The sequence below is a fragment of the Pipistrellus hanaki genome, assembly GCF_964339955.1.
Source record: "Pipistrellus hanaki genome assembly, chromosome: 5".
Lineage (NCBI taxonomy): Eukaryota > Metazoa > Chordata > Mammalia > Chiroptera > Vespertilionidae > Pipistrellus > Pipistrellus hanaki.
The window spans coordinates 37392-106471 of NC_140507.1; the positions used below are offsets into that span (position 1 = coordinate 37392).

The window sequence follows — 69080 nt, forward strand, 5'->3', positions numbered from 1 at the left end:
AGAGGAAGGGAGAGAGATAGAGAGCTAGAAACATCGATGAGAGAGAAACATCGACCAGCTGCCTCTTGCACACGCCCTACCGGGGATGTGTCCGCAACCAACGAACATGCCCCTGACCGGAATCGAGCCTGGGACCTTTCAGTCTGCAGACCGACGCTTTACCACTGAGCCAAACCGGTTTCGGCTGCTTATGAAATCTTCAAATGGAGACTTTGCTTAAAAAAGAAAAAGAAAGAAAGAAGAAAGAAAGAAAGAAAGAAGAAAGAAAGAAAGAAAGAAAGGGAAAGAAGAAAGAAAAAAAGAAAAGAAAAACACCATTAAGTCAGTTCTGCCTCTGGCCAGAGCCCTGAGAACACAGGTGTCTCTGTCCTTTCTCGCCTGGGGACCATGCATTAGGCAACCCTCCTGCCTCTGCCAGTTCCTCCTTTGCCAGTTCCGGTGCCCACACCATCCCCAGGAGGAGGAAATGGGTTGGAATTCCATTAGTGCTCGAAGACTTGCACTAATGCTCGCTCCGGCCTGGGCTGATTCCAGCGTCATTAGCAGTGCGTACATTAAAAACCTCCGCAATGCCAGATGCAGTAATGGTGTCTTCACCGCCTAACAGGCCATAAAATGACCCGGATGATGGGTGACTGGCCTGCAAGCCCCGGCTGAGTAATGGCCAGAATGGGGGTGGGGGATGGGGTGCGCGGGCGGGGATGAGCATCCCGATGAGCTCAGGCACTGGCTTCTCTGATCGCAGCTGATGCAGAGGTGAGAATTTTTACATGGACTCAGCGCATTCCCTTTGCTAGAGACATTCTTTTCCTTAGTAATTAATTTCTCCTCATTGAAGGAGAATGTTAACTTCATTGATCTTTGTTTCTTTAATCAGGATAAATTCTAATAGGAGGTTCCCAGAGGCCAGTACCCTCCTCACCTCTGACCTGTCTGCTCACCTCTGACCTGTCTCCTCATCTCTGACCTGTCTCCTCATCTATGATCTCCACAGCAGATGCTGGAGCAAAACTGACTCCCCTCTGGACAGCTCCACTGCAGGCACTTCCTGAAGGGTAGGGGAAGAGACTTGGGGTTAGAGGATTAGGAATGAATGGAGAACACCCATTGGCTGGAGCAGGTGAGACACTCTGGGGTCAGATGTGTCTGGCCAGCTCCAGGCCCCCATCACAGCAGGTCCCTATGAGGGGCAGCATCAAGAACCTAAAGCATTCTGTCCACTGGCTACCAGCATGGCTCAGCCCGACGCAGGGAAAACACCAGCTTCTGGGAGCCTCCTATTAGGATTTATTCTGATTAAAGAAACAAAGATCAACGAGGTTCGCATTCTCCTTCAACGACAAGATAAACTAATTACCGAGGAAAAGAATGTCTCTAGCTAGTGAAGGGAATGCCACGTTTTGCTGAACGCCACATTTTGCAGAGGAGAAATGAGTTCATTGTTGCTAACCCGGGAGACGGAGCGGGTGTTCAAAACCGGAGCTCCCTGGTGGTTTTCATCAGGTTTCAAAGCAAAGACTGGGGGTGAGGGGTCAGGAGTCACGGGACAGGCTGAGTGCTTGGTCTGTGGTTTCCGGGTCTGATTAACCAGCCGGTTCCTTCTCTGCAGGCGGGTGACCTAACCAGAGGAGGAACCAGGATTCTGGGAACAATTGCACAATTCGCGTCCCTGGAGCAAGAGGCACAAGCGACGTGTCTCATGACCAGCAGTCGCCAACCGTGGTCCACGGACCGTGGGTGATCCGTGAGGTCTGAGAGGTCGGCAACGCTGTTATTAAACATTTTTCCGGGAACTGTGGTCTTTGACTGTCAGCTCCGTGACCGCCTGAGCGCGTGAAACGTTTCCCTAACAAAGCCGGTGTGTCTCCAGCCACCACCCTCCCTGCCTCCCTCTGGCGACCACTGGGAGCCTCCAGCAAGGGAGCCAGAGGCACAGTGAACAGAGGGCGCTGGCGCTGGGGCTCCTGGCTCTGCTGTGGAAGAAGGTGCATGGCCAAGGATGCAGGAGCTCAACGTGAGCTTCAGTCCATAAAGGGCCAAGGTCCCAAAGGGACCGGTGGGCCAGGCCCCTCAGGCTGCTGCGGACGGCAGGTTTGTGTTTCTGAGTGGGGACAACCTCTTTGTGACCCCTGTTCCAAGGGGCAGAGCATGCCCAGCAGCCTGGTCTCTGAGCGAGGCTGATGGCCCAGCACGAGACGGAAGCCTCCAGAGGTCAGGACGCGGCCAGGCGGGGGAGGCTGCCAGTGGACCCAAAGGGGCACCTCCGGCCACTCCTAGACATGACAACCCCTCCCTGCTCACTGACAGAGGCCCTTGGGGTCTGACACACACGAGTGAGTTTCAACCATCACGCTCTCTTGGTCGCTCGGCCTGGCTTCACTCTGTGGGTCTCGGTCTGCAAAGGGGACACGGGGTCTGAGAGGCAGGACAGACACAGGTCAGACCCAGCCCTGCCCACTGGTCATGCCATTTACCGTTCAGGCCATGATCGCGCACGGCCCTCTCTCCCTTGCGGACGCAGCCGTGTGCTTTCCCTGCGTCCGGGCTGAGCCATGCAAGCGTCTGGGGTGTCTCCTCACCTCCCGGGGGAGGGGCCCAGAGGCTAATCAGCGGCCTGGCCAGTTGGCCATTTCTCATTCTCTGCCCGGGGCACCGGTGGGCACAGCAAAACCCAGGGGTGCATTTTAGTTGCAGATGAGGAAGGAGAAGTGCAGTGTGGGGAGCATGGCGGAGTGGGGGATCGGGGGAGTAGCTCTTCTAGGCTTTGCAGAGCCCACTGCTCCAGAGTGGGTGCTGACACCCAGGCTCTGGGTGCGGAAGAGCCGGCAGGCTTCGGACCCCACAGAGCAGCCCTGTCCTCCAGCCTGAGGGGCAGCTGAGCACACGCACATACGTACTAGCACACACATGCACATGCGGACTTGTGCATACATGTGTACACACACCGACTCTTGCATACTTATGCATGCTCTAGTATAATGCACACATATCTGACCCAGGTGCATTTTCCATTCCTCAGCTCCCTCCCAAAGGGCTTGTCCAAACCTCCTGAGATGGAAGTGAACACAGTGTCCACGTGGTGGCTCTTGGGGAGGTCGGGGACCAGCACGTGGACGGCCTGTGCCCGCTGCTCCCGGGACCCTGGGACTCTGCGGCACCCGGGCCTGCGCTTCGGAGGGGCCTGTTCTCATGGCTCTGGGGCCTCACCCCCTATGTGGCCTTGGGCATGTGCTGACCCTGGACACCCTCAGTTTACCCATGTGAGCGGTGCAGTGGGTCAGAGCAATGCCAGGGCCGCGGCCGCTCCGCGGGAGGAGAGGCTGTCTGCGTGCTGGCCGGTTTTCCCTGCCTCCCTGTGGTTTTCTGACAAAAGGGGGCATGTTAGCGCCTGAAATGTTCTCACCTCTTGCTATTTTTGCAAAAGGCCTGAACGCGATTGTTAAAAATAGAAATAATGAGGGAAAGCGGACGCTTCTGACCTTGAGCCAGGAGGACGGCACCGGCTCCCAGCGCCCTCTCGCTGGCGGTGATAAATGATCATCGGCTGCCTTTGTCCTTAGCGAGCATCCCCTTGGCCCACAGGGAAGTTTTTGAGTTTCTGTCTTTTTTGAGGGGGGAAGTCGGAAAGCTGCTCCAGCCTAAATAGTTCTGCAGGTCGTTTGGGTGTCCTTTGCCTGGCCGTGCTATGGGGAGCTGCGCTGGCTGGGAGCCAGCATGTCCAGGCACACCTCTCTGCTCCCTGCTCCCCTGAGCCGTGCCTGTCCCCTTGCAAAGGGGTGGAGAAGACGGGGATCCCCCAGCACCAGGAGGAGGCTGGGTACCCTGGGTCGTGTCGGAGGTGAGGACACCGGCCTGCGGGATGCACAGGCGTGCTCTGGAGCCGGTGGTGGTGTGTTCAAGTTTTTGTCTTTACAAGCTACTCCTGAGGCCCGTCTGCGTCAGCCCGAGCTGCTACAGACAGTGCATTCCTGGACCTCTTGGGCATGAACCTCATAACCTCTGTCCTACCTGCCGAGCTTCTGTGCACACTCAGGGTTTGCAACCTGCTTCCTGCTCACGTGAAGAGGGGTGTGTAGCTGTATGTATATGTGGTGCACATATGTCCTGTCCCTGTGGTCTGTGCTAACAGGAAGGAGGGCAGACACCCTCCTGGCCACAGCCCAGGGCGGATCCTGGAGCCTGTGGAGCACTGACCTGCAGGGGGAGACACAAGTGGCGTCTGTCCTCAGCCTCAGTGTGGCTGCACCCCCAAAGCCGCAGGGGACCCCTGTCCCTCAGCACAGCTGCAACCCCGGGGTGGCCCCATGTCCCCCACCCTGACTCATCCACATGAATGTTTTTGTTCTGAGCAAGGTGTTTTGCTGTAATAGCCTCTCATTTGAACCTCGCACTGACCTCCAAATACTGAACCTTACTTCTTAACTTTCACATTTCACTCTAATCACAAGCCTATAGGTTATATTCATGCATAAAATAATGCTTGGTGAATGTGTTTGAATGTTACAAAATGCCACCTTCTAAAATTACTCCCCTCTCCTCAGGGAGAGACAGAACTCCCGGCAGGCAGCCCCGGGGGCCCAGTCAGACAATTCCCTGCTGTTCATGGGTTGCTCACTTTCTAACAGGAATGAGCGGAATGTTACAAAGTGGTTTCAGCACCTATGGATTAGTCAGAGGTTTTCTCTTTGCCTGTGGAGCACGGAGTGATCTCTGCTTCCAGGTGATGGGGCCTCACCGGGGCAGCTCACCGGGTGGACGGCGGACGGCGGATGGCAGACACGGTGGGGGCCTTGGCAGAAATCTTCTCGTCCCTCAACTTTGCAGCAGCGTCAGGATCGGGCAAAGTGTTTTCTTCTTGAACTCGATGCCTGGCCGGGCACGTGGTATTTGTGAGGGGTGGTCCTGGGGCCTAGCTGGCGATCAAAGCGCGGGCGTCTGGTGTGGAGGGCAGGTCCCGCTGACCTCTGGGCCCAGGGCACTGCCCCCACCCTGCGCCCCCTCTGCCTGAGTCATGGCGCCTGAGTCCCCACCTGGAGATGTGGTGAGCACGGCTCAGGGCGCAGTGTGGGCCTTTGGGCCGCCCAGCGGTGCCACAGGGAAGCCGAGTGGGCAGCACACTCGCTCCTACGGAAACCCCCCAGGAGCCTGACCGGCCCCTGTGGTCCCAGTGGCTGCAGCCTGGCTCTCCCAGAAGAGGCTGTGCAGCGGGGAGGGGGTTGGGGGCTCCTCACCGGCGCCCGGTACCTGAGTGTGTGTGTGTGGGGGGGCGGTGTGGAGCTGAGTGGGGGTTCCCTGCACAGGAGCCCTGGCGTCTGGGGTAGGGTAGCAGGGGGAGTGAGAGTGAGCTCAGTGGACACCCCACGTTCTCACCGTCATCCCTGCCCTCAGGTAGCCAGTGAGAGGTCACAGCCCTCTGCCTGGGCACTGCATCACCAACTTCTGCCATGTCCACACCGCCCCCTGGTGGTCAGCACAAGTCAAAGCGAGTGAGGGGCAATTTGCATATTAGGCTTTTATTATAGAGGATGTCCGAGGAAGCTGTCTGGGAAAACTGGCCCCATCTCTGCTTTCAGGGATAAATATGGACCCTTTTACGTTCCCCTGTGAGAAGTAGTCCAGCTCCATGTTCTGGTGTTTCTTGGGTCAATTGAATTTTTCTTTAAAAATTCACTCTTCATTTGCACCATCAGATAGGATGGTAAACCTTCCCCCTTTCCAGGCCTCAGGCCACTCTCACTCCTACAGGCACTCACCTTGTCTCCTTTTTCCTCTCCCCCCCTCAGGTTCTGAGTTGACTGGTCTGTCCTCGAGGATTAGCCAGCTCTGCCACCTTCCTCCCTCCTCGTTTGTTCTTGTTTGTTCTGCACGGATCCATCCTTCTTTATCTGGGCCATTGTTCTTTCCCTGGCTTCTCAGGCGGAGAGCTCAGCTCCCTCAGTTCCAGGCACGATTGTCTCCAAATAAACTGCTGTCACTCCCGCCTGCTCAAGCCCCTTGGGTGGTGCCTGTGGGTGTCCAGAGGTGCTGTTCACGTTTGTGTTCATTTTAAAGTCTGTGATGTCCCTTTCGTTTCCTTCAAACTCCAAATTATACATAAGGGTATTTTTATTTGTGGAATTAGTTCCCAAGTAGAAATATTTTCCAAACTTAGCTTATGTCTTATTAAACTGCACTGTGTTCAGCAAAGATTGTAGATTGTAGATGCACGTGTGTCTGTATGTGTGCAGACATGTGTGTGTGTACATGTGTGCAGATGTCTGTATGTACAGCCTTGGGATGTCTGCCTTTGGAATTCCTGACATGTTCCTTATGGCCAGTAGTTTTTGTGGCTATTTCATGTGTGATTGAAAATAATATAAATTATGTACTTGAATGATACAATACATAGGAAAATAATTTCAAGCTTTTAAAATATATAATTTTTCAATGATTTCAGAGAGGAAGGAAGAGGGAAAGAGAGAAACATCAATGATGATGATGGAGAATCATGGTTTTCCTGCTTGCCCCCTACTGGGGTTCGAGCCTACAACCAGGACACATGCCCTTGACCAGAATTGAACCCAGGACCCTTCAGGCCAAAGGCTGACACTCTATCCACTGAGCCAAACTGGCTAGAGCAACATCAAGCTTCTTATTGTTTAATCACTTGTTTTGGAATTTCTTGATCTGTCGTCTTAAATGACAACAAAGAGGCTCTATTTTCTGAAGACACTCCCCCCACCGAGCTGGGGCTGCGGCTGCGGCTGTGGAATGAAAGGACCAGGGACCAGCAAGGGGATGGACATGCAAGAGGGTCAGTGCAGGCGGCTCAAGGATGAGGCCACCTTTGTCCCCAGAACGGTGCCCCTCTCTCCACAGGCACAGAGGACTCTGGTTTTATGTCCTATCCCATGTAAATCCTGCCGCCCAGGCCCATTGCCATTGGTCCCATGCTGTGGGCCACGGCCCAGGCAAGGGGGAGGCCAGGAATCCTACCATGTCTCTGTGCCACCGGACCAGGCTCAGCCACAGGCCCCAGCGACCACGACCCTCCTCTCCTGCTGCCGCGAGCACAGGCCCGCCTGGCAGCCCAGCTGCCCACTCGGCTCCCAGAATAGCCTGTGGTCACAGCCCAGGAGTCAGATGAGTAATCCTGAAGGAAACTCTGCAGAACCCGAGAGGTGTGGACACCGGGCCCTGAGCAGTGGGCAGGCCCCCTGGCCCCTCTATGTCTGGCAGGAGGAGGTGCGTGGGGGGAGGCAGAAGGGGGTGTTGCAGAGGAAGAGACCCGCCAGTGCACGGGCTGTGCTGCTCCCCCCTCTGGAATGTCCCAGCCCCTTCCTCCCTCCACCCAAACCTCAAGGCCCTCATGTGCTTCTGGGCCCCACCCAGGGTCTGGGCAATTTGGGTCCCAGTGCTCAGAACAGAGTCCCACAGACCTCGGCGTTCCTGTTCCCTCGCGGTCCAGCTTCTGTTCCAGAGTCACTTTCTCAGGGGCCTCCCGCCCCAGGATGTCTGAGTCCCTCCCAGCTGCAGTCTTCCCCACTTCCCGTCACCCCCACACAGTGCACACTAGCGTTGGGACGCTGCTTTGGGAGGAAAACCCCAGAATTGCTCCCTGGTCTCCAGGGAGCAGCATGTCAGCCCCCAGTGCCCTCCACAGCCAGCCCTGCCCTGCCCAGCTCTGCCTGACAGCGAGGCCAAGGCCAGAGGGGGTTTCTGGTGTGTGTGTGTGTGTGTGTGTGCAAGTGTCTGTACACGTACACGTGTGTCAGTGTATCTATGTTAGTGTGCCTGTGCATTGTCTGTGTGTACATTTGTGTGCATCTGTGTGTGTCTGTGTTTTGTAATTTCCATGGATGGATCCATTGGACCATATCCAATTACTCCTCGGACAGAGTATAAAGGAAAGGCCCAGGGTTCTCCATTCTCTGTCCTCCTGTGGGTGTGCCGTTCTCTGAGTCTCTTTCACCAGCATCACCTTAACCTGTGACTGCTGGCTCCGAGCTGGTGTCCCTTCTTTGACCCACCTGCATGGCCTCAGGGCAGAGCTTCAGCAAGGCCTGGGGTGTGAACATAAGAACAGGAGAGCCCCAGCTGGTTTAGCTCAGTGGCTAGAGTGTTGGCCTGCGGACTGAAGGGTCCAGGGTTTGATTCTGGTCAAGGGCAGGAGCCCAGGTTGTGGGCTCAATCCACAGTAGGGGGCAGCCAATCCATTATTCTCTCATCATTGGTATTTTCTTTCTCTCTCCCTCTCTGAAATCAATACAAATATATTTAAAGCAAACAAACAAACAAAGAGCAGGAGACAGAGTCTCAGACCGCAATGGCTGCCCAGGAAAAGAGGTGCGTAGGGGGACCCAGTGAGATTGTGCGAGGGAGCCATACAGGGTCATGGGAGAGTCCAAATACCATCTCAGCCCCTACGGCGAGCCCCAGTGGAGCCACACCTGCTGCCCCTGGTGTATGGGATTGGCCCACTCACACCCACGCTGAGGACACTGCCATGTGGCTGGTGGGGTGTGGAGGCCAGGACCCCCAAGGCTGGGCTGAGTGACCACAGACCTCAGCCCCTCCATGCCAGGGGGCTTGTCTTTGCTCCCCTCCCCCGCCCCCAGGTGGAGTTGCCTCTTGTGCACCCAAAGGGAATGCCAGTAAGCGGGTGGGGGACTCAGCGCCCAGGAAGAAGCTGTCTGCGTCCACCTCCTGGTCAATTCCATCCCTCCTGCACCCAACCCGCCCCCCCCCCCAGTCCAGCCCTCTCGTTCCCCCAGGTGAGCAGGGACTCCCCTTTACTCAGTGTCCAGTGGGCCCTGCTGACCTCAGGCACTGGCAGGCGTGAGACTCAGGCGAGTGGCAGGGATAATGCACCCTGAACCCACCAAGGGAAAGCTGAGGTCCTCGCAGGGTGGTGGGGTTCCAGGAGCACAGTGAGCAATGGGGGTGCCTGGTCCCCTATCCCCTCTCCTCTGGCGGGAGAGGCTGTGGCCAGGCGTTATCCACCTGCTTTAGACACTGGCGAGGCCTCCGGGCAGGGAGGGGCCCCTCTTCCTGCCAGGCTCCTGCCTTCCTCCCTGTGACTTTGGGGTGACATTCACAGTCACACTCCCCGTGGGGTTGCGGGTCCAGAGGCTGGGTGGGCTCCGGAGAGGCCAGAGATAGCAGTAACGGGCCCTGGGTGTGTGAGCCGATTCTGTGCTTCTGGGAGGCAAATGAGGGTGAGACAGACAGACACACACACACACTGCCCCTCTGAGCAGCACACACCGGGCACCCTCTGTGCCCTGAGAGCCGCTTGGGCTCTGGTGCCAGAGTGAAGTCTCAGGCGCGTCCCCAGAGGAAGGGTGAGGGTGGGGGTGGGGGATTGGGGGGAGGGTAGGGCCCTCTCAGGGCTGGAGGCTCCCCGCCCGGCCAGCGTCCGCTGCGGATTTGGGTAAAAAACCACGCTCCTCCGTTCTTTCCGGCGACAGTCTCACCCCGCTTCCCCTCGCCGCGGCGGGGGCGGGGGGCGCAAGGTCGCCGTCTGGCGGCGCAGACGCCCAGCGGCTCCGGGGAGGGACTTGGCCGGGCCTGGCCCCGCGCGGGCGGAGGCGCGGAGCTGAGCTAGCGGCCGGCTCGGGGCGGGCACTGGTCCGGGGCAGCGAGCCGGCCCTGGGCCCGTGGGGACAGCGCGGCGAGGGCACCCGTTCCCGCCGGAGCCAAGCCGCGCTCCGCCTCCGTCCCCTCCGGAGCGGCGTCCTCCGGACGAACGCGGCGGGAGGCGCCCTCTCCCGCGGGCCCGGCGCTGCAGCGGCATCGGGGCGCGGCCGGGGGTGGAGAGAGGAGAGGGAGCCGAGCGGCCGGGCGGCGGCGACTCGCGGGGCCGCGGCTCCGCCAATCTGCGGGCGCTGACGCGGGGGGCGGCTCCGGGCGTTCGGATATCTGCCCGCCCGGCGCGGGCATCGCGAGGCTCCGCCGTGGGCACTGCGCTCGGCTCGGCGCTGCACCTGCCGGGATCGCCCTCCGCTCGGTGTGCCCCCCGCCGCTCCGCCTCCCCTGGATCCCGCCTCCGGGCCGCAGCGAGAGGGCCCAGCCCAGCCCGAAGAGCCGCCTTTCTCCGCCGCCGGCCCGGCGCGGCCAGCGGAGCCGGATCGGATTGCCCCTGGTCGCCACCACCACCCCCAGCGGCGCGCCCGGCAGGCATGGAGCGCCGCTCGGGGCCCCCGCGCGCCGGATGAGCGCGGCGGCGCAAAGCCGGTCACTCGCCTGGGCCCCGGCTCCGCGGACCAGGACCTTGGGATGGCCCGGCCGGCGCGCGCCCGGGCGGTGGGCGCTTCCCACGTGGCGCGGGCCTGCGAGCATCCCCGGAGCGGGTAGCTGCCGGAAGCCGGATGGACCTTGATCCGCGCGGCGCCTGGTCCGTGCCGAGCCGAGCCTAGAGGGCGCCGGGAAGATGATCCAGGTGCGCCGGTTCCGCGTGCTCGTGCTGATGGTGTTCCTCGTGGCCTGCGCGCTGCACATCGCGCTGGACCTGCTGCCGCGGCTGGAGAGGCGCGCGCGGCCCCCGGGGGAGCCCGGCTGCTCCTGCGCGCAGCCCGGGGAGGCGGCGGCCGGCTGGGCCCAGGCGCGCGGCCGCCCCGGGGAGCCCTCCGCCGCTGGGGACCCGGGCTGGCCGCACAAGCACACGCTGCGCATCCTGCAGGACTTCAGCTCCGACCCGGCCTCCAACCTCACGTCCCACTCGCTGGAGAAGCTGCCGCCCGCCGAGCCGGCCGAGGGCGCCGTGAGGGGCCAGGACCCCAGGGTGCCCCGACCCCGCGGCCCGGCGCACCGGCCTCCGCTTCGAGACCCCGGCCCCCGGCGGCCCGCGCCGCCACCCGGCCCCAACGTGGACGGCTCGCTCCTGGCCCGGCTGTTCGAGCACCCGCTGTACCGGGTGGCCGTGCCCCCGCTGACGGAGGACGACGTCCTCTTCAACGTGAACAGCGACATCAGGTTCAACCCCAAGGCGGCGGCGGCGGAGAACCCCAACTGGTGAGCGGGTCCAGGGCCAGGGGTGGGCGTGGGCAGGCCGGCCCTCAGGCAGCCACGCGCCCTTTGAGAATAAAGACCCACCGGTGCCTTCCTCCTCGCCCCCCCCCCCCCAAAAAAAAAGGCCCTTCGCGCCCGGGCTCTGTGTGCGGAGACCGCAGCCACCCGCCACCCCGCCTCTTGTCCCCGCTGCCTTTGTCTCCGGAAGGGAAGGGGCAGATGTGGAGCTGCTCCTGTCTGCGCCTGGGCTCTGGGCAGGGGAGCCAGAGGGTCCTCCAGGCCCTGGTCCTGGGCTTGGGAAGTGGGCTCAGGCCATGAATGAAGGACGAGCTGCGGGTGGAGGGAGGGAGAGCCCCCCTGTCCCTGCCCCTGCCTGGGAGCCAAGCCTGCTCTGTGCAAACTTGTCACAGATCCGTTAGCTAGCAGCTGGTGTGCGGGCTCCAGTGGCTAAGGAAGGGCTCTCCCAGTTGCTGTGCCAGTGCCGGCTGCATGGGGCGGCCGGGGTGACAGCTTCACGGGGTGACAGCTTCAAGAAACCAGGAGAAGCATTGCCAGAAGCATCTCTTTAAACTGTCCTGGTCTAAACCCTCCCACAAGGCCCTCCTCAGCGGCAAAGAGCAAGCTGAGCAGATGCTGCCAGCAGGGTGGTGAAATATTAACCAGCAGCGCCGCCTAATAACAGCTACCTGGGGAGGTTACTCAAGCCCGGACAGCCAGAGCCCAGACCTCTCAGAAGAGCCTTCTCTTCGGAAACGTGGCCAGGCGTGTGTGGTGTCTGAACACCCTGCGCCCTCCATGCATGCTTGGGGGCTGTCCGGGGAGAGCCCAGAGCCAGTGGTCGGGGGAGCCCCACCCTTCGTGTCCACTGTGGTGGGGACTTGGGGCAGGTGAATTAGACCTGGGAGACGAGTCCACCTTTCCCCCAGCCCAGCAGGAAGTGGGGTCCGCTCTCCCCAGGCGTGTAAGGACAGCCTCGTGGGTGGCAGGTCCTGCCTCCTTCCTCTCTCTCCACCCACGGCTGCCCTCGTTAAAATAAATTTAGTCGGTTGCGTCAGCCTTAGCCCTGGTTGCTGGAGCCAGAGCAGAGTTCCCAGGGAAAGTTTCTGACGGGCTGGGCGTGTCAGACTTGCACAGTCTGTGGTCAGCGATGAGCTCGGTTTCCCCCGCTCCCGACCCAGGAGCAAGGCCCTCGCACCCCAAGCTGACGTCATGCTGTCTGGCGGCCTTGGTGACCCCAGAACAGACATGCTGGGGCCTCGCGCCGAGCTTTTGGTTGCTTCTGCCTTAGTTACAACTGTCTGTGGGGCTCGGGGTAAGTAGGAATTATGGCTTCCAGAGATGTGATTAGTCCTCAGAACGGCAGCCACAGGAAAACACAGACCTGGCCCGGCCGCTGGCACAGAAGCTGCGTTGGTTCAGACCCAAAGTTAACACCTTGGCGGCAGCGGCTGACCCCCCTGGCTGCCCGCCCGCTCCCTGCTGACTGGGGTCCTTCATCTCCGTAGGCCGCACGCCGGCCCCGAGGGCGAGGACTTCGCACCCACGGGGGAGGCGGCCGTGGACAGCTACCCCAACTGGCTCAAGTTCCACATCGGCATCAACCGGTACGAGCTGTACTCCAGGGACAGCCCTGCGGTCGATGCCCTGCTGCAGGACCTGGGCACCCAGAAGATAACCAGTGTGGGTAGGTGCCTTGCCGTGCGTGCTACGGGCGCATGATTGGCATGTGACGGGGCTGGGGGCTGTGCCCCGGCTGCAGCATCCCCACCGGCAGGTCCGGAGGAGGGACAGGTGGCGTCAGGCCACGGGCAGGTGAGGGGACGTGCACTCAGCCTTCCCCCGCTGAGGAGGGCACAGCTCCCCTCACCAGCAAAGAAGGGACACCTCAGGGGCTGTGCCCCTCCCTCCACGTGGGGGCTCAGGAGCACCCAGCGCTGCCTGGGTTGGGCGGCTCCCGAGCTTAGCCATGCTCTGCCCTTCCGTATGGATGGTGATCCGGGCTCCGTGGTGCAGGTGCAGCCCTGCACTCTGGTTGGCAGGCAGCCGCCCTGAGCACCTTGGGATCTGCTGAATCGGACAGAAAGGGCAGCGGTTTCTGGTTCCGGGAAAGCGTGTCAGCAGTGGTGTCTGCCGTGCGGAGGTCTGAGCCTTTGATCTCAGCCTCGACAAGGCCCAGTGTCTGCAGGGGGCTGGGTGGATCCCTGGGAGGGAGCACTGTCCTGGCGGGTGCCAGCCTAGGGCTGTGAGTGAGGTCTCCACGCTGTGCACAGGCAGCAGTCCCGGTGCTGGAAGGGCGCCCGTCGCCGGGGACTGTCCTGTTGCTGACCGGGCAGTTAGGTGCGGCCTCTGAGACAGTCAGGTGAGCCCCACGTTCTCTGGATCTGCTCTGACTCTGCCCGACCTGAGCTGCTTGCTAAGGGGAGGCAGCCGGGCGGCTCCTCCCAACATGAGAGGCTCACCCTGAGCAAGCAGTGGTCTCCTTTCTTAGCGTGCTGCCTGGAGCACATGTGTCAAACACAAGGCCCGCGGGCCAAATCCAGCCCGCCAGGCCTTGCAATGTGGCCCGCACCGCGCTGTCATCACTGCACTCCGCTGTCAGTTTATGACATTGTCAGTTTATGACTGTTCAGTAAACCATTCGGCCCTCGATTTAGGCTGGATTTTAGATTTTGGCCCCTTCTCTGATTGAGTTCAACACCCCTAGCCTGGAGGAACCCTAAAGCCGGTCCCGCGTCTAGCGCCGCCCCGCCTCCCTGCTGACCCTGCCGGTCAGGGCTCGACCTTGCTGGGCAGCAGCGAAGCAACGGTGGGGATTGTCGGGGAGCGCCTCCATCAGGTGCCCGTCCCTCTGAGAGGAGTGGCTGTTGGGGAGACGCCCAGTGTCCTGCCACCTCCTCCATCTACTCCGCAGACTTCCGTGGGCGCCACCTGCATTCGGGCCCATCCTGGTGGCCCACCATGTCTAGGGCAAATGCAGGTCAGGGTCAGGGTCAGGGCTGCGAGGGTGCAGAGGCTGGCCCACCTCAGCCTCAGAGAGCAGACACCTCCCGCCCTCACTGGACGCTCTTGGTGCAGAGGGCAGGGCTCCAAAGCCAAGGGAGGAGGGGCAGCTGTGACGGGGGCACTGCTGGGTGGGGGCACCTCCAGGGCTCACAGGAAGCTTTGCTGACCCTGGGCACCCTCCTCCTCTCAGCCCTGCAGGACCCTGGCCTTGGGGCGCCCCCGCCCCAGGGTTCTGGCTGAGGGTGCCCTGGGGAGAGTGAGTCCCTGCCCATCGGGGTCCTGGGCTGTTTGAGCTGATCTACTCACCCCAACTACATGGACCAGCTGGTCCTCCCCTGTCTGTTCCTGGGGCAGTGGGTCCGTCAGAGCCGGGGCGGGTCAGTCAGGGTCACTCTGCAGGTGCTAATTGGTCCACAGGTGTCACCAATGGGACTGGGTGCCCTGCCCCAGCAGAACGTGGGCCCGGTTCTGCCAGTCGCCTGCCACAGTAGTTTGGGCACAGGGACTGACCTCTGGTGGGGTGGGGCACCGGGTGGTGATAACCTAGACGTAACCTCCAGCTGGCAGATGTGAAATCCAAGCAGCCCATGGACAGCAAAGGCCTGGCTCAGCCTGACCGTGCGGAAAGCCGAAGCCAGAGCTGATGAGATGTTGTCTCACGCACAGTGCGGTCAGGGTGCGTCTTGGTGCTGCCCAGACCCAGGCAGCTGAAATTTCCGAAATCCCGAGCACAAACACGTCTGCCCGAGAGATGGTGAAGGACGTGAATCCATGGAACATACATCACGGGGTCATCGCGAGGCCCATGAGGAAAGGATAGATGAGAACAGCTGGGCCGAGTCCCTGCGGGGCGGATCTCGTGGAGTGATCTCTGTGGGGGGCCTGACCCCTCACCCAGGACCGCCCCGGGGAAGGGCCTCGGCCAGAAACTTGCCCTGCGCCTCTCCCCCCCCTCCCCCCCCCGCCCCTGCTGCCTGGGCCTGGAGGTGCTCCCGGGCGGGTTCCTGTTTGTGAAAAGGCCCCTGTGCCCGAGGAAGCAGAGCCCTCCCCCTGTGAGCAGAGGGAGCAGCACCCAGGGGTCCAGAGACCAGGGGTCCAGGCTGCCTCTGCGGGGAGCAGAGAGGAGCTGCCCAGGGCCAGTGGCAGGTGTCTCCCATGACCCCACCCTTCCTGGGAAGTCGCCCCCACGTCCACTGGACATTTGGAAAACCAAGATGCTTGAGACAAGCCCTGGCCAGGCCCTCACATAGCGGGTCCTGCCGGGCAGGTGTGGAGATGGGGTCTCCGGATGTGAGGGTGTCTGGGTGGGGGCTGCCTGCTGCTGGGGCCGCCCGGCATTGCTGTGGCCGAGGGGGCTGTGGCTTGGAGGCCCCATGGGGATCCTGGATGGCACCTCCTTTATGGGAGTCTAGAGCCTGCCGGGATTTAGGGATCGAATCCCCGTCCTCCTGGGCATGAAGTGGAAGGACAGGAAGCCAGTTCCAGGGACCGCAGTGCGGGCGGAGAAAGGACCTCGGTTTAAAGATCCAGAAACCCAGCCTCTGGCTGTCGCCCCGCAGGTCAGAAAACAGCCTCCGGGACGGGGTGGCCTGAGGATGGACCTCCCCGTGAGCGGCAGGTGGTCACTCCGACGTCCCGCGTTCACGTTATTATTCCTGAACCTCGTGATCTTTGGGGGAGTGATTCCTGTGACATTCATGACACTTTCTCACCGAGGACCCCCAAAGTCGCCCACGGAGAGCCACTGGCCGCTTCAGAGGCGCGTGAGGCCTGTGGGCTGTGTTCGTGGCCAGGTTCCTGGCTCCAGGCAGCATGGCCGCCTTCGAAGGCTCAAGACGTCGTCTCTGTTCAGCTTGGACTTGGCGTGCAGCACCTCCCGTCAGCGCGAAAGAAATCGCCGCCCTGCACGGGCACGGATGCAAAGGATCAATGACACAGTTAATGGCTCTGATCTTGGAATGACGTAGAAAGGAGAAGCCGCGTGGCCGGAGGGGACTGGAGCGGCCTCTTGCTGGAAATGCCGACGGGTCAGGACAAGCCCTCGCTGGTCCCTGACCATGGAGAATGCCCCCCACCCTGGGGACAAAGTCCTGGGTGCTGGTGGAGGCAGCGGAGTCAGGGCTAAACGGCTAGAGGAATGGGCTGTGTCGGGACAGCTGCTGCCCTGGGTGCCTCCTTCCAGCACCAGGCAGGCCACAGGGTGCCTCCCATCCCCAGTGAAAGGCGGCCGTGAGCCCTGGGGCCTAGAGCCAGACCCCCCAGGCCCAGCGCGGAGGCCCGTAGATCGTCCGCGAGGTGACTGAGCTGAACGTGAAGAAGGCAGCAGCTAGCGGAGCCCCTCAGCGCCCTCCAGCCTCTGGTCCACGGTCAAGAACAAATGCCCAGCCTGGTCGGCGTTGGCCCAGGGGTTGAGCATTGACCTATGAACCAGGAGGTCATGGTTCGATTCCTGGTCAGGGCACATGCCCAGGTTGGGGGCTTGATCCCCAATGAGGGTCTAGCTGGAGGCAGCTGATCCTTGATTCTCACTCATCGATGTTTCTGTCTCTCTCCCTCTCCTATCCTCTCTGAAATAAACACAAATATGTTTAAAACAACAAGAAGAACAAAAAAGCCCTGGCGGAGCTGGCCGGGCATCCCCGCCCTGCACCTGCTCGCTCCGTTAGCGCAGACGGCAGCTGTGGCCCTGAACGCAGCGGGAGGGTGGGGTAGGGGGTGGAAGGGGGGTGTTCCAGTTGTTCCTCAGATCCGGGGAGGAGCTGGTTTCCACCCGGCAGTGCGCTCAGTTCCCTTTAAGTAAAAATTTTTCAGAACAACAGTGAGCCACCTTCCAGGAAAGTGGGCGCCGGATAGCAGTGATTTCGGCTCCGCCTTCCGAGGGGCGGGTGGTGCCTAAAGTCAGCAGCGCTGGCAGGTCCAGGTTGGTTAGTGGTCACGGGCACCTCGGTGCCGGTGAGCTATGAATTGCAAAGCATCGTGAGACCTATGAACGCGTATTAACATGTACCGTTAATGATACGTGTTTATGATGACCATCAATCCATGTTAATTGCTAACGTGTTACACACAGTTGGGGATGTGATCTGAGGGTTACCAGGAATGACTGTGCTGGACGGAGGATCTGTGACCAGAGGACTGGAGAGCAGGGTGCACACAGGAGCAACTCGAAGGGGTGGCCTAGGGTGGGTGAGGAAGAGCCGGCCTGGATGCCCGGGTGCCTTGTTTGCTGGCAGCTGGATGGAGGCTGGGAGATGAAGAGCAGGTGGCAGGTGATGGGGAGCGGTCAGCGAGAGCGACTTCCAGGGCCATGGCCGCGGGATGTGCCTGGCCTGTCCCTGGGGTGCCCTTCAGTCCCCAGGGCTGAGGTCGCTGTCCACGGGGCCCTAGAGCCCACCCCGGTGAGGGCCCTGGCAGCTCTGCCCCAGGCCTTTGCCCGCACATCCGGCTCCCCCTAGCATTGGCCTCTGCTTTCCGGGACAAGGTTTCCTGAAGTCGCCAGCCTCGGTCTGTCTGCGAGAGGAAACCCCAAACCCACTCACCCACCCTCCTCACGCCTGTCTGTGCCCAGCTCCACTGCTGTGGCCCTCAGCCCAGCCAACCTCCTGGGGCCCAACCTGCCAGGGAGAGCGGGCTGCCCATCTGGGCACAGGCTCCTGGCACCTGCCTCTGCCCAGCCAGCCTTTGCCAGGACACCGGGCAGTGAGTGTGGTTTGCAGAGAGACAATCCCTGATTTCAGAGCAGAATTTGAAATGTCCTTCCCCGTGGCCCTAGCATGGCCACGTGAGAGGTGGATGCCGTGGGAAGGCAGCCCCAGAGGAGAGGAAGGTGGTGTCCGGGATGGGGTGATGGCCGGCATTTCTGGAGTCCTCAGTGGAGTTGAACGCCTTTTAACTTCTAACTAGTGTCCTGAAGTATGGGTTCATGCACATTGAAAGGAAATTAATTAGAAGGAATATTTTAACTTCACTACTCGCCCTTTCTCTATAATAGAAGTGTCAACCAAATTCATGATCAACAATGACAGATCGAAAAAAACTCAGTGTCTGTGAGTAGGTGTGAGTAGGTATGTGTGGGTGTCAGGTTTGAGGGGTGTGTCTGTGTGAGCAGGTGGGTGTCAAGTGTGAGGGGTGTGTCTGTGTGAGTAGGTGTGTGTGGGTGTCAGGTGTGTGTAGGTGTCAAGTGTGAGGGGTGTGTCTGTGTGAGCAGGTGTGTGTGGGTGTCAGGTGTGAGGGGTGTATCTGGGGCAGGAGGCACTGCTGGCAGGTGTGTGCACCAGCTGTTCCAGAAGCTGGTCCCTCTGTCTGTGGGTTGGCCTGGAGAGAGGTTCTGCCCCGATATCTGAATGGGGAGGAGGGCGTGTCGGCATGAGGAACCCCAAACTTCCAGGCAGAACAGGGGCCCAGGCCATGCCCAAGGCCAGGGCCGTGAGGTCTGCGTGGGGAGCAGAGGGTTGGGCAGCAGGTGACCCTGTATCTTTGCTTCCCTGCAGCCATGAAGTCGGGGGGCACTCAGCTCAAGCTCATCATGACGTTCCAGAACTACGGGCAGGCCCTGTTCAAGCCCATGAAGTAAGTGTGGGCACCAGCGGCAATGGGGAGAGAGCGGGAGGGGGCACGAGGTGCAGAGGTGGTGCAGAGGGGGTGTAGAGGGGGTGCAGAGGGGGTGCAGAGAGGGTGCGGAGGGGGTGCGGAGGGGGTGTAGAGGGGGTGCAGAGGGGACACAAGGTGCAGCAGGGGTGCAGAGGGGGTGCAGAGGGGGCACGAGGTACAGAGGGGGTGCAGAGGGGGCACGAGGTGCAGCGGGGGTGTGGAGGGGTGCAGAGGGGAACTGGGCTGGTCTGGGGCTGTCCACAGGCACCAGGGTTGGTGGAAGGTGCACTGTGTCCTCCCGTAGTGTTCTGGGGTGACCTCAGCGACTGTTCCCAGCTTTCTCCCCACTGCCTGCTGTCGCACCCTCATCCCTGTTGCCCAGCGGGAAACTCACTGCTGCTCTGTCCGCCCCTTGGAGGGAGGACCCCAGTCCCGCACGGCTCAGGGTCAGCAGTGCCCTGTAGGGTCAGGGTGGGCGAGTCAGGGTCTGCAGGCCATGTGGTCTGTGTCCAGCTGCTCGGTGCTGCCCGCCACAAAGGGCCTGGCTGTGCTCCAGCTTCAGCTGTCGCCCCATGGCCGTGGCTTGTCCTGCTCCCGGAAATGGGAATGCTGCTGCCACATGAACGTGGGCACTGAACGGCCCTGCAGACCCGTGGCCGCCTGGCCACCCCAAGGGGACCCATTAAACGGTTAAATCCACGACGAACAGTCTAATGAACAACTGCCTTTTGTGACCGTATCCTCCTTGTAAACTTGGCAGAATGCTCTGAACCTTGGATTAGGAGAGGTGGAGCGTGGGGTCTGGGATGTGTAGTTGGTGTGACTTGTGGCTGACGTGAAAGCTTAAGGGATATATACATCCAGGAGAAGTGAGGGTATTTTCCCATTGATTTTTTTTAAATAGCAGAAGGGAGGGGGAAAGAGAGAAACATCAATGTGAGAAAATCACATTGCCTGGTTGCCTCCCACAGGCACTCCAACTGGGGGGCTGGGACCGGACCTGCAACCCAGGCACATGCTTTGACCGGGAATCAAACCCAAGGCCCTCTGGTGCTCAATTTGAAGCTCCAACAACTGAGCCATGCCGCCGGGTGGATCATATATTTTTAATAGGCACCAAGAAGCTTATAATTAACACATTAGCCCAGGAGTTCCTGAATATTATAAGATTTTTTAATAGCTTTATCAAGATACTAGGGGCTCGGTGCACGAATTCCTGCACCTTGAAAGGAACCGTGTGCCTCAAGGTCTCTGCCCATCCTCTGTGCCCCACCCTGGCGCCCGGTCTCCTGTCTGCCAGCAGCCCTGCTCCCGCCGCCGCTGCTCCCACAGGCTGACAGCACCAGCCCCGCTCGCACACACTGATGGCGGAGCGATTGGGGCTGGGTCAGCAGCGGCTGCTGCCCCGATCTCCCCTCAGGAGCAGGGGGAGGTGGAGAAGCCCTCAGGGGCGATTGGGACCAGCAGCCACTAGTGGTTTCTAGTGCTCTCTAATGGCTTCTCTCCCTCGAGGCTCCTTGAGTTGTGGCAATTGCCAGGGCCTAGCTCCTATTTCTTAAAAATATATATTTTTATTGATTTCAGAGGAAGGGAGAGGGAGAGATAGAAACATCCATAATGAGAGAGAATCATGGATCGGCTGCCTCCTGCACACCCTCTACTGGGGATCAAGCCGGCAACCTGGGCATGTGCCCTTGACCGGGAGTTAAACTGTGACCTCCTGGTTCATAGGTCGATGCTTAACCACTGAGCCATGCCCGCCAGGCCTGATGTCTTTTTAAGGTGAAACAGTATTCCATCGTGTGGCCGGGTCACAGTTCATACCTCTGCACCAAGGGCACTTGGGCTCTTCCCACTGGTTGGCCTTAAGAATAACACTGCTGGGAACATCCACATACCAGGTTTGGGTGGACGTGTGTTGTCATTTCTTCTGGGTAAATGCCCGGGAAGGCGAGTGCCGGGCACGTAATAACTACCTTGACCTGCTCAGAACTGCGACTGCCCTCCACAGCAGTTACCAGCCCCAGCCGCCGGCAGCCTCGCTCCGGAGACACTGGTGATTACCGAGCCCTGGATTCCTGCCATCCCGGCGGGCGGGGCGTCTGAGGGCTGCCTGGCGTCTCCAACGGCGATGACGATGTGCACTGCTTCCATGCCGTGGTGCCGTCTCTGTCTTCTTTGCAGAACCGTCTGCTGAGGTCTCTTTTTCTTAGTTGTTTTTGTTAAGCGGCTGTGAGAGTTCGTCATGTATTTCAGACACCTGTGTGCTGTCCTTTCTAATTTTCAGGATGTCCATTTACCTATTTTGTTGTTCCTTGTGATTTTGGTGTAACGTTTAACACACCAGTTTTGATATTGAAAAATAGGTAGCAGTGCAGGCACCGTGTGTAAGCGTGTATCTGTAGATAGTGGCGCAGGTGTCGTGTGTAAGCGTGAATCTGCAGGTAGTGGCGCAGGTGCCGTGTGTAAGCATGTGCCTGTAGGTACTGGTGCAGGTGCTGTGTGTAAGCATGTGCCTGTAGGTAGTAGTGCAGGTGCTGTGTATAAGTATGTGCCTGTAGGTAGTGGCGCAGGTGCCGTGTGTAAGTGTGTGTCTGTAGGTAGTGGCACAGGTGCCGTGTGTAAGCATGTGCCTGTAGGTAGCAGGGCAGGTGACTCTGTGGCTGCCGTTTGGTATGGTGTCCCCACCAAGTGCGGGGGCCAGGCAGCCTTTCTGTGGCCTTGGGTCCAAGCCTTCTGCGTGCCAACACATGCTGGCTGCCGGTGGCCACAGAGGGCATATGGCTGCCTAGCCCCTGCCCCTCCTTCCCTCCTTTTCATTCCGAACTCAGGCTGCTCTGCTGGTTGTGACCCTGCACACACACCACCCCTTGAGCTGCTTCCGGGCTCCATGTTGTTGTCAGGACTGGGCAGCGGCTGCTGCGGGTGTGGCAGGTGGCGGGGCTGGTGGCTCCTCAAGTCACTGACCTTTCCTGTCACAGAGCAGGTTTCACAACCCCCTCTCCTGCCCTCTCCTTCCAGGGGAAGACACGGGTCAGAGAGTGACATAACGAGGAGTGGGCGCAGACCAGGGCTTGGGCCCTCACCTGGCACAGGTCACTGACCTTTCCTGTCACAGAGCAGGTTTCCTGACCTTTCCTGTCACAGAGCCTCAAGTCACTGACCTTTCCTGTCACAGAGCAGGTTTCACAACCCCCTCTCCTGCCCTCTCCTTCCAGGGGAAGACACGGGTCAGAGAGTGACAAACGAGGAGTGGGCGCAGACCAGGGCTTGGGCCCTCACCTGGCACAGGGGCCTAAATATTCCGATTGCCTCCTGTTTGCTGTTTGTGGTGCACTGGGTGTGGCTCCAGCCCAGCGTGCCCGGTCCACTTTGACCTGGTTCTCTGCCGGGCCCGGCCCAGTGGCTGAGGCTAGGATTCCGCCGGGTGCCCTGTGCCCAGAGCCTCCCCAGGGCCATCTGCTCTTTCCTTTTGCAAAGACTAGAAGAGAAGTGTGTGTGTGTGTGTGTGTGTGTGTGTGTGTGTGTGTGTGTGCATGTGCACATGTGTGTATGTGTGTGTGCGTTTCAGAGATAAACCATCTCTGGCAACTGTCTGGAGGCCAGTCCCTGGGACACAGATGCGTAAGCGGCTGCAGAAACCTTGCGGGGAAGGTGCTTCTAAATCAGAAATGCGAGCCCCTCCTGCTCTGACCAGAGCACAGCGAGGAGGAGGAGGAGGCGCAGGCGGAGAGCGGGCAACTCGGGATGCCGGTTCTGGTCCTGTGCTCATGTGCGGGCGCTCAGAGCTCAGGGGCGGAAGGACAGACGTGGACGAGGGAAGCAGGACTCAGGTGAGGCTGCCCGGGGCTGGATGGGAGGAAGGCGCTCTGGCGCTGGGCGGCCCCGGAGACCGTGGAGCTGGTGTTGCCCAGTGGGTAGGAATTGTCTCCGGGCGGGAAGGCTCTGGCACAGGATCCACACGGGAAGCGGGGGGCAGTGTGGGTGTGAGGCCCAGGGTGGCACTGTTAGGAGTGGGCACGTATTCGAGTTGTTCTGATAAATAACTAGTTCCTCTGCTCTGCGGCCCTCACTCAGCCCAGAGGCAAACACATTGCCCAACAGCCCGTCGCAGGGTGTGGAGCCCGCGGAGGCCGGGCCTGGCCGGAGGTGGACAAGGACCCTTTTGTGTCCACACTCAGCTCGGGCCGGCCTCCAAGCCCCCACCGCCTGACTCAGGAGCTCAGCGTCCTCGTGGGGCCCGTGCCAGGTTCCTCGGCCAGACATCGTGCGCCCATAGGAAGCTGCCCGAGCCATGCCCCTGGCCGGCAGTGCTTGGGTCAGAGCTGTGGGCCCGGCCGAGATCGGCCTCCCCTTACACTTTCTGGCACGCGGGTTCATCCCTCCCCAGCACCCCATGGCCCTGCCTGGCATGGTCATCAGTGGCCACTCAGACCTGGCGTGACATCAACACTCAGAGTGACCAGGTCCCAGGAGGAGCTTCCATTCTCAGTGAGTCGGCAGCCATGCACACAGATAAACACACGTGTCAGCGGCTGAGTCCTGGAGGGGGTCCTCTGGGATCCAGGTGCCCCCCTTCAGCACGCAGCTTGCTGTGCCTGCCAGCTGAGCTCTCAGCACCCAGAGGAAGTGCATTCACATGTAAATAAAACGATGCACCCAGGGCTTAGGGACAGCAGGGCCCTGTGCCCTTAGGCCTCTGGGGAAGGCTCACTCCTGAGTCGCTCCGGCAGAGGGTGCTGGGAGCAGGGCGCCCGTGGCTGAAGCAGGGCCTTGTCGGGCCTCTGGGCTGAGCCCTCCGGCTGGCCGCCTCCCTGCCTGGGGGTGGGGCCACGTCAGGTGACGAGGACCCAGGAGGGAAGTCACGGAACTGCTCAGTGGGCACACCCTGCCCCTGGTAGGAGCCGGATAACATCGGCTTTTGTTCCTCTCAGGCCTTGGGAGCATGCTGCCAGTTTCCTGTTTTTCTTTTTCTTTTTCTTTTTTGTTAATCTTCACCCAAGGATGTTTTCCCATTGATTTTTAGAAAGAGTGGAAAGGATGGGGAGAGACAGAAAGAAACATTGATGTGAGAGAGACACATCGATGTGAGAGACACACATGCCTCCCACATGCACCCCAACCAGGGCAAGGACAAAGCCTGCATCTGAGGTACATGGCCTTGACCAGAATCGAACCCAAGACCCTTTAGTCCCAGGCCAATGCTCTAACCACAGAGCAACCTGCCAGGGCCATTTCCTCTGTTTTTAACACAAATGTGAGTTCTGAGTTTTGCACAGATTCTAGGACATTGAAATGTTCACAGTAACGGTGGGGGCTGTGTGGGGGTGACATATGGAAGGTTGAGGGGCTGGTACTCACTAGCCCCTAGCCCAGGGGTCCTCAAACTTTTTAAAGTGGGGGCCAGATCACGGTCCCTCAGAGAGCTGGAGGGCCGGACTATATGAACTACTAATTCCTACTGTAACACCTCGGCTGCGCTCACTGCCCAAAAAACTTGGCGGACCGGATCAGACTCCTCGCCCGCGGGCCGTAGTTTGAAGACCCCTGCTAGCCGTTGGGGCTCTGCGGTGACTGTCTTCCCACGGAGCCCCGTCATTCACGGGTCCCCCCACAGAGCAGGGTCTCTCTCAGACACGAGACTGATCCTGCAGCCAGACCCCAGCCCTTCCTGTGCCCCCTGAGCCTGGCGGCCGGCACTTCAGGCCACGCACGCCCAGCTCTGGGCCATGGAGCCTGTGCTGCTCAGAGACTAGGACCCTCACCTGCAGCATCTGACTCTGCCGTCAGGGAAAACACTTTGGAAAAGTACTGAATCCATTTCAGAGCAGGAGCGCAGACCTGGGTCAGAGAAACCTGCTCCTACCCGGGACCTGCATGTCCATCCTCTGGTTCTGCACACGCGTCTCCCTCTTTCTCCACCTCCGACCTCTGTGTCAGTAAGGCGGGGGCCTGGGTCAGAACCAGAGGGCCCCAGGCCTGATCCTGCAGCCAGGGATGGCCCAGCATCTACTAGGTGCTGCCTTTGGCTTCTGTGGAAACAGGTACTTCCCCACAAGACCCTGTCATTTCTTAGATGTAATGCGTTTCCTGTGAGGTGACATGCCCAGAGCTGGAGGAAACAGATTGAGGTCACACGCTTCCCTAGGCTGCCTCAGGCACCAGCCTTGCAGGCATCCGTCAGCAGCCACAGGGAACCAGCAGCGAGTCTTTGGCACGAAGGGCAACTCCTCATTGTTGCGGAGGGAAGACGCTGACTTGGGGCCCTGGGCTCCTGGGTGCTGCTCCAGGAAATGCTTGTCCAGCCTCTGGTCTCCCTGCTACGCCGGGCAGGTGCCAGCTCGGAGCTCCGCCGACCCCAGCACCTGGCTCCACCTCCCCTGTGTCCATCCCCCGTCCCCAGGGAGAAGCCCTGCTGGGCGGGCCATGCCCTGGGCCGGCCTGTCCTCCGCACCTGGACACACCTTCAGCCAGGACACCTGGCGGAATGAGTGGTTGCCTGGTTACCAGTTTCCTGCCCAGGGCAGTGGGTTCAGTACTTTTCCAAAGTGTTTTCCCCAATGGCAGAGTCGGCGACGCACCACCTGGTCCGAGGGCAGCCCGGGAGGTGGTGGGGAGGGGGGTGCGGACACCCCACGTGTCCCCGTGAGTCCCTGCTCGGCAGCCGGGCCCTGAGTTCCCTGGCATGGATGGACGCAGGGACAGCTGCCGGAGCTGAGCAGAGGGCGCGTGGAGGCCGACACTGTGGGGGACTCTCTGAGGGGCTGCTCCTTCCTTCCTTCCTTCCTTCCTTCCTTCCTTCCTTCCTTCCTTCCTTCCTTCCTTCCGTCCCTGAGGACATGCTACAAGTGTGCAGGACCCTTGTCAGCCCCCCCCTCACTGGGCCTTACAAATCCGTCCCAGCCTTTCCTCCTGCTGCTCCCCGAGTGAGTGTGTGTGTGTAGAGGGGGAGGGGGGGACTGACTCTGAGGACAGGAAGGGCCGTACCAGCCAGCCACACCCCAGAGCCCTGCCTGAGCATCTTGTGAGGGTGAGATGAGAAATGATGTGTTTTACAACTGGGAAACGGGCGAAGAAGGTAGGGGCGCTCACCCCACTCTTCTTGCTGGAAGCAGGCCTGCCCACCCGGCCTCTGCTCTCACCCATGGGTGTCTGCCAAAACAGAGGATGGGAGGCTGACCAGGGTCCAACCTGTGTGCGTCCTCCTCTTGGGTGTTCCTCAGTGCCCAGCTCAGCCCTGGGGGCCTCACAGGGTAAAGTGGGTCCCTGCTCCAAGGAGCTCCCAGTCTGAGAAGTCTTCAAACCGCGCACAAGCTTCCTATGGGGTGGGGTGTGCTCAGCAAGCTGGGAACCTAGAGCACCTCAGGGCCTCTGGAGTGAAGGCAGACAGAAAAGCATTCACAGCCACTTCTTTGCACTTCGGGGCCTTTTGGGAAAGGGGCCCTGGGAAGCCAGAACAGCAGCCGCCGGTGTAGCCTCGGGGCGGGGACAGAGCTGCCTTTCTGGGAACTGCCCAGGAAGGAAAGAAGCCCCGAGGCAGAAGGAGGGAGGCAACCAGGAGCTTTCCTGGAACCTGGTCACAGGCGTAAGAAGTGGCTGCACTCTTCCCAGCAACAGGGCTCAGAGCCACCTGCCATCCAGGTCGAGTCTCCTCAGAGGGAGGCAGGAACAAAGGTCAAAGCATTGCCAGATAGAAATGCTCACTTTTTAGCATCACAGGTGTTGCCACTGCACATCAGGCAATAAGAGGTCAATGTGTGTTAGGGAAGATGGCCATGGAGGTAATGGTGGTCGTAGTGATGGTGGTGATGGTGATGGTGACGATGATGGTGATAGTGATAGTGGTAATTGATGACGGTGATGATGATGGTGATGATGGTAATGGTGATAGTGATGATAGTGGTGTTGATGGTGATAGTGATGGTGATGGTGACGATGATGATAATGGTGGTGATGATGATGGTGGTGGTGATAGTGATGGTGGTGATGATGATGGTGGAGGTAGTGGTAATGATGGAAATTGAAGAAATAACAGTGAAAAGAGCTAGACATTGTAAATAGGCTTATGCCTCTTCCCTGTGCTTCTTCATCAGTCCCTCCTCTGTGCATCTGCTTATTACACACCTGATGGACAGCAGGTGTTGGCTGGCACTCCTGCCCGGCGCTCCTGCAGTGGTCTAGTGCCATGGTGCCAAGCTTCTCGGGGGAGAAGCCTTCTCACTGGCTGCCAGGAAGGCACGGGGGCCAAGGCAGGGCTGAGGGGGTGCAGGGCCCAGCACAGGTAACGTGTAGAGATGGGCAAGGCTGCTGAGGGTTCGTGACACCAGTGCTGCAGGGGGCAGAAGGAGGCAGGGTTGGGGGTCACCAGGAGTTTCTGACAGTCCTGGGTCGGGGAGGGACCAAGGAGCGGGTGAGAAGGAGTGAGGGTGGGGAGGCCGCCCCAGAGCCCAGTTAGAGCGTAGGAGCCGCACGCGCCCTTCCCCGGAGGTTTTCTCAGTGGCCTGTTCTGTTTTGTCCCCTTTTTCCAGGCAAACGAGAGAGCAGGAGACCCCCCCTGACTTTTTCTATTTCTCGGACTACGAGAGGCACAATGCGGAGATCGCTGCCTTCCACCTGGACAGGTGAGCTGGCCCACCTGCACCTGCGTCCAGAGGGAGCACGGGCGCTGTGGGCATCCGATTGCTCACACTCAGAACCACGCCTCTCCCAGGAGAGAGTACTCCCTGCCCTCAGGGCACAGCCCAGGGGGACGTGCTCCTTCCCACACCAGAACAGCGCTGGTCTGGTGCCATGGGGCCAAGCTCCTGGGGGGGAGGCAGTGGGCACCGGGAAGAGGGAAGGAGGAAGAGGGAAAAGGGAGGGGGAGGGGCGCCGGGAGCTGAGTGATGGCCAAGGAATTGCAGGTGTGCGTGTGTCTGGGAGGTGAGATGGGATGAGGGACCACGTCTCACAGACGGCCCCCTACGGGGTCACCTGTCCTGGGGGCAGCCTCCTCCGCAGTACGGGTTCCTCTGGGCTCCACGTGGCCCCTGGCTGCGGGAGCTGGACAGGCGGCCAATGTAGGGCCATGTGGGATGGACGATCAGTGCCCCCAGGGGCAATTCGTGGGCCTGGCTTTGGGGTCAGCCACAGGGTCCAGAGGAGCCCCAGCATGTGTGTGTGTGTCCTGGACCCACAGCGTGACGACACCCAGGCTGGTGACAACGCAGAGTCCTCTGCAGACCAGGTGGACACCTGGGCCCGAGGCAGAGACAGACATATTCCCTCGGTGCCCCCTGGGGCAGCCACGGGCACAGATAACACCCCCGTGCCCTTCCCACAGGATCCTGGACTTCCGCCGTGTGCCCCCTGTGGCCGGCAGGATGGTCAACATGACACGGGAGATCCGGGACGTCACGCGGGACAAGAAGCTGTGGAGAACCTTCTTCATCTCCCCAGGTACGTGCCCGGGAAGCCCGGCTGGCTGCGTGGGGGCAGCTTCGTGCCCGTGACAGGCTGTGCCGAGGACGGCCTCCAGCCGGCAGTGCCCTCTGACCCCGCCTGGGCCCTCCCCCGTGCTTTTCTGTTCCGTCTGCCCCCGGGGCAGGCAAAGCGGTGACATCTGCCACATGCTTTGTTCAAAGGCAGAAGGAATTCATTCTGGAAAAGCCCCCGGCTCCCAAAATCTGCTCCCCATATTGCAGCCAGGGGCCAGGCCGGGCCACTCCTGGGACACCTGCCTCCACTGCCCAGGCTGTGTGGCTGCTCCTGGCCACTTCCTTGTGCAATTTTTATTGCGATGTTTCTAGTGACACATTTTAAAGTTTCACAATTTAAGGCAGTAACACCAGTTCCGTGTGGTGCCCCCTAGTTCAGCTGTTGGCCTCTTCCTTCCCCAGCAGCCGTGGTCTCTGTTCCGTTGGCCTCTCACCTCAGATGCACTGAGGGGCTGTCCCAGGGTCCGCAGAGCAGGGTCAGAGGTGCCGAGAATGTGCCGTGGGTGTCGGGTTCACGGTGCTCGGGCTCTGGCTCCCACGTTTCCACACACCCCAGGCCCCTGAGTTTCTCCACAAAGTGATGAGTCATGAGCACGGCCCGTGAGGGAATACACAGGCCAGTGGGCGCGGTCGGCGAGATCAGAGATGCTACGCCAAGAGCTGTGGCAGCAAGCGGGTCTGGGCAACAAGCCAAGTGCAGTTTCTAAATGACTTGTCTTTACTGAGACATGAGAGGCCTGGTGCACGGGTCCATGCACCAGTGGGGGCCCTCGGCCTGGCCTGTGCCCTCTCGCAATCCAGAGTCCCTCTGGGGATGTCGGACTGTTCGTTTCGGCCCAGTCCCTGCAGACCAGTCTGAGATACCCTGCCAAATCCGTGCACCAGGCTTCTAGTATGCATATAGATCTTTAGTTAATCTCTTCCCCCTTTTCCCCCTCCCCCTTTCCCTCTGAAATTCATCAGTCTGTTCCTTGTTCCCATGCCTGTGCATTGAGCATCTGCCCCCTGGCGGTGAGTGCATGTCATAGCTACCAGTTGAACGGTTGCTTAGGCTTTTATATATATAGATGATTCACATGTTGTAAACTTCACCATTTGGAGTGCACCATTCAGAGGTTTTTAAAACATTCACTGTGTTGTACACCTTCCCTACAATCCAATTTTAGACTGTTTCCCTCCCTCGGAAGAAAGCCCTGCCTGTCACCCCAGCTGCCCCCTCCCCCCATCAGTATTTCTGGATCTGCCTGTTCTGTACATTTCACATAAATAGTCACACAATGTGCAGCCCCTCTGGGTCTGACTTTGCTTGCTGGGCCCTGTGCATTCCAGTTCATTCACGTGTACTGAGTGTGTGAGCCTCACCCCTTATAGGGTCCCGGCTCACTGACTGGGATGTCCACAGACTCCGGTCCCTTAGTGGTGAGGGTGCCCGGAGGAACCTGGATTCAGATCCTCACGCACACACAGTTGCGTGGCCTCAGCATGTGGTGCAGGTGTGAGGTCGCCTGCTGCTCCATGGCATGGATGGACCACCTGTGTGTATCTGATCATCACGTGATGGACATGGTGTGTTTCCAGTCTATGCTGCTGGGAACAGAGCCGCCATGGATGCCAGCTACATGCCGTGTGCACGCCTGTGTTCACTTCTCGGGGCGTGTGCCCGGGGGGTGGCAATGCTGGGTCCGGTGGGTACTCCATATCTCACGTTTTGAGGAAACATCCTACTGCGTTCCCAGCGGCTGCTCTGTTTCATGTCCCCACCAGCCCCGTGTCAGGTGCTAATGTCTCCACATCCCAGGACACCTGTTACCTGTTCTGATGGTCATTGGGATCGCGTGGGTGTGAAGTGGGCCTCACTGCGTGGACATGATTGGTTTCTTTAGTGGCCGACGCTGAGATCTCCCATCTCGCTGGCCATCTGTGGGTCTTCTTTGGAGAAACTGAACTCCTTGGTCCACGGATTAATTGGGTTATTTGTCGTTTTAATGTCGAGCTGCAAGAGTTGTTTGTATGTGATAAATACTAGGTCCTGGTCCGATGTGTGGTTTGCAAACATTCTCCCCGCTCCAGGGACTGTCTCCTCATGTTCTCAATAGTACGAATGCCTTTTGAAGCTCTTGAACATGGACTGCAGGATTCCCATTCACTCCAGTCCCTCAATGCAGAGGGTGAGCAGAAAGAACCGGGTTCAGACCCTAACTCACGCTCACAGCTGTGTGGCCTCGGGCAGGTGTGCTGCCCTCTCTGAGCCTCCTTTTCTTTTTTTTAAAATATAATTTATTGATTTTTCTTTTTATTTTAAAATTATATTTTAAAATATAATTTATTGATTTTTCTCTCTCTCTCTCCCTTCCTCCAGAGAGGAAGGGAGAGAGATAGAGAGCTAGAAACGTCGATGAGAGAGAAACATCGGCCAGCTGCCTCTTGCACACCCCCTACTGGGGATGTGCCCGCAACCAATGTACATGCCCTTGACCGGAATCGAACCTGGGACCTTTCAGTCCACAGACCGACGCTTTACCGCTGAGCCAAACCGGTTTCGGCTGAGCCTCCTTTTCTGTAACCCGTGGTTGGAGGGTTTGCTGAGATGCATCTGAGAGTGCGGGGGAGGCCCGGCTCCCGGGACCCACTAACCAGCGCGCCCTCTGCCGCCAGCCAACAACGTGTGCTTCTACGGGGAGTGCTCCTACTACTGCTCCACGGAGCACGCCCTGTGCGGGAAGCCGGACCAGATCGAGGGCTCGCTGGCAGCCTTCCTGCCGGACCTGTCCCTGGCCAAGAGGAAGACGTGGCGGAACCCATGGAGACGCTCGTACCACAAACGCAAGAAAGCGGAGTGAGTGTGGGCGGAGCGTGGCCGTGGCAGCCCTGGGCCAGGCCCCCGGGAGGGCTTGCTGCTTTCCACTGGCAGCAGAAAGACAAGCTCAGAGGGACCGGGCTTCGCCCGTGGCCACATGGATGTGAGGGCCCTGCCCATGTGTGATGGCCTCTGCGTGCTGGGTGGTCGGGAGGGGCGTCCTTCCTCTGAGAACGAGACGTAGCCCCTGGGGCTCTGGAACCACGGCCCTCAGTGTCCGTCCCTCCTGCTCCGCTTGTCCTCCTGCAGGAGAAACATCCTGTCCTCTTAGCCACCCCACCTGTGGGTGAGGTGCCCAGGCTCTTTCTAAGAGTGCCCTCCAGAAGCCTGGCACCTGGGCCGAGGTCATCTCCGGGGCGGCCAGTCCAGGGGGGTGGCGTGGCATCATCCTCCCGGCCGCCGCCTGTGAGACAGCCTCAGCCTGGAGGGGGGGGGGTCAGTCGAAGACGCTTCGTTTTGTAGTGACATCATTCCTCCAAGCCCAGCCTTTGTGGGCCCCTCCGCCCCAAGCCGGGCGCCGCTCACACGGGCTCCTGCAGGTGGGAAGTGGACCCCGACTACTGCACCACGGTGAAGCAGACACCCCCGTACGACCGCAGCCACCGCATCCTGGACATCATGGACATGACCATCTTCGACTTCCTCATGGGTGCGTCCCGCCACGGGCTGTCCAGGCTGTCCGTCCGGCCCCGGGGCGACGCCCAGAGCTGCGGGCCGGGCCGCAGGGATGCTGCTGCTCGTGCTGAGGGTGTGGGGTCGGCTGTGTGTGGGGGGGGGGCGGGAGGGGGAGAGGCCGTCTCGGAGCCGCGGCCGATGTGACCCGGCTGCTCTCCTCCGCAGGGAACATGGACCGCCATCACTACGAGACTTTTGAGAAGTTTGGGAACGACACCTTCATCGTCCACCTGGACAACGGGAGAGGGTGAGCCTGCCCTCAGGGCCCCGCCCCTGGAGCCCCACCTCCTGGACACCCCCCACCCTGCCTCCCGGAGCCCCCCTCCCGGAGCCCCGCCTCCCGGAGCCCCCCTGATGGAGGGTCAGGGCCCTCCCCAAGGCCCACTCTGACGAGGCCGGTGGGCAGGAGGGTGTATGATGTCACCCTATCTCACCTGCTTCTCAGTGAGCTGGCTCTGCTCTACCACACGTTGTCCTGGGGAAACAGGCCCCAAGAGATTGCTGGCCACCAGGGCAGGGCTGTGAGGAGCAGCCGGGCGTCTGCCCAGCACGTAGGAACCGGGGCGGCAGCGGCGACATCGGCTCTCCCCGGTCAGGGCCGTGAGGGGCAGTCCCTGGTGCACGGGGAGAGGTGTGCCGTGGGGACCCCAGTGCAGATGGCTAGGGCCGTGTGTGCCTGATGCCTCAGAGCAGCCAGCTTTGGGCACCTGGAGGTTCACAGATGGGGGCCGTGTGTTCCCAGCTGTAATGGGGTGCTGCTGTGTGGACCCGGCTGACCTCCCGCCGTCCACTCAGCCTGCCTAGGACCTGGGGCTCACTGCCCAAAAGGCAGGCTCCTGCCGCCCCGGCTCTGCGTCAGCTCGCCCCAGCTCCTGTCCCCGTGGCTGCTGGGGCCACAGGCTCTGCACACGGCCTCCTGCGGCCGCCCTGGACAATCTGCTCTCCTTCCTGCAGGTTTGGAAAATACTCCCACGACGAGCTTTCCATTCTGGTTCCTTTACAGCAGTGCTGCAGGTACGGCCGCCGCCCTGTGCAGCCCGGTGTGCTGGGCCAGGGGCCTCCGTCCCCGTGAGCAGGCCGTCCCGCTTCCCTGGCGTCTGCCTGGGTGATGGGTGTCTGCAGGGCCCACGGGACCACCCGTCTCCCGGTTGTGCCTCTGGGAGGCAGGCCATGCGCCCTGGGCCGTCCCCGCCTGAGGTCTCCCTCCTCCCACAGGATCCGCAAGTCCACCTACCTGCGGCTGCAGCTGCTGGCCAGGGAGGAGTACAAGCTGAGCCTGCTGATGGCCGAGTCCCTGCGGCAGGACCGGGTGGCGCCCGTGCTGTTCCAGCCGCACCTGCAGGCCCTGGACCGGCGGCTGCGCCTGGTGCTGCAGGCCGTGGGCACCTGCGTGGAGAAGGATGGGCTGGGCCACGTGGTGCAGGACGACCTCCACCCCCTGGACCCTGGGCACAGAGGCTCGGCCGACAGGTAGTGACCACAGCCGCCGGCTGGTGCCGGAGATGGACAGGACGCCCAAGCTGACTCGGCCGTGGTCCTCTGCCAAAGGTCCTCCAGCCGTGGGTCCCAGGACCCATTCCATTGGCTTTAGAGACTGAGTGGCTGTGGAGGGAGCACGCGGCTGAGGGACAGGCGGTCCAGCAGCAGGCGGCCACCCTTTTGTGCAGAAGGAGCCTTTACCTGCTGTTTTGTATTTATACTCAGACAATATGTCTATAAACAGAGACCAGACCCCAGACTCACAGACAGCCGCGCTGCGCCAGGCTCCCTGCCGAGGCTCTCGCGCTGTGGACTTACTTAAAACAAAAACTCTCCTCCCCCCCTTCCCGGCCGCACTGGGAGGCCCTCCGCGACCCCCGCTCCTGAGGCCAGCGTGGATGGGCGGACACTCACGTTTCTCAGTGACGAAACGACCAGCTGCTGTTTCTCAGCGCCGCACTCCGGTGCCCGGGACCTTCCGGGAGGCGGCCGAGGGCGAGGCTTCGATGGACCCGTGTGACCTTGTCACCCGGGCCCTACCCCGGTGATTGTTGTGGAATAGTTGCAATGTGATGGAAGTGCAATAAAGATTCAGCAAACGTGTGTGGGGGCCCAGGTCCCGCTCACCCTGAGCCCAGCTGCCCGCCCTCCAGAGAAGCAAGTCCTGGTGCTGGGCAGGGCCTCAGCCCCGGCTTCTGAAGTATCCGGTGGCCAAGCACCTGGGCTGGCAGGAGGGGCCCAGGGTAACACCTGAGCTCTCTCCAAGGTCATGAGTGGGCGTGGGGGCTGCCCTCTGTCCCACGCCTGGTGGGGCAGCGCAGAGAGTGGTGGAGATCCTTCCAACCACAGGCCGGCCACAGAAGGTGGCATCGGGTGGGCAAGCATGTGCCCAGCGGAGCAGGGACAGTGGTAGCCGCAGGGAGGAGGGCCCATGAGATCCAGGCCTCAACCAAACACTCCCCTCACCTGCTGGCCACGTGGAGACCTAGCCGCAGTGAGCCCTTCCTGGGCAGCACCAGGCTCATTTCAATGGTCGCCAAAGCAACCTCCTCCCCCGCCCCCCCCCGTGCCAACATGGGGCATCGGGGGCCTGAGCCCGGGGGTCAGTGAGCCTCGGGGTTCTCGAAGCACTAGAGAACAGTCTGGAAGTCCCAGCCCCTTCCACCTTTTAATTCCTCCCCACCCCCGGCAGCCTGGCCCCAAGCATTTCGGGTCTGAGCTGAGCCACGAGGTCATTAGTTCCCTCACTTTACAGATGGGGAAATGGGGGCTCAGGAGGGTCAGGTTACTCTGTGCGAAGGTTAGTTTAGGATCCCTGGGACCCGGGATCCGACGGCAACCTCACCCACAACAGAGCCGACGAGCACCAGGCTGGGAAGTGTCCAAGGGGCGTTGCGTGTGGATACCATGATGTGTGTGAATGGTGTGATGTGTGTGGATGGCGTGATGTGTGTGGATGGCGTGTGTGATCAGTGGCCCCAGAGCCTGTCCCCACATCTTCCTGCCCAGCCGAGCACTCGCCTCCTTTTCACCAGCCCCCCCAGCGGGGAGCGGCCCCGTCTGTCCAGGTCCCTGTCTGTCCAGGTCCCCGTCTCCCGTTTCGCTGCAGAAACAGGGATGAGGTGGAGGAGCAGGTCTCTCCATGGTTTCATCTGGAATGTGAAGACTTTAAACTGTTCCTTTGTATCCAATTCAAAACGGCAGTCAGAGCTGCTGGTGGTCAGAGGGCGCGGCCGGCCTCCAGGGGGGTCAGCCGTGTGGCCAAGATCCATGGCTCCCGCCAGCTCAGGCCTGGGCTGTCCAGGCTCCCTCTGGCCATGGTCTCTGCTCCTGGAATTGCGTGGCTGGTAGACTGTTGAGCCCATTTACACTGTCTAAACCGAGGCTCTGATGAGTGTGGACTTCCCTGAGCTCAACACGGGGCATGGCGTTTGGGACCTGTCTGCCTGCCGGCTGGATGGCATGAGCCGCGTCACACTGACCCCCTTTCCATCTTCAAGGGCCTGCTCCACATGGCAGCCTAAGCACGCCGGCCCAGCGCGCCCAGCCTCCCCCCACCCCCCAGGCCTCCGGTGGACCATGTGGAGAGACAGAGAGGAGGGCACGGGAGCCTGGGCTGAGGGGGTCGAACTAGATGAAGAAAAGGACTTTCCAGTTCCTGGTGGTGAGTGCATGCTTCCCGGCGAGAGCTGAGCAGCCGGCTTTGTCCATAATCAGGGCAGCATCTAGCCGGAGGGCCCAGGGAAACACTGGGTGAGAATTCAAACATCGTACGTAGTCACCCCACAGGGGAATGAAACCAACCCCCTCTCCGTCTGCTTGGTCTCATTTTGGAGAATCAAGAACCCAGCAGAGCCCGGCCCGCATGACTCAGTGGTGGAGCATCAACCTAGGAACCAGGTACAGGTTCGATTCCAGTCAGGGCACCTGTCTGGGTCACAGTCTTGATCCCCAGTGTGGGGCGTGCAGGAAGCAGCCGATCCAGGATTCTCTTTCATCATGGATGTTTCTACCTCTCACCCCCTCTCCTCTCTGAAATCAATAAAAAATACATTAAATAAAAGAAGAGGCCAGCAGAGGGGTGGCTCTGAGGGCGGCTAGAATGAACAGAAACTCGAGGTGACCCCTCCCTGTGGGCTGTGGGCTGTGGGCTGTGGGCTGTGGGCTGTGGACTGTGGGCTGTGGGCATGGGATGCGTGAGGGGCTGAGGGAACGCACCTCCGTTCCCAGCCTCACTCAGAAGGCTGAGGTGGACGAGGGCCCGGGCGCCCACCGCGGCTGACAATGGCCGCCTCGGGCGGTGGCAGCTGGGCCCACCCGGCACCCACGCTCCCTGCCGCGCAGTGACCTGGGAGGAAGGCAAATACACGGACTCCTGGGGCCAGGCCCCAAAGTGCAGGCCACACGGGGGAAGGACCCAGGGGCCTTTGCCGGGCTCCCAGCCACTCCCTGGGGTGCTGCCTCGCCTAAGGGGTGCCCAGCTGCCACGGGAGCGGCTCCCCTCAGCCTGCATGCCCACCACCTGCCCTCAGCCTGCATGTCCATCTGCCCACCCCCTGCCCACCGCCTGCCCTCAGCCTGCCCGCAGCCTCCCTTCAGCCTGCCCTCAGCTTGCACGCCCTCAGCATGCTAGCCGCCTCTCCTCAGCCTGCCCAGCTGCCATCGGCCACACCCCCACCCAGGGGCCTGGAACCTTTGCTGTGGGCGGCCGAGAGGCCTGGTTGTGGGTGGGGGAAGAAAGTAGACCTCAGGCCTCTGTTGGGAGAACAGAGGGACAAGCCCCCCATGTGTGTTGGGGGGCTCCCATATACACAGGGGGACTTGCATTTGGAAGGAGGGTCTGTGGGCTGAGAGAACTGCCAGCCGGGCCCAGGCCTCTGGGAACTGGGCTCAGAGTCCATCCCATCTCAGGAGGCAGAGGGGCGGAGAAGTTCCCAGCCTGCAGGTCTAACGGGGTGAGCAGGGAGAAGCCATGACAACAGGGGGAGGGGCCTCAGGGCCAGCTGCGTCACTGTTGCTGTGGGGTTGGGCAGCATGGGGTGCACAGCAGAGCCAGCCTAGGTCAGGGGCAGGTTGCTGTGGGGCTCCAGTCAGGCTTGCCCAGGGCCCAACGGGTGACTGTCTTCCCCATCTGCACTGGCCAGCGGTGCCCTGCAGTCACCCCGCCCGGAAGGCCACACTGAGGTTGCTGCCCACACCCAGTCCCCTGGCGCCACCTGGAGGAAACCCTGGGAAGACAGGGCAGGGAGGCCACAGCTGGGCCCCTGCTGGGCAGGTGGGGGGTGGGGTCGGAAGCCAGGATGTCAGAGCCCAGAGGAGGCAAGGATCCTCAGCTGTGGGCAGATGGGACCCCAGCAGGTCCTGCCAGCCCCAGCTCCAGCTGCCATCCTGCCTTCCAGGGCCGGCTCAGGTGGCCCTCAGGGCTCTTGCTGTATCGCTGCCTTTGTCTCTAGTGGTGGCAGGTGGAGCCGCCACACCTGCAATAGAAAATACGACAGAAATCACAGTGAATTCACAGGTCACTTCATCACACGAGAAGTGCCCTGTCCTTATGCATCCAAACTCCACAGCCCTGTCCCGAGGTCCCCACTGTTCTAATTCAGGGCTTTTGTCTGGGGGTACAGGTCCGGTCAGTAACTGGCTTTGCAGGTAGGAGGTGTGACGCCGAGCAGTCCGCTCACCTGGAGGTGCCGGTGGGTCCCGTGGGTTCATGTGCCATAAGAACTCAGAGCAGCCTGGTGGCATGGCTCTACAGTCGAGCCAGGACCCAGGAACCAGGGTTCGATTCCTGGTCAGGGCACATGCCTGAGGGACTGTGGGAACGCACCTCCGTTCCCAGCCCTGGGTTGTGGGCTCAGCCCCCAGCGGGTGGCGTGCAGGAGGCAGCAATCAAGAATTCTCTCTCATCATTAATGTTTCTATCTCTCTCCTTTCCCTCCTTCTCTGAAATCAATTTAAAAAATATTTAAAATCAATAAAAATGTATTTAAAAAACAACAACTCGGAGCAGAGCTGACTCGGTAATTGACCAGGGAGCGTGCATGCATGTCCCGGGCACTTGCATGGGTTTCGGGACCTGGACATTTGCCCTGCTTCTCGTGCGGGCTGGCAGGTGAGCTCACTGGCTGTCCTGAGACTCTGTCTGTCCGCCTCTGCGGGCTCTGTCTTTGCTGAGCTCAGATAAACGCTCTTCCTCTCGGTGGGTTTGGAAGCAGCTGGCGGGTGACCCAGGAGCCCCCCCCCCCCCAGGAGCCCCCAGGCCCCAGGCCCAGGTGCAGAGGCCGTTCCCTGGGGTCAGCCAGACGGGTCACGGAAGGCCCTGCGCCCACTGAAGGACCAGCTGCCGGTGCCACAGACTCCGGCAGAACCAGCTGCCTTGGCACAGCAGCAGGGACCGCCGGGGCTGTCACGGAGCGAACCGTGGGGTTTGGGCCCTGGTTCCCGCTCCACAGCTGGCAGCTGGGAGGCGGGCACCTCTCATCTCCTGCTGTTTCTCCTTCAGTGTTTTTCACTGGGGGGAGTGGGGGCGGAGGGGGGCAGGGGTGCGGTTGGTAATGAGAGCTCAGCTCCTAGTCAGAGCTGATCGCCGGAGTGGTGGGCCAGGCCTGGTCTGTCCTCGGTGCCTTAGGCGCCAGCACGCGGCCTTGACACGGAAGGGGGGCCCCCACACGGGGAGGGGACAGTGCTGTGAAGAAGGTGCTGCGCTCAGGGCGGCTCTACCTGGAATGGGGGGACAGAACACACCCCAAGATCTGGTCTGGGTGGGTCCCAGGAGGCTCTGCCAGGACCTGGGAGCCTGGGTAGGGCAGCAGGTGTCTCCGCCTCCCCAGGGGCTGGCATCCTGACTTCACTACTTTGCACCAGAGCCCGTGGCACGGAGCCGGTGGGTGGGGACGGGCCTGTGCTCCGCCGACTCCCACCACGTCGTCTCCTGGGCTCTGCCAGACCCTGGGCTCCTGGGAGTACAAGCCCCAGAGCAGAGCTCCCAGGAAGCTCGCCTCTGCTCAGAGGGAGGAAGCAAAGGAAGAGGAGGGGGAGGGCTGGCAGGTGAGTGGCTGTGGCATCACTGTTCAGCAAAGAAAACCCACACAGAGGGGAGGCGATGCGTTCTGTCCCTCAGACGCTAACAGGTGACTCAACGCCTGGGTGAGCAACACCCCCACCGCCCAGGCACCTGGGGTTCTGCTCTGGAAGGGGTGGGTTTTTATCTTCTTTAGTTGCTTTTTAATCTATTTAAAATCTGTTTTTATTGATTTTGGAGAGAGAGGAAAGGAGAGGAGAGAGAGAAAGATGGATGACAGACAAACACCCATTGGCTGCCTCCTGCACGCCCCCAGGGGGATGGAGCCCACACCCCGGCCTGTGCCCTGACCCAGAATCAAACCTCGACCTCCTGGTGCACGAGACGGCACTCAGCCATGGAACTCAGATGGCCCGGAGCACGCAAGGCTTTTAAATTGAGGTTTACATTGTGAGATGTTGTAGGTGCCGTGCTGCTGTAACCATAAAACAGACCCCATGGACCCGTTACCTTTCCCAACTGATGTCTTTCCAACTCCAGTGTGATGCCCACCAGCCAGGGCCTGCCCAGCTCCCGCACCAAGGGCAGCACCGGGTGCTCTGGGGGCACCGGTCATTCTGAGCTAAGGGTGCCGTATCGAAGGGAAAACTTTCAGAATTCTACCCAGGCTTCCTGGCCTCAGGCAGATTCACAGACAAGGTCAGAGCACCGCAGACTATCTGTGGAAATGCCTTTGGGGGGCACAGTCAGGGTGAGGCAAAGCCCCCGCTCCCCCAGCCAGCGTGGGTCCCACCTGACTTCCCACCTCATGTCCTGCACCCTTGCCTTCTCCGCACGCACCTGGAGGGGCAGCGGTTGGTGGCGTGGCTGCCCAAGCACATAAGAGCTGGGTAAAGCGCAGACCCAGCCACGGGCTGAGCCCGCCTGGGGTCCCTAGAGCAGGCCCCCTCCGGGCAGTAAGAGACAGAGGTAGTGGGGGGACACACACAGGCCTGGGGGAGGCCCTCGTGGGTCTGACAGGCTCTGATCCAGGCAGGGACACACCTGCGGGCGCCTTTCCCACCTGGACCACTGCTCGGGCTGAGCAGGACTGAGGCTGGTGGGGAGGGCGGCAGGCGCCTGGCAGGGAGGGTGCACTCCCAGGGTCCCTGTGCTGGAAGACCCACCGTCCCCAGGCGCCCAGGGGCTGGGACGAAGGAGCTCCGGGGACATCCGCTGGAGCAGGGAGGACCGGACTCCGGGCCGCAGGGCGGGAAGCGCGATGGCGGGGAGCGCGATGGCGGGGAGAGAGGCCGCGGTGCGCACCCCGCCCATGGGACCACCCAGCCCACCCCGCCTCTGCCCAGGCAGCGGGTCGCGGAGAGCCCGCTCTCTCCCCTCCGCCTCGGAACCGGGCGGGGCTCCCCGCGCCGGGATTGGACGCCGAAGAACGGGGTGGTGCCAGGTGGGGACCCCAGGAGCCGAGGTCCCCGCTCCGGCGGAGAGCACCCCGCAGAGCAACGCTGCCGTCCAGTCCGTGCGCACGGACCAGACCTGAGCCGGGAGGGAGCCGGGGCAGAGCGGGTCTGGACGGGGCGAGGATGTTCGACAGCTCGCAGTACCCCTACAACTGCTTCAACGACGACGCCGACGGCCCGCCCGGCAGCGCGGACGCTGAGCAGCGGCTCACGCGGCCCGCGTACAGGTGACCCGGGTGGGGAGGGCGCACAGGTGACCCGGGTGGGGAGGGCGCGGGGCGCGGACAGGTGATCCGGACGGGGAGGGCGCGGGGCGCGGACGGCTAGGACCTGCCGGCGGCGGAAGGGCGTCCTCTTCGGGGGACAGGGCTCAGAGAAGGGGCGCCACGGGCCCCACGTTTCTCCCAACTTCCAGGCCCGGGAGGGCGCCTCTGGGGTCGGGACAAAGCAGGGAGCAGGGAGCCCCAGGGACCACCCCCCTCCAAAGCCCTCAGCCCTTCCATCCGGGCGGGGGAAGGACCAGCGCGTGGCCTCCGGAGGGGACCCGCGCCCAGAGGCGCCGCCTGGGGGCCCCTCGCGCCCCGGGCCTGACGCCCCCGTTTGCAGCTACATCGCGCTGATCGCCATGGCCATCCAGCAGAGCCCGGCGGGCAGGGCGACCCTGTCGGGCATCTACGACTTCATCATGCACCGCTTCCCCTTCTACCGCGCCAACCAACGTGCCTGGCAGAACTCCATCCGCCACAACCTGTCGCTCAACAGCTGCTTCGTCAAGGTGGGTCTCCTCCCCTGTCCTTCCCACCCCGCCCTTCCACCTCCTGAGCGCCCCCTGTGCGCCCCCTGAGCCCCTGTGTCCGCCCCCCAGCCCCCTGAGCTCCCCTGTACTCCCCCCCAGTCCCCGGTGCGCTCCTGAGCCCGGTGTCCGCCCCCCCCTCGCAGGCTCGGGGAACCGGGGCCAGGTCTGACGGGGAGCATGGGGGGGGGGGGGGGTGCGGCAGCTGCTGCCAAGCTCACTCTTAGCAAACGGGGCTCCCCACCTGCTGATGGGCGACCCCCCCCCCCCCCGACCCCCGACAGGGGCGGGCCCTGCTCCCTGAAGGCGCCCAGAGGAGCGGGAGGGGCCCGCGCTGAGCCTTCGCCGCCCGCAGGTGCCGCGGGCCGCGGGCCCCGGGAGGGGCAAGGGCAGCTACTGGACGCTGGCGGGCGGCGGCGCGGCGCTGCGGGACCTGTTCGAGGACGGCAACTTCCGGCGGCGGCGCCGGCGGCGCGGGGGGCGCGAGGGACCGCGGGGGCCAGCGGGTGGCGCGGGGGACGCGGGGGGCGCAGGGGGCGCGGAGGGGCCGTCCTGCGCTCCCAGGTCCTGCGTCCCTGGGTCCCCCGCCCCTCGCGCCGAATCCCCGCCCGCCGCCGGCCCCGCCCCCGGGAAGGCGCCGCCCCGGGACCTCAAGTTCAGCATCGACTACATCCTCTCCTCCCCGGACCCCTTCCTCAGGCCGGGCCCGCCCCGCGGCGAGGAGGGCGCCCCGCCCACCGACCTCCCCTATTGGACCCTGTGAGGCTGAGGCTGCCCTCCCCGCGAGCCGCCCGTCTCCTGGCTCTGGGTGATTTCATCCCACCGAAGCCCAGAGCGAGCCCTGCCCGCACCTGCCAACCTGCAGGCACCTGCCAACCTGCAGGCACCTGCCAACCTGCAGGCACTGGGTCCCAGGAGCCCGGGCTGGAGGGAGGCTGACAGGGTAGGGTGCAGGGCACCGCGGTGCTGGCTCAGCCCCCAGAGCTCGGTCCCTGCCCCGCCTGAGGGTTTGCTCTCCAGTGTCCGTCCGTCCATCCGTCTGCACAGGGAATGGGAACAGCCCTGGGTCCGCTCGCTCAGTCACCGCGGCCACACTGGCTGCCAGTCGCTCGTGAGAGTTGGGAGCATCTAATGGGCCTGACTGCGGCCGGGGCTGCCCTCCCCACCCCACCCCAGAGGCGCCCTCCTGGGCCGGGAAGTGGGGAGCCCCGGGAGAGACGGACACACCTTCAGTTGTGGGCAGGCGGTCTGATGACTCTAGGACGTTCCATGCACTTTTTACAGGAAAGACAGAGGGAGCAGGGAAGGGAAGGAGGGAGAAACAGGGTCCAAGTCCGGGACAACATGGAGGCAACGCTCACTTTCCCGATTCTGCTGAGAGGAGTTAGTGCCCCTTCAGTCAGGTGCCATCCACAGTGACATCAAAGCCGGCGGAGACAGCCCCCTCCACTGTGCAGTGTGCACATTCCAAGCACTGGAGGTGGGCACACCACATCTGTAAATGTAAATTATTTAATCCCTGTGCAGGGATGAACGTTTAAAAAACCACAATGTGTACAGGGGACCTGTTTGAACAATCTTACCCTTTTGCATCCGCCCATTTTGCAGTTGGTTGCTATCTAGGACTTAATTTGAACAGAAGTGTGGATGGCACCTAATCTGATTCCCTCGATGATGATGGTTGACTCATTTTGTAACCGAAAAGCCCCCCAGGAGGCAGGGAATTTGTGGTTGCCTCATGGACCTCTGGAAGGCGCTGAGAGTAAATGAGGCACCTCCCGCTCCCTCTGTCAGAGCCTGGCTTCCTTAAGTCTCGGACTCCCCATCCCTGCAAACAGAGCCTCCGTGCTCCTTTAACTGTCCCGGAAGAGAGGCCGGCTGCTTCGTGGTGACGGCCCCCACCCCTCCCAGCACCCCTCGCCACCAGCCCTGCCGGCTGCAGCATCTGCCTGCCAGACTGGTCTGCACACCAGCCTGGGGGCCAGGCTCACTCTCATCCCCCATTTACAGCAGCGGCTGGGCCAGGTGCAGGCGTGTGCACCTGTGTGTGCGTGTGCCTCGGAGGTGTGTGCTGTGTGACTGTCCGCATTCTTATTTACATCCCTTGTTGGCTGTGCAAAAAGTATTGTTTTAAACTGTACCAGATGTAATGTGGATTGTGACACGAAGCAGGCTGTACATACATACATACGTGTACGTGGGAGGTGGCATGTTTCAGGTTATGCTGTACATGCGTGTATGTGGGTGGTGAACACAGCACATTGTGCTGTACACGCATGTACATGGATGGTGACATGAAGCAGGCATAGGTATTATGGATCTGGAGCCTCTGAAGATCTATTTTTCTGCTACCAACTGAGCAAATAAAATGTGCGTTTTTCTCCTGGTTCTTGCTCTGTTCCTGTGCTTCGTTGGTGAGGGAAGCCTTTGCCTGGAAGAGACTATCTCTGAGGCCTGGCCTGGGAGGAGCTGGGTGCTGCTAGGCACCTCCGGCCGCCATTCATGGGCAAACGACCCCGGTGCCCGGAGCAGGGGCAGCCCCAGGGTGGGATCCTGCTCTACAAGGTGTAACATTTGTTCTGTGGAGGCTATCAATCATGTTGTAAAAGCGGAGGGACATTTTCAATTTGCCAGCGCGAGGTATCCTGCGACGCGGGAAGGGCTCCCAGCCCGAGAGTGAGTGGCATTTAATACCAAACAACACACGGCGAGGGCTGCCTCTGACCTATTCCAATGTCGCCGCCACCGTGCCGGCATGCCTGCGTAATTATAATTAAGCAGTTTATGCCGCTCTTGCAAATCCGCTGATTGATCACCGATACGCACATTATGCCCCGTTACCCGGAGCAGGTGTCTGCCACTCACGGTCATGGATCACCAGGTTTCCATTAGCGGAGTCGGAGGCTGCGAGTGGGAGCTAGTGGAGACGCATGCAGGTTCCTGCGTGCAGAGCAAAGTTTTTGGGTCCGGGACCTGGAGACAGCGGGTGTCCCTCCTCTGGAGCTGGGCCTGCAGGGCCAGGTAGAGCCTATCCTTCCTGGGAGGGCAGGGGGACCCGCCCCCAGTGCAGGGGCTGGGCTGAGGATCTGTAGCGTGGACAGGCGTGTGAGTGTGCACCAGCCTCCGTGGGGCTCGCCTCCTCCCTAGACCCTGGGGCTCCCCAGGGAGTCCTCCCTCAGCCACAGCACCCGGTCGGACACTTCCTGCCACACTGAGCTGCTGTCCTGGGCAGCAGAGAGGCTTCATTCTCTCCAAGTTCCTTCCTCCCTGCCCCTTTTCTTGTTTTATAAATATACTAGAGGCCTGGTGCACGAAATTCATGCACCGTAGGGTCCCTAGGCCTGGTTGGTGGTCAGGGCCGATCTGGGAGGTGACTGACAGGGTGGGTGATCAGGGGGCCCCCACTGGCATCTGCCTTGGCTGACCTAGCATTGCCTGCTCACCAGCCACGCTCTGCCACTGCCACCTCCGGTTGCCTCCCTCTGCAGGGTAACTGGCAGGGCAATCAGGAGGCCCCCACAGGCACCCGCCTTGGCTGGCCTAGGGCCAGCAGGCTGGGGGCAGCTCCTGCATTGAGCATCTGCCCCCTGGTGGTCAGTGCGCATCATAGCAAACTGTTGTTCTGCCATTCAGTCAATTTACATATTAGGCTTTTATTGTATAGGATATATATATATATATATTTTTTTTTTAATATATATTTTTTTTATTTCAGAAAGGAATGGGGAGAGAGAGAGAGAGAGAGAGAGAGAGAGAGAGAGAGAGAGAGAGAAACATCCTGATTGCTGCCTCCTGCATGCTCCACACTGGGGATAGACCCACAACCTGGGCATGTGCCCTGACCAGGAATCGAACTGTGACCTCCTGTTTCTTTCCTCCCTTAACTGAGTGAATTGGGCTGTTTCTTCACTCCATCAGCAGATACCTGTGATCTGTGCTCATCACTGGGTGCCATTATGTACCAGAGGCCCTAACAGTGTCCTGGCCACGTGCACAGGAAGCCACGTGCACGGGAAGCCACCACTGAGTGACTCGGACTTTCTCACCCCTGCCACCAGGAGCAGGCCCTGCCCAGATGCTGAGGGGGCAGCTCACCATGGGCATAGCAGCCAGTTGGACTGGGCTTGGGCAGGGCCCTCAGGGACTAGCAGGGGCAGCTGTGCCACAGGAAGGGCACTCGGGGGGAGGGCAGTGAGAGGAACTCCCGAGGTGGGAAGGCATGGGAGAGGGGTTTGCAGAAAAGAGCGAAGCCAGCGTGGCTGGCAGGAGGTGCAGGAAGGAGCCCCTAAGTCCAGCCAAACACCTCAATTTCTTTAACCTTTGACATGCATCTCCTGCAGGACAATCACCTCCCACATCCTGGGCCCTTTACCTTGGTTAATGTGGCCTCCATTCCAGCTGACTTACCTGAGCTCACACATCACACAGTAACCCTGACCACCAGGAACCCCGAATCCTGGAACCGGATGAGGGTGCGGACCCCATGCAGCCAATGCCTTCCGTAGCTTTTTGGGGTCCACACTGCCCCCCTGGGACCAGAGGAAGTGCACACAGTCCATACCTGCAGTGGATTCTGTGTGCAGCCACATGAATGATGCATAAACATTTGCAAAGCCATGTGCTTTCGTCGTTAAAAATACCAGCGCACTGCATGTAATGGGCCTCCTCCGTGGTTTGCTGGAGAGACGGGCCCTCCCACCCACGGGCGCAGCTTGTCGGGCTGCTGCCCAGATTAGAGTCCCCCTGTGCGCTCTGTGAGATTGACTTCTGCCGCTCCCAGTGCCGTGGGGCCCCGGGTCCAAATAGGATACTCACTGGGCTGGAACCTGCACTGAGACTTGTAATCAACAGCCATGCGGGGCCAGGCCAATCCCAGACAGGAAAGAAAACTGGGTGGGAAAGTACAAAATCAGTTCAACTTCCCTCTGTGCCCTGTGGAGATGCAGCATCGTGGACGGGCACCTCGGACGGCACCTCCAATGGGCACCTTGGAAGGGCACCAGGGACGGGCACCAGGGAGGGTGAGGTGGCAAATTTTCCGCACCCGCTGAGGAGGGGACGCAGCTGGTCCCTGAGTGGTCACCACGGAGGTGCCACCATGGTGTGGGTCGGGTGCCACACAGCTGTTTCCATCCACCTGCTCAGCACGTGTACCCCTTGTCCCAGGGGACCGGCGGGCGCCCTCTGCATCACCCACAGCGAGTTCTCCGCACCGGGCCTCACCCTCCAAGCCTCGCTGGCTCCCAGCTCCAGCCTGATGGCAGGAAAGGGGGTCTGTCCGGGGACACCACATTCCTGTTCGAGTTTGGGGCAAGAAGAAGAAAGTCAGACCTGCTCTGTCTTTATTTCCGAGGCCTGGAGCACGGATTCATGTGCCGGTAGGGTCCCTCCGTTGAACGGTCACTTGGGCTTCTATAGTAAAAAGGAAATGTGCTAATTAGACCTGACGTCTTCTGGACATCCTTCCTGACAAAGCCGGGCCGGAGGGAAGCAGCCTGGGTCCCAGGTGCCGACAGGAAGCCAGTGCCGGCAGCCAGAAGGAAGGCCTACTCCTGCACATATTTTCGTGCTTCAGCCTCTCGTTTCCATGTGTATAGGTGAGCTAATCCTCACCGAGGACATGTCTCCATTGATTTTAGAGAGAGAGGAAGGGGAGGGGAGACATCAGAATCGGCTCAGCCTCACAGAGGCCTCCTCGGCTTCCACGCCAGGTCCACCCAGGCCTCCCTGGCGCCCACGCTCCTAGAAGGGCCCACAACAGGCCCCACAACAGGCCCCAGCACTGGGTGGGTGCACCGGGCCACGTGGCTGGGTGGCTGAGGTGCTCGCAGACTACCCCAGAGGCAGGTGTGGGGTCCGCGTCCTGCACCTGGCCCTGCACCCAGTGTGAGTGTGTCCTGGACACACCCCGAGAAGTCCAGGCCCCAGAGCTTCGCACGTAAATCAGGAAAATGTCAAATGCCTCTTCTCGTGGTTGCCAGGTAACCAGGGGCAGGGCCTGCCCATCGTCCAGCAAACGTCTGATTCTAATGTTGACACCAGCTTGTTTTCTGTCATTGGTGAGGAAAGCCTCCCTCCTCCCTTCCCCCTCCTCCCTCCTCCTTTTCCCCTCCTCCCTTCCCCTTCCTCCCTCCTCCCTTCCCCCTCCTCCCTCCTCCCTTCCCCCTTCTCCCTCCTCCCTTTCCCCCTTCTCCCTCCTCCCTTCCCCCTCCTCCCTCCTCCCTTTCCCCCTCCTCCCTTCCCCTTCCTCCCTCCTCCCTTCCCCCTCCTCCCTCCTCCCTTCCCCCTCCTCCCTCCTCCCTTCCCCTTCCTCCCTCCTCCCTTCCCCTTCCTCCCTCCTCCCTTCCCCCTTCTCCCTCTCTTCCCTTCCCCCTCCTCCTTCCCCTTCTCCCCTTTCCTTCTCCCTCCTTCTCTTTCCCTCTCCTCCCTTCCCCTTCCGCTCTTCCCCTTCTCTCCTATCCTTCCTTCTCCCTCTTCCCTCCTCCCTCCTCCCTCCTTCCTCCTCCCTTTCCTCCTCCTGTACACAAGTGTTCATGGCAGCATTACCCACAACAGCCAGAACGTGGAAACAACCCAAATGCCCACGCAAGGAGGAACCGGAGAGGCAAAGGGTGGCACATCTACACGTGGGCCATGACTCAGCCGTAGAAGTCGCAGTGACACTGACAGAGGCTGCGACCTGGACGAGCTGGGCGCCCTGGCCCATGAGGGGAGCCGGCACAAGGCCCCGGGCGAGGTTCCGATGGCTGGAGGTACAGAGCAGCCAATCTACAGACAGGAGCACCTGAGTGGTTGCTGAGGGAGGAGGTTGTGGGGAGAGACCACTAACAGGAGGGGGCTTCTTGTAAGGTGATGGAAATGTTTTGGGATTAGGTGGTGTGATGGATGTGTCATATTGTGAATATACACTGAGTGGCCAGATGATGATCACAAATAATTTGGCCACTCAGTGTCAATCCTATGTAATAAAAGGCTAAAATGTAAATTGTCCCCTCAACCAGGAGTTTGACCAGCAGGCAATCCAGCCAACTGCTCATGTCCCCTCTTCCCCCTGGCCAGGCTGACCGGACCCCACCTATGCATGAATTCATGCACTGAGCCTCTAATTATACACACACACACACACACACACACACACACACAAACACATGCACACACAATGAGTGGCCAGATTAGTATGTGTCCAGAGATCATAATAATTTGGCCACTCAGAGCATAAAAACCATGGAACTGTACACTTTAAAATAGTGACCTTTAAGTTATATGGATCATACCTTAATTTAACAATTGCACGCGCACGCACACACGCACACACACACCTGCAGGGTGAACTCCCTGCCACAGAAACAGCCTGTCGGCCTGGCCCCGTTGCCTTAGACTGAAACAGAGATATCCTGACTCACGGGCTGTTTGCCAATCGGCAGATAAGGCCGGGAACACCCTGGCCATTGTGCTAAGTGACTGCGATAACGCTCATGTGACCTGAAGCTGAGAGTGGGGCCATGGGATAACGTCACCTGGCCCTGGGCCCATCACACCTGTGTGTGGCTTGGACCGACACCTGGCAGTCGGCCTTGATCCGCCTTGTTTAGCCCAGGCCAGCCCCTTCCAAGCCGTCTGGTCTGAGTCCAGCTGCCCCGTCACCAAGGCGGCAAGTGCCCATACGCTTCCTGCCCTCTCGGCTGGTCTAACCTGCAGCCACAGTGGGACACGCCCCCGCCCCCTGCCCCCCTCGCTCCAGGCTTCTCAGGCACCTGGTTCCCCACCAGGCGGGGTCTGCCCCTCCTCACCCCACTTTCCCCTCCATCTCCCTCCCCCCACTTGCCCTGTCCAGCCACACTGGCCTGGCTCTTCCAGCCCCAGGCCTTGGCCCTGACCCCTGACCGGGCAAGAGCTCACTCCGTCCTCATTCACGTCTCCATTAAACACCACTGCCTCTGGGTCCAAGCCATCAGCCCTGCAGCGACCACCCCACACTGTCTGGGGCCTAAGGCGCGGGCTCTGCCTTCCACCTCCGGTGAGGCAGAGCTGCACGCGCGCGCGGCGCCACCAGGTGGCAGCAGAGCGCCGGCCACGGGCCCGGCGGCCAGGCCCAGGCTGAGCAGGGAGAGCGGCCCCGCCCAGATCCCGCCCCCGCGGCCTGGGCGCCGCCCCGCCCACTGCCTGGCTCCCAGTCTGGGGTTCAGGGTCCTCCAGGGACCCCCCCCCCAAATGGAATCAGCACGGTGGGTGCTGGGGCGGGGCGGCGGTGGAGTTGGCCCATGGCCCGCAGGCCTGCCCTGCGCACCTGCCACAACGATGAGACCCATCTCAGACCAGGGCCACCCACACCTGGAGGGCACTGGGCGCCGAGAGGCCTGGGGAGGGAGCGGACCTCTGGCCCAGTCTGGGCCTTTCGTGGGCACAGGCCCTCCAGCCAAGAGAAGAAGCGCAACCCTGGGCCCAGGGGCTCTGACCCCTCCTCCACCTTGGGCTCCCTCCCTTCCTCCCACTGCACACCCCCCCCCCCCCCGTGGTCATGTGAGGGACCCGGAGGACAGCTGTCCAGTGAGAGGTTTCGGACCAGGTGCCCAGCTCCTGTTTGCCCCCAGGGGCCCCTCTCCCTCCCAATTCTCCTTAGGGTCCAGCTGAGCGTGAACCCGGTCTCGGACTCACACCATCCAGGCTGAGACCCCAGGCCATTGCTCTGAGCTGCTTTCCTTCGGGGAGCCCCAGGAAGGTCTCAAACTGGCACCCCAGTTCCCCTTGGAGGGTCCATGGGGCTGGCAAACCCACGGACCGACCCTAAGCTGCCCCTAGTTTTGTACTAAATCCCACACAGGGGACCCCAGCACAGCAGGCGAGTTTTTATGAAACTAAAACGGGGATGTTGGAAGAATTTTGAACCTGAGTAGGGCTGTTTTTTAAAACCTTTAGCGTCTGCCAGGACCGGTTTGGCTCAGTGGATGGAGCGTCGGCCTGCAGACTGAAAGGTCCCGGGTTCGATTCCAGTCAAGGGCATGTACCTTGGTTGCGGGCGCATCCCCAGTAGGGGGTGTGCAAGAGGCAGCTGATCGATGATTCTCTCTCATCAACATTTCTAACTCTATCCCTCTCTCTTCCTCTCTGTGAAAAATCAATAAAATATATTTTAAAAAATAAAAATAAAAAAAATAAAACCTTTAGCGTCTGATTTTTAAGCCGTGCCCACAGAGACCGGAGAGCATCCATGGAAATCCATCCTCAGCCACTAACATGCAGTGAGAGTGAGCAGAATGGATTCGCTGGGAGTCTAGGGTGCTGTGAGACAGGAGGCCACAGCAGGGTGGGTGCGGGGTGGGTGCAGGGTGGGAGCGGGGCGTCCCAGTGGGACACACCGGCCTGGTGCCCTGGGGGACTGCTGGGGGGGCCTGTGCCAGCCCCTCCCCGGCTCAGCTCCACTTTTCCAGGCTCCCTGCCGGCCCTCACCTCCACGAACAGGAGCAGTGAGGGCTTGCTGCTGAGAGGTAAAGGGTGGCGGGCACAGGAACGTCCCCGTATCGGGATTTCACTGAGCTCGTTACGCGTGAGGACACCGGGGACTCATTAACCAGCGAAGACACCAGGGCGGGCTGGAACCGGCTCTCAGAGCACCCAGACCACCACGCTGTGAGGAGAGGAACGCTGAGGCTGAGAAGCAGGCCTGCCCACCGGCCGGCGCTGTGCCCACAGAACCCACCTGGCTCCTATGAACACGAGCCGTGTTGTCATCGTCAGTTTTGGGGGGCAAGCTCACAGGCAAGGTGGGGGAGCCCATTCAGTCTCCCAGCGTACCATTCCGGAGGGAAATCAGCCACCGGTGGAAAGACCCTCTGGCCCGTCTTTCTCCCAGAGCCCGCTCCCGCCACGGCTCCGGCACAGCCCCAGCGCCAGGGTCCTCCACCCTCTTCGCCAAGAGCAGCTGCCTCCTGAGCTGAGTGTCCGATGCCCAGGTCGAATCTCGACAGGAATTACTGGCTATGTGATGTTTTTCCCCAGAGAGGAAGGAGAGGGAGAGAGAGAAACATCAATGATGAGGCTCACTGATCGGCTGCCTCCTGTACACCCACATTGGGATCGAGCCCACAACCCGGGCATATGCCCTAACAGGAATCAAACGGTGACCTCCTGGTTCCTAGGTCGACGCTCAACCCCTGAGCCATGCAGCCGGGCTCAGCTGTGGGATCTTAGACCCGTCCTGTGCCTCAGCCTCCAGTCCGCACCGAGTGAGCGCAGACCCTGACCCGGCCCGGGCACGTCAGCAGAGACACGCACGCAGATCCAGACAGAACGGGCCTCCCGCCTTGTCCATCAGCTGACCGAGAAAACAGCCACCCTCCCCCGGGCGCGTCCGGGGCCGAGGCCCGCGGGGCCCACAGGTGTGCTCACCTGTGCACACAGCTGCCTGGGGCAGAGGTTCCTGCACAAAGTTCTCCCTGATTGTGGGAGATTGTTAACCACATCACAACAGCCCATAAAAGGAAGGACCAGCTTTAAAACGAAGGAAGCGTCTGGGTCGGGCTTTGGTTGGAGAAAACATCGCCTGCAGGTGGCCGCGGTCCAAGGTCCCAGGCCTCGCGGCCCCGGGTCCCAGGCTCCCACGGGGCAGGGCTTCTGAGCAGCGGAGGCTCCGGAACAGGCGTGAGCAGAAGTGGGTGGAGGTTCACAGAAGGAGGACTTGACATTGTCACAGGAAGTCCCACTGGCCCCTCGGACAGGACACGTTCGGGACCCCCCCCCCCCCCCCCGCCCCACCTCCGGTCAGGCAGCCTCATCCTGCTGCTCCGGCCCAGCCTGGTCTCAGCCCCTCCCCCTCCCGGCTCCGCTCCCCCCACACAGCACCTTCAGAAGCCAACCAAAGCCTGGCTTCCCCAGGACGGAGCCAGGGTCCTGCAGGGCCTGGCTTTCTAAAAACAAACCTCATCTCAGAGCAGGTTTGGGTTTGCAGAGCAGCCGTGGAGACGCTCAGCGCTCCCCGGCCAGTCCCAGCACCTCCCAGCACCCTCCACGAGGCCCCGTGTCATGGACGTGACCACACAGATGCCCGTCACCCTCGCTGACCTGATGGTTCCTGTTCGCTTCCCCGTGGGCTCCTCACTGTTTCCAAACCTGCGGGAACCCCCCACCACGTGGCTGCATCACCTGTGACTGAAATCGCTGGCCTCCTTTTCTGAGCACTCTCAGTCCCTCTCGGGCCCAGGAGCGAACTCCCACTCACGACTTGGGTTCCAGGACCCTGGGCCCCTCCCTGGGACACGTCACAGTCGAGGCCCCATATGCTGAGCGCCTGTCGGAGCCCAGGTCTGCCAGCACCCCGGCCTGTGCCGGGGACTGAGGGCGAGGGGTCTGCAGGGCGAGTAGACAAAACCCGGGGACACTCCTCCTCCGGAGGGAAATCAGCCACCGGTGGGAAGGCATTCGGGGCGGGGAGGGTCCTGGCTCACCCTGCCGACCAAGGACCGGCTCCCAGGGAAGTGCGACCGGCCTGCGGGGCTGACAGCCCGGATCCTGCAGGAAGGCCAGGACCCCCCAGCCCGGCCTTGGACCCCGGGTGAAACGAGGCTGGTGTGGGCCTGGGAGAGGGCTCGGGAGGCGGCCAGCGGCATGTCTGCAGCCCCGGGAGCTACACCTGGGCCCGGCCTCACTCACACCCCTGTACCCAGAGATCCACCTCCGCCCGCAGGCCCAGCTCCCCATCCTCGCGAAGGTGCACGGGCCAGGGCCAGCCTCGGCCGCCCACCGCTGCCTCTGCCCGCTCTTGGGAGCAGGACTCCAGCCCAACCCAGTTTGAGGTGCTCCTAGGAGGGCTTCCCCCAAAGGAGCCCTCGGGGGAACCCCCAGCACAACAGTGTGGGGTCCGAGGCCCATCCGTGCCTATCCCGGCCCCGGGGCCCCTCTGACCCCTGTCAGGCGGAGCTCAGGGGGCAAAGGGCCCGGGGCCTCCTGCCGCCCGCACCCCCCGGAGGGACCAGCGGGCAGGAGGGGAGCTGCCCAGCCACGGCAGCACACGCAGGCCGGCCCTCCCGCCGGCCGCCGGCTCTGAAAGGCCTTTTCATCCTGTGCGGACAGCACCACTGGCCACATCAAAGGCCGTCTGTGGAAACCGTTTTCCCCAAACCAGCAGAGTTCAGGCCCGGCGCACACACATTCCGCTCATTACTCAGAAATAACAAGTCCTGGGTCCTGGTATCAGATCAAAGCTCCGACACCCGCTTCTGCTGAGGAGGCGGCTGGGCCCGCAGATGTTTGCCTGCTTTCTCCGCGGCGGCTAAAACGGGCCTCGGCTCTGCCTCGCGGTTTGGGAGTCTGGCGGGGGCTCGGGAGCCCTGAGGAGACGCCTGCTCCCGAGACGCCGGGTGTGGAGGTGGAAGATATTTGGTTGACTTGACAATGGAGGCAGCTTGGCCCTCCCACCCCCTCACACGCGTGTGCAACAGGTGCCCCGGCCACAGGAGCACATCTTCACCTGGATGAATGGGCCACACGCCTGTGCACACGGGGACCCTCCACCCAGAGGCACACGCGTGTGCACTCACACTCACACACACTCATACACACTCACACCCTCACTCACACTCTCTCACACACACACACTCACACACACACACACACACACTCACACCCCCCCCCCCCAACGGAAGACGAATAGAAAGCACAGCTCTAACTCCTCACCTGGGGATCCAGGGCCTGAAGGACCTGCCCCAGAGCCTGGCCACCACCTCCCGACCTCAGGCAGCACCACTCCCGTGCAGTGCAGCCTCACTGTGCGCCCTGCAGAGACCAGGCAGAGGTGTGTGTGGGGTGGGGGGTGGGGGGGCGGTGCTCAGCCTCACTGTGCGCCCTGCAGAGACCAGGCAGAGGTGTGTGTGGGGTGGGGGGTGGGGGGCGGTGCTCAGCCTCACTGTGCGCCCTGCAGAGACCAGGCCCGGAGGGGGGAGGTGCTGACGGCACTGGCACGGGCCCTGTGCCTCGTCGCCCCCACCGCCGTGGCCACGCCGTCCTCTGCATGTCTTCTAGGGTCTCGCCAGTGTGGGTGGTGCTGGGCTGGGGACAGGTCTTCACCCCGTCTCTCCAGGGGCCACTAGGGTGGCCCAGGCCCTGGCTTGTCCCAACCGATGGGGTGGCAGGAACAGGGTACAGGTCTGGCCGAGGGTCTGCAGGAGCCACTGCTCACTGTGGTCCGGCTAAGAGGCTACCCCTGTCTCCATGCCCCCCCTGCCCCTCCTGCTACCCCACCACCTCCCGAGTCAGGAGAGCTGTTTTACCAAGACCCTCACTCTCCCGGCTTCTGTCAGGGTTTATGGTTTGAGAAGCGCTGGCCAGAGCCGCTGGGGGGCGGGACAGGACCCCACGTGTGGGCGTGAGACCCCAGGCCTGTTCTCACGCCCTCCAGGCTCCAGAATGGGGGGGTCGGGTGTGGGCTCCCACACTCCCACTCAGTCCTAGGACTCCTGCTCCTCTGGCTAGGCAGCTTTTCTGGGCGCCCGAGGCTGCCCGCTGGCACCGCTGGCACCGGTGCTACGGCCCATCCTGCCCGGAGCTGGGGGTGGCCGGCCGCCCCCTGAGGTCACTACAGCCACAGCCACCACCCCCTGCACCCAGGCCCCCCCTCTCCACACCAGCTCAGGGGGCTATTGGGTGGGGCTTCCTTGCAGCCCCCTGCCCCCTCCCGGCCCAGCAGGAGCAGCCTGGCGGGCAGGTGCGAGCCCGTCTCTGGCCCCCGCTGTGGAGCAGCTGAGCTCACTGGAAGCCAGCGGCGGCCTGAATGCAGCCCTTGTCCCGCCTGGTCAACAGCCTCACAGCACCCAGCCTCCTATTGACTCAAGATAAGGCCGGGCCGGCGCGCTGTTTGGTCCGGGGTCTGCGGGCCAGGCCGGCCGGGCGGCTCGGCACACACCCGCGGGCCGAGCCCGTCTTATCCCAGGCCTCGGAGCCCCGCTTGGCGGTGCCAGTGTGGGCACGGTCACTTGTCCGCGGCTCGGCCAGAAGCAGGTGCGGTGACATCACATCGGCGGCCGGCCACTGAAGTCCGGACCTGGATCAATATTTAGGTTCCCAGCTCCACGAGCGCCTAATCGCCTCTCCGACACCTGCCGGGTCCCCACTGCTCTGGCCCGGGGCCAGGCCCGCCTCCCGGCCAGGAGCTCAGCTCCTCAGCCCGGGCCGGGCAGGGTCCTCGGTCCTGGCACTGTGGCTGCGGCCCCCTAACCCGTCACCCTCTCGCTGCCCAGGCTTGTGTGCAGAGCCGACCCCGAAGAGAAAGGGCCAAGGCCCAGTAGCCAGCGCAGTGCATCAGGCAGGGAGGGCCAGGACCAGCAGTGCGGGCTGTCTGTGAGGGTCCTCACTGCCCCATCCGGAACCCTGTGGGTGAGCACCTCCCGCCTCAGCACCCGCACCCTTAGGTGACATGGCAGAACCAGGGAGCCTGAGCTACAGGGAGGAGCAAGTCCCCGCTGGCCCCCGAGGGTCCCAAACCCCAGAGGGACGCCCCCAGGGCCTGGGGTTTTAGTGACTCACCACGAGCAGGAGGCAAACCCCACTAATGTCAGAACAAACAGAGGCTGGAACCAGAGAAGCCTGAGCGATAAGACAGGCATTCGCCCAGGGCCAGAGCGGGCTGTGCCCCCACCAGCGCCTGCACCCCCCCGCGCCTCCCCCCCAAGAAACTGGGAGCTGGGCGGCTGCATTGATCAGCCGGGTGGGGGCGCCCCGTGAGGGAGGCCAGGCCGCACTCCGGACCTGGCCAGACCAGGCTTCCTAGGACCCCTGCTGAGTGGCTCTGGCCCAGGACTGGCCCTGGGGGCCCGGACAGGGCCTGCCCTGCCCTCCAGAGCCGCAGGCCCAGCAAGAGACAGCTCCTCGATGACCGCACTGTGGACAGCCACAGGCACTGGGTCCCTGTCAGAGGTGGCAGAGTGCTGGGTCTCTCACAGACGGACAGATGGACGGACACGGACGAGGGGAGGACGGAGACAGCTCCTGGGAGAGCGTCCCCCGGGGACCCCCTCCCCCCGCCTTCCCCACGGGCGGAGGCAGCAGGAGACAATGCCCCGACCCCACCTGGGAGAAGCCTCCTCGCGCTCCCTGACAGCTGGGCGCCCAGCGCGTCTGTTCCGTTCCAGAGGGAACCGGGTGCCAAGCCCCTCGCAGAGAGCACAGCTGCACCTGAGGCCACAGCAGGTGGAGGGGTGCCGGGTCAGCCTCGGCGCCCAGAAACCAGGCCTCAGAGGGGGGCTGGCTGGGCCCCTCCCGGAGAGCTAAGGGAACCCCCTGAGTGGCCTCCCCGGGGAGGGGAGAGCGGGGAGGCTGACCCGGTCCCTGCAGGTGAGCGCTTCGGGAACTCCTAGAGTCCCGAGGGCAGGTGACCTCCAGAGACAGCAACTCCGAGGCCCTGGGCAGGGGCGGGGCTGGGAGGCCTGGGGCAGCCAGCAGGTGCCTGGTGCCCGGTACAGCACAGCCATTTTATACTCTGTGCCGATTAAGTGACATTGTCCTATATAATAAAAGCCTAATATGCAAATTATCCCTTCAAGCAGTTGCTTGACCGAGATTTCGATCACTCACTATGACGTGAGCTGACCACCAGGGGGCAGGTGGCGGTGAGGCACTGCAGGCCCCAATGGGCCCCGATGAGAGCGGGACTGGGGCGTGATGGTGCAGCAGGTGAGCAGGTGGAGCCAGGCCAAGGCGGGTGCGGGTAGGGGCTGATGACCCAGCTGATTGCCCCACAGACGGTGCCCAGAGGTGGTGGGAGGGTGGTGGGGGCAACTGCTGGGCTCCCAGGTGCTGAGGGAGCCAGGCGGGGGGCCTGGCCCTGACCAATCACCTGGCAGGTGGTGACCAGCAGTCGGCAGGTCCCGATCGCCTGGGGGAAAGGGGGGAGAGGGGCGGGGGGCGAGAGGGGCGGGGGCGGGGGGCGGGCCAGGGTTGGGATAGAAACTGCGGGCGGTGACAGTGACCAACCTCCTGCAGCACCTGGGCCGGGGGCTGAGACCTCTCGCCGGCCACCTGGGGGGTCTGATGGGGACAGAGTTGTGGTGAGAATGCAGGTGTCCACCGAGAGCGCTCCTACTCCCCTGCTACCCTCCCCGGGACACCAGGGCTCACTCAGGTGCCAGGCGCCCGCGAGGAGCCCGCCCCACCCACGTGGCCTCTTCCAGGTGAGCCGGCGCAGCCACCGGGACCGCAGGGGCCGGCGGGCTCCCCGTGGGTTCGCACAGGAGCTGCTCTGGGAGGCCGGCCGGGGGAGAGTGTGCAGGTCCCGGCTGACCTCGGCTCCGTGCAGCACCGCTGGGCGGCCCAGAGGCCCTCGCTGGGCCCCAGCCCGCCGAGTCCAGCGCACTGCTCATGGCATCTCTGCGTGAGGACGTGGGTGCCGTGACTCAGGCGGAGCGGGTGCGTGGGGGCCCAGGTGCTGCCCAGGGCCCAGAGGTCAGCCGGGACCTGCACAGTATGTGTGTGCTCAGTATGTGCTCAGTATGTGTGCTCAGTGTGTGTTCACAGTGTGTGCGTGCTCAGTATGTGTGCTCAGTGTGTGTTCACAGTGTGTGTGTGCTCAGTATATGTGTGCTCAGTATGTGCTCAGCGTGTGTGCTCAATGTGTGTGTTCACAGTGTGTGTGTGCTCAGTATATGTGTGCTCAGTGTGTGTGTTCACAGTGTGTGTGTGCACAGTATGTGTGTGCTCAGTGTGTGCTCAGTGTGTGTGCTCAATGTGTGTTCAGTGTGTTCACAATATATGTGTGCTCAATGTGTGCTCAGTGTGTGTTCACAGTGTGTGTGTGCTCGTGGTGTCCACCAAGCAGCTCCTATTCCCCCTGTAACCCTCCCCCAGGACACCAGGGCTCACTCAGTGTGTGTGTTCATGGTGTGTGTGTTCACAGTGTGTGTGTGCACAGTGTGTGTGTGCTCAATGTGTGTGTGCTCAGTGTGTGTGTGCATGGTATGGGTGTGTGCACAGTGTGGGTATGTGCATTGTATGTGCATGGTGTGTGTGTGCACGGTGTGTGTACAGTGGGTGTGTGCACAGTGGGTGTTTGCACAGTGGGTGTGCATGTGTGCATGATGTGGATGTGCACATTGAGAGAGTGAAGATTTGTAGGCCCCAATGACATATGAATACAATAAGTTTTACTATAAACTTGCTTTTATGTTCAACAAAGTACTTTCCAGCGCAAACTCTATTAATCCTATATTAATCCAGGTCATCTGTCTAACCTTGAAATCAAACAGTTTTCAATTAACTTTTTTCATTTTACTGAAATTATACTCATAGGGATTATTTCCCTTCAATTTTAAATTACAAAAAAAATCATGACTTTTCATTGTTGTTTGTTCAGATCGGTTTTATGGTTATAGTTTCTCTTGAGGGGTCTTTGGGGGCCAGGGGACAAAACCCAAACTAATCACAGGGCAGAAAACAAATTGCCCCCTCACCCCCGCAAACCCTGAGCGGGACTGACAGCCCCGGAGCACCCAGAGAGGACCCCGTTAGGGACTCTGAGCCCCTGCAGACCCGCCGGCCACCACCCTCAGCCACGTGCCCGTGAGGCGGTCGCCTCGGAGCGGAGCAGGCAGAGGACATTCCTGGACGAGCGGAGGCAGGGCCCAGCTGCCGAGGCTGCTCCTGTGGATTCCGGATGCGGCTCCGGGCACATGCCTGGTCTTGTGAGGACCCTCCCGCGCTGACAGCCCGGCCCGCGGGCGCCTCTCCAGCTGCAGGTGGCCCCTCAGATTGATGGCATTCCTCAACCAGCCCGTCTCCGGGAGGGAGCGAGGCCTCGGACCGGGCTGCTCCGCCGGCCTCAGGGATGAGCCGCTCGCTCACTTACTCTCTCTCTGGGGCAGATAAGACACCGACACAAACAAGCACAAAGGGCCCAGCTGCGTGCCAAGGCCTCGGGCACTTTATGGCCGTTATCTCCTCGGCCCACACGCCCTGCAGGTGGGGGTGCTGCTCCCAGTGAACAGATAAGGAGCAGGGTCTGGAGCGGAGGGACAGGCAAGGTCTTGGGTCATAAAGGAGCCGGTGCCTCCGGCCCACCTGCAGGCCGGCTGCCCACCCCGGAGAGGACACAACAGCCTCTTTGTTCTACAGACGGTTCTGTCAGCCGTGCTGGCTCCAGGGAGAGCAGGAGGGGTGCAGGGGGCCGCCCCTCCTCACCGAGGTGTCTGGGGGAGCTGCTGCCCTTGGGCTGGAGCCGGGACAGGCGGGGCGTGGGGCGTCCGGGTCCCGGTTCTGAGTGATGATGCGCTGAGCCTGTGTGAACCACATGCTGACCCCACACCTTTGGGGCAGCCGTGCTGAGGCCCCTGGTCCCAGGCCAGCCCGCAGAGGCCAGGGGGCCACAGCATGGGAGGGGACGCCGAAGTGCAGCCTTGGACCGGCTCCTGAACACGGCTTTGCAGGGGCGATGCCTCCCCAATGGCCACCAGCTGAGCTCCAGCTGCAGCTGAGGGTGCTCCCCGCTCAGTGTGCTGACCCCGGCTCCCGGGCCCCGGATAACCTGGAGCTCACGTGCCCCGGGTGTCCCCACATCCATGGTCCGGAACCTCAAGCTCATCTCTCAGGCCGAGGGGCCACCCTGGCCACCCCGGAGAGCAGAGGGAAGTGTCCAGGATCCGTGTCCATCCCTGGAGGTGGGAGGGGCCGGGCAGAGAGCCTCCGCTGGGCTCACTGGAGCCCTGTCCCTGCCTCGCCCTGACCCCCGCGGTCACACTCCTTCTGGACACGGAGTCATCCAATGGAAGGCGTTTCCGTTCCAGTTCTCTGAGGGGCGTCTTGGCACGTCAGCCCCTGGGAGCAGGAGGCCTCCGAACCTGCTGCAGGCCCAGGGACAGGGCCACGGTCACACACAGTGTGCATGTGTGTACATGTGAGCATACATGTTCTGAGCATGTGCATGTGTTCTGTCTGTGTGTGGGTTCTGAGCATGGGCATGCGTGAGCATGCGTGAACTGAGCCTTGCATGTATGCGTGCTTCTGCACACCAGTAAGCATGTGTGCATGCGAGTGTGTGTGTGGTGGACACGGCCGCTCAGCTCAGCCAGCCCCTCGGAGCAGCCATGGCGTGCGGCTGACCCAGATACCATGTCCCCCCAGAGACTCCACGGGAGGCGCCTGCAGCGAGCACCGCCCTCCTCCCCCGAGCAGAGGCTTTCTTCTCCTTTAACTGTCCCGGGACGCGGCTGCCCAGCTCTGCTTTTTAAAATAGCCGGAGACACCACTCCCATGGTGGGGAGGAATGGGGGGGGGCGCTGCTGAATCCAATTCCAGTGAACTTGGGGGGACGTGTCCTGCAGGGCAGGCCCTGCTCCTGAGAAGCTGTGTCCCGGGAAGCGGAGCCCCCCTGCCTGGAACTCACTGACGCCCCAGGGCCATGAGGGCGCCCCCTTCCAGAGCCAGCCTGCACCCCACTCCCTCGTCCTCCTGGGGGGGGGGCAGCCAACAGCACACGGACCGTCCACCCAGAGTCGCCTCCTTAGAAACCCACATAGGAGCCTGCACTTTTCACCAAAACACGAGGGAAGCTGGGTCAGGGAGGCTGGGCCAGGTCCGGTCCCCCGCTCTGCAGTTCTGAGGGGCCAACAGCCCCGCTTCCAACCTGCCCCCCGCCCCACCACAGCCTCAGGCTGGGCTCAGACAGGGTCCCCAAAAGCTCTTCCTGACCCCAACACATCACCGGTCCCGCCCCGCCTGCTCATTAATGGTTAACGGGCGACAGGCACGGCGATAGCGCGGGTTTTGGTTCCTGCCAGCGTCTCGGGAGCTGCGGCGGCGGCCTGGGCCTCGCTCCGGGCCCTTCATGTGCAGCCGAGCGGCTCGGAGAGGAGCTCGCTGTCCAAGCCGCAGCCGCTGCCAGCGCAGCCTGTGCGGTGAGAAGAGGAGGAAATTCCTGAGCCGTTTCATGTGCCCCCGGGAGCGGCCTTCCTGGGCAGGGGCTCCATGTCGCCTGAGGCCTCTGTGTTGTGGGGACCAGAACTCTGGGGTGTGATTGGCACTGGGCCCAGCAGCCACTTGTCCTGGCCTCAGACCCTGGCCTCAGCCCACCATCCAGCCTCCCAGGCCGCTGTCCGTGCTGCATGCCCAGACTCTGAGTCCAGGTGACTGGGGTGCGTCTTGTCTCCGGCTCTCAGGAAAGCACAGATGCCTGGCAGGTCTAGGAGTTGTCAACATATTTCACCAAAAATATTTCACACAAATGGTTCCAACTCCTATTTTTTGGAGTTTGAAGGATCTGACTGCTCATCTGATGATGCCAGATGCAGGAACCGTGGCAAGAATGGATAGTGAATGAATGGATGAATGAATGAGTGAGTGGATGAATGAATGAGTGAGTGGATGAATGAGTGAGTGAATGAATGGATGAGTGAGTAAATAGATGGATGGATGAATGAATGAATGAATGAGTGAGTGAGTGGATGAATGAATGAGTGAATGAATGGATGGATGAGTGAGTAAATGAATGAGTGAATGAATGGATGGATGAGTGAGTGAATGAGTGAATGAATGAATGGATAAGTGAGTGAGTGGATGAATGAATGAGTGAATGAGTGAGGGAGTGAGTGGATGAATGAATGGATGAGTGAGTGAGTGAATGAGTAGGTGAATGAATGGATGAGTAAGTGAATGAGTGATGGTCCAAGCACCCCCTTTGGGGCAGAAGGCCTCCCTCGAGAGGCCTGGTTCCGGGCCCTCGCCTGGGGAAGGAGCCCCAGGCACTGCCTCACACGCCCGTCTTCTCTTAGAAAATGGCGCCTGTTCCAATGGCTGCCCTCCCACTTCCGTTTCTGCGGAATGTCACGGTCTCTGCATTTCCCATGGCACTCTCATGTGCCGGCCGATGTTTGTGGAGCTGAGACCAGGCCTGGGTGCAGACCCCAGGTGCCCACTCGCTGCCTCATGGGTGCCCCCTCCTTCAGGGTGTGGGTGCCAGGGGCGGGGCATCCACAGCGGAACCGGGACACAGCCCCCTCCCTCGGGGGCTCAGGGTCTGGTCGGGGAGAAAGGCATGGAAACAAACCCCAATTCAGGGCTCAGCTTCTGTTCAGCTTGGTCCCCGGAGGCTAAGGTTGGCTGAGGGGCAGGTGGCCTCCGCCCAGTGAGTGATGGAGGCAGGGCACAGGGCGGGAGGTGGGCATCCTGCTCCAGCGGCAGCAGGCTCTCTGGTCTCTGGGGTCACCAGGCCACCAGAGGCACTGATCGTGGGGGACAGGACCGTCTGCTCATTCCAGAGACTGTGCTGGGTCCCTGGGGTAGGCGGGTGGGACCGGTGGGTGGGACGGATGGGTGGGTGCAGCTGCCTGACTCGCTGGGAACCCGCAGCCCAGTCTTGGCCTCTCTGGCTGGAGGAGACGGGCTGCCGGCCATCCTGCTGGGGGGACCAGGGCTTGGGCTGGAGTCAGCATGTGCTGGATGGGGAGGGAGAGGCTGCGGCTAAGGCTGTGTCCACAGGGAGGTGCTGGACGAGGGATGGAGAGGCTGCGCTGAGGAGGACACGGGAAGGAGAAGCACCGGGTGAGCGAGTCCTGGAAAGCGTTTAAAGCCGAGAAGATAACGAGATGTCGGAAGCGAAGGGGCCACAGGTCACTGGAAGTTCACAGAGAACCACTTCCTGGGGCCGTGGGAAAACCGCAGGACGGAGGAGAGGCTTCTGTGGGGGCCTGGTCTGGAGCGCCCAGGAGGGGAGTCCAGTGCTGGGGGACATGGACCCACAGGGAGGTGCAGTGTATCCCCCCGCTCCCCCTCCCCGCCCATGAGTGGCAGGAAGTTGAGGGGTGGGTTTCTGATGGCCTCACCCCTCCCCGACCCACATCCTTCACCCCTGACATCTCACCCCCAGGAGCCTGAGGCTCCGCTGCCTGCTGACTGGAGTCCAAATCCGCCCCCAGGGGAAGTGGCATTTCACCGGAGCCTCGGGGTCTCGGAGGACGGAGAGGAGCGGGAGGAGGCCGCTGGGCCGTGGGAACGCAGGGCACAGGGCCCGCAGTGGAGGGCGGAGGAGAGGGGAGTCTGGGGGGGTGATGGACACCAGAGGCAGGGGTGGGAAAAGACCTGGACGGGAGCTTTAGGGTCTGGAAACCCCCAGGACAGGGGCTGCTGCTGGAAGCCAGAGAGAGCGGCCCTCTCCTCCCCCACCCCGTGGACATAGGAGGAGGAGGAGGAGGAGGGAGGTGTGGGGAGGGAGGTGTGGGGAGGGAGGTGTGGGGAGGGAGCTGTGGGGAGGGAATGGGGAGGGAGGTGTGGGAAGGGAGCTATGGGGAGGGAGGTGTGGGGAGGGAGGTGTGGGGAGGAAGGTGTGGGGAGGAAATGGGGAGGGAGCTGTGGGGAGGGAATGGGGAGGGAGGTGTGGGGAGGGAGGTGTGGGGAGGGAGGTGTGGGGAGGGAGCTGTGGGGAGGGAATGGGGAGGGAGGTGTGGGGAGGCAATGGGGAGGGAGGTGTGGGGAGGGAGGTGTGGGGAGGGAATGGGGAGGGAGGTGTGGGGAGAGAATGGGGAGGGAGGTGTGGGGAGGCAATGGGGAGGGAGGTGTGGGGAGGGAGTGGGGAGGGAATGGGGAGGGAGGTGTGGGGAGGGAGGTGTGGGGAGGGAATGGGGAGGGAGGTGTGGGGAGGGAATGGGGAGGGAGGTGTGGGGAGGCAATGGGGAGGGAGGTGTGGGGAGGGAGGTGTGGGGAGGGAGGTGTGGGGAGGGAGGTGTGGGGAGGGAATGGGGAGGGAGCTGTGGGGAGGGAATGGGGAGGGAGCTGTGGGGAGGGAATGGGGAGGGAGGTGTGGGGAGGGAATGGGGAGGGAGCTGTGGGGAGGGAATGGGGAGGGAGGTGTGGGGAGGGAGCTGTGGGGAGGGAATGGGGAGGGAGGTGTGGGGAGGGAGGTGTGGGGAGGGAATGGGGAGGGAGGTGTGGGGAGGGAATGGGGAGGGAGGTGTGGGGAGGCAATGGGGAGGGAGGTGTGGGGAGGGAATGGGGAGGGAGCTGTGGGGAGGGAGGTGTGGGGAGGGAATGGGGAGGGAGCTGTGGGGAGGGAATGGGGAGGGAGCTGTGGGGAGGGAATGGGGAGGGAGCTGTGGGGAAGGAATGGGGAGGGAGGTGTGGGGAGGGAATGGGGAGGGAGCTGTGGGGAGGGAATGGGGAGGGAGCTGTGGAGAGGGAATGGGGAGGGAGGTGTGGGAGGGAGGTGTGGGGAGGGAGGTGTGGGGAAGGAATGGGGAGGGAGCTGTGGGGAGGGAATGGGGAGGGAGCTGTGGGGAGGGAATGGGGAGGGAGCTGTGGGGAGGGAATGGGGAGGGAGGTGTGGGTAGGGAGGTGTGGGGAGGGAATGGGGAGGGAGGTGTGGCTGACAGCCCCTCTGGGCCGGCTCGGGCAATGGGAGGAAGGAAGGAAGGCTACAGGCAGGCAGCAGCTTGCAGGAGCTGTGGGGTGGCTGCCCAGCCCGGCTTGTTGGGACATGCCAGTCACAACCGCTTCCTCCCGTCCCCACTGACAACCTGCCCGCTGCAAGGCATCTAGGGAATTCCCGGCTTCAATTCACTCTCACTGTCTCTTGCTCGGCAGGTGGGGCAGGACCAGGGAGCAGGGTCTGTAGCTGGTAACTTAAGTGACTGTCTCATCTGCTCTGACCAGCCATTGAGGGGACAGAGGACCTGCCTACAGCATGGAGGGCCTGGGACACAGGCTTGACTCTTAGGGAATAACCAGGCAGCAGGAGATGGACAATGACAGGTGTTCCCTGGGGGCTGGCTGGCTGGCTGGATGGATGGATAGATGGGTAGGTGGATGGGTAGATGGACTGATGGATGGGTTGGTGGATGGATGGATGGATGGATGGATGGATGGATGGATGGATGAATGGATGGATGGGTGGGTGGATGGATAGATGGATGAGTGGGTGGATGGGTGGATTGGTGGGTGGATGGGTAGATGGACTGATGGGTGGGTTGGTGGATGGATGAACGGGTGGATGAATGGATGCATGGGTGGGTGGGTGGGTGGATGGATGGATGGATGGATGGATGGATGGATGGGTGGATGGGTGGGTGTATGGACTAATGGATGGGTGGGTGGGTAGGTGGGTGGATGGATGGGTGGATGAATGGATAGATGAGTGGATGGATGGACAAATGGATGAGTTGATGGGTGGGTGGGTAGATGGATGGACAGATGGGTGTGTGGGTGGGTAGGTGGGTGGATGGACAGGTGGGTGGGTAGATGGATGGATGTATGGATGGGTGGGTGGATGGACAGGTGGATGAGTGGGTAGGTGGATAGATGGATGGGTGAATGGGTGGATGGGCAGATGGATGGGTGGGTGGGTGGGTGGATAGATAGGTGAGTAGAAAGGTGGATGGACGAATGGATAGATGGATGGATGGATGGATGGATGGATGGATGGGTGGGTGGATGGACAGGCGGATATGTGAGTATGTAGGTGGATGGATGGACGAGTGGGTGGATGGACAGGTGGGTGGGTAGATGGATGGGTGGATGGATGAGTGGGTGGGTGGGTGGATGGTGGATGGATGGATGGATGGACAGGCGGGTGGGTGGTGGATGGATGGATGGATGGACAGGCGGGTGGGTGGATGGATGGATGGTTAGATGGACTGATGAATGGATGGGTGGGTGGGTGGATGGATGGATGCATAGATGGACTGATGGATGGGTAGGTGGGTGGATGGATAGGTGGGTAGATGGATGGAGTGGTGGATGAGTGGGTGGATGGATGGATGGGTGGGTGACAGCTCATAGGTGCTGCAGAACTTTGGAGAAATACAGACACAGCGGAGAAGCCCATCTGGTGGGCAGTGTGCTCCCTGGACCAGGGTCCGCTGCGATCACTCTCCTCACCACACCAACCGAAGCTGAACTCCCCCAGGAACGCGTCACAAGAATCAGAAAGAAGCACCCCCTCCCTGGCACCCCCTCCGCTCCCACCTCCCAGACGTGCCCAGAGCCTCGCCCCGTGGCACTGCCGGAGCCCCAGGTGCCTAAGGGCATTGAGTTAATGACACTCAGTTTGACAAACGGGCTTCCCGTGCTCATGGTCACATCTGGCCAGTGGCTCCTGTATGAACAGCTCAGGGGCGGAGGCTCCCATCACCCCAGAACGTTCCGCTGGACGGTAACCCTGAGCACCACCCACACCCCTACCTTGTTGGCCTGGCTGACACCTATGCACTCAGCGCGGCCACAGCAATGGCCCAGGGGTGAGGCTGTGGGAGGATCACAGCTCTGTTTCACATCCAGGCTCTCGAGGTCCCACACTGTCTCGAGAAAGGAGAAGAGACACCCATTCTGCAGATGGCAACACCAAGGCCGAGCAAGTAAAGGATCTGGGCACCAAGTGGAAATCATCGAACAAGAAAGTACAGTAACAGAAATAAAACCTCACCGATGGGCTCAGGGAAACAGTGTGTGCTGGGGGTAGACGGGGGGGGGGGGGGGGGGGGGGGGAGGGTGGATACTTGAGAACTCTGTGCTCCCTGCTCAGTTTTCCCGTCAACCTAAAGCTGCTCTTAGAACATCAGGTCCATCACGCCCGGCCGGTGTGGCTCAGTTGGTGAGCATTGACCTGTGAAGCAGGAGGTCAGGGTTCGATTCTTGCTCAGGGTCCCAGCCCTCAGGGCGGCCCCACCTCCAGCCAGCCCCTGAGAAGGCGCCTCCACTCGGCACTCTGGCCCAGGCCCCTCCTCTCTGGGCCACGGCAAAGGCCAGTGGTTTCTCTGGGGAATTTGCCTAAACGGCTGAGGACGTTTTGAAGCCGACTTCAGAGTGAAAATGGTTTCCCTCAAAATAGAGAGGAACTGGCTGTCCGGGAGTTAAAGATAGAATCCTGTGGCAAGGCCAAGGCTGGGGCCCTGTCTAGGCTGGCCCAGGACAGGGTGTGGCCAGCCGGTCTGGGCTCTGGGGCCTGTGGCTGGCACCCAGTCACACGGCCAGCACCCCCAGGGCTGGGCCAGTGTTGACTCAGCGTGAGGCCTGTGTTCCTCGAGGGAGAGGCGGGCTTCGAGGGCACATCCACCGAGGGGCTCTGGAGGGCTCCCGGGAGGAGGGGTCACCTGTGGTGCAAACCACTCTGCAGGCCTGGGCCAGACCAGGTGGGCCTGAGCGTCAGCCAGGGAGCGCATGTGACCGGTGGGCAGCGAGGAGCCGCTGGAAGCCGTGGTGTGAGAGGAATGGTCCCTGCCAGGGGAGAGGGGTCCCTGGGGAGCGGCTGGCCAGAGCAGGGTCCCCACGCCCCCACTCCTGCAGGCAGGCACGGGGCAGGCTGTCTCTGGGGCGGGGGCCAGCACCACGCCTGGCTCCAGATGCCGGAGGTGCCTGGGGCTGTGCCCACACCTGGAACCGGCTTCCCCACCATCACAGGTGAGGACAGGATCCCCGCCGGGGCCCAGGGGTGTGCTCCCACCGTGGAACGTGTGTGACAGCGTCCTGCCAGGGCCTGGGAGCTGTGGCCTGTGGCCTGTGCTCGGCTCCCGGTGGCCTGTCCACCCCAGACCCCGGGCTGCCACCCCCAGTGGGGCTCCGGTCCCCCCTCACGCCACGTCTCCCTGCAAAGCTGAGCGCTGCTCCCACAGAGCCAGGCAGGGAGGCGGCTGCACCTGCAGGGCCCGGAGCTGGTGCGGGGGGGGGGGGGGGGGCGCAGTGACAGGGACGGGAGGAGGCTGGCCTCGCCTGGCACCTGTTTGCCTCGGGCTGCCTTCCCTCCCACAACACCTCCTGCACCTGAGGCTCCGGGGCGTGGTGTCTGGGCGCCCCAGCCTCTGCCTCATTCTGGGCAGCGGGCAGGCAGGCGGGCAGGTGAAGGTGGTGGGTAAGCCCATGTGTGTGGGCGGCAGGGGTCGGCCCCCACCAGGGCCAGTGTTGGAAGGTGATGCCCCCGTGAGCCCAAGGCTGTAGCCCCAGTCCCAGCCGCCTGCCCGGGTGCTGGCCCCGCAGGGCGGGTGGTCACAGAACTCACCACCTGTGTGTGGTGAGGAGACTGAGGCTCAGAGACAACCTCTGTTCGGGTCACACACTGGCCAGTGGGAGGGGGCTCAACCCAGACACTGCCCCCCACTCCCATGGCCTTACGGTGACTGGTGTGGCCTGGGGCGGGCACAGGACACAGGCGCACGGGATCGCTCAGGCGGCACATTCCGATGGAAGCTGAGGGAGAGGAAGGCTCGGGCCCCGCTGCTGTGGTGCCTGGGGCCTCGGGGAGGGCGGGGGAGGGTCCCATGCAGCTCCACGGTCCCCACCAGGGCTGACTCGGTGGCCATGCATCAGCCTCCCCTCCCCACCCACCCTGCACCTCTCTGTGGACACCCAGGGGTCCGCCAGCCCCTCCGACATCAGGCAGGACTGCGCAGTCAGCAGGCACCGACCGGAACACCTGCCAGTGTCCGAGGTGTAAATGCCCCCAGCGTGGTCTCAGCTCCCAGGGTGTCACCCTGACCCGAGCGGGGCAGCCCCACCCCAGGCCTGTGCCCGCCGAGAGGACCTGGGAGCACAGAGGGTGTGCACCGGCCGCCCCACCTGCCCCACACCTGTGTTAACAGCTCCATGGAGCCCGGCCAAGCCCGGGTTTACGGTGTCTGTGGCTGGTTCCCACCACAATTGCAGGCTCAGGTGATTACACGGATCGTATGGCCCAAAGCCATAAAAATTTACTATTGAGCACACGCAATGGCAAGTGTCATAAAATGACTAGAAAGTGATGAGATTTAAGTACTTATTAGCGTTCACAAAAACCACCTTATTGAGTTGTAATTATCATGCAATAAACGGCACATATTTAAAGTGTGAACTTGGTGGCAAGAGTATCTATTATTTGTACATAAATATGCCTGTGAAACCATCGCCTCACTAAAATCATGAGCACACACACCACCCCTCATTACATCCGTTTGCATTCCCCAGAGTTTGATATAAATGGAATAATATGATGTGGAATCTCTGCTGTCTGGCTGCTTTCACTCAGTGTAATTATTCCTTTTTTGTTGTTAATCCTCATCCGAGGATATTTTTCCATTGATTTTTAGGGAGGGTAGAAGGGGGAGGGAAAGACAGGGAAACATCAATGTGAGAGAAACACATCAATGGGTTGCCTCCTACACACGCCCCAACCAGGGTCTGGGCCAGGGAGGAGCCTGCAACTGAGGTACATGCTCTTGCCAGAATCGAACCTGGGACTCTTCAGTCTGCAGGCCGATGCTCTCTCCACTGAGCCACACTGGCCAGGGCATGTGTGTACTTAGTCTGAGGC

At 61.5% G+C, this 69080-nt stretch overlaps 2 protein-coding genes across 2 annotated transcripts; both read left to right on the forward strand.

Moving 5' to 3' along the window:
* Positions 1 to 9448: 9448 nt before the first annotated feature.
* On the forward strand, positions 9449 to 33672 carry FAM20C (FAM20C golgi associated secretory pathway kinase). The gene is made up of 11 exons (XM_084884092.1): positions 9449 to 10992; positions 12495 to 12673; positions 18483 to 18561; positions 27111 to 27203; positions 27905 to 28020; positions 30714 to 30894; positions 31455 to 31564; positions 31756 to 31837; positions 32545 to 32604; positions 32806 to 33060; positions 33314 to 33672. The coding sequence occupies exons 1-11, from the start codon at positions 10412 to 10414 to the stop codon at positions 33615 to 33617; spliced, it is 2040 nt and encodes a 679-aa protein (XP_084740218.1). The 5' UTR covers positions 9449 to 10411; the 3' UTR covers positions 33618 to 33672.
* Positions 33673 to 40170: 6498 nt separating this feature from the next.
* Positions 40171 to 41603, forward strand: FOXL3 (forkhead box L3; the record flags this gene model as incomplete). Its single annotated transcript, XM_084883879.1, has 3 exons — positions 40171 to 40274; positions 40654 to 40822; positions 41196 to 41603. The coding sequence occupies 3 exons, from the start codon at positions 40171 to 40173 to the stop codon at positions 41601 to 41603; spliced, it is 681 nt and encodes a 226-aa protein (XP_084740005.1).
* Between the last annotated feature and the right edge of the window lie 27477 nt (positions 41604 to 69080).

Excerpts from the sequence above, each read along its gene's own strand:
- FAM20C (XM_084884092.1), top strand. The coding sequence starts at position 10,412 with ATGATCCAGGTGCGCCGGTTCCGCGTGCTCGTGCTGATGGTGTTCCTC. Across the intron at positions 18,562-27,110 it reads GCCCTGTTCAAGCCCATGAA|GCAAACGAGAGAGCAGGAGA; the intron begins GTAAGTGTGGGC and ends CCCTTTTTCCAG. Across the intron at positions 30,895-31,454 it reads CACAAACGCAAGAAAGCGGA|GTGGGAAGTGGACCCCGACT; the intron begins GTGAGTGTGGGC and ends GGGCTCCTGCAG.